At 40.6% G+C, this 71,580-nt stretch overlaps 2 protein-coding genes and 1 non-coding gene across 6 annotated transcripts; 1 reads left to right on the top strand and 2 right to left on the bottom strand.

Annotated features, from left to right (window-relative positions):
• The first annotated feature begins 12,153 nt into the window (after positions 1 to 12,153).
• Positions 12,154 to 33,131, top strand: CNOT11 (CCR4-NOT transcription complex subunit 11). 2 transcript variants are annotated; one of them, XM_063078495.1, is made up of 7 exons: positions 12,154 to 12,730; positions 15,454 to 15,618; positions 18,855 to 19,007; positions 20,738 to 20,940; positions 29,269 to 29,471; positions 31,835 to 31,931; positions 32,013 to 33,131. In XM_063078495.1, the coding sequence occupies exons 1-7, from the start codon at positions 12,211 to 12,213 to the stop codon at positions 32,208 to 32,210; spliced, it is 1,539 nt and encodes a 512-aa protein (XP_062934565.1). In that variant the 5' UTR covers positions 12,154 to 12,210; the 3' UTR covers positions 32,211 to 33,131. The 2 variants fall into 2 exon arrangements, with proteins under 2 accessions (XP_062934565.1, XP_062934567.1); XM_063078497.1 differs by lacking the exon at positions 31,835 to 31,931 and having other exon boundaries at positions 32,013 to 32,154.
• Positions 33,132 to 35,668: 2,537 nt separating this feature from the next.
• LOC134363476 (small nucleolar RNA SNORD89) lies at positions 35,669 to 35,783 on the bottom strand. Its single transcript, XR_010021727.1, has one exon. It is a non-coding gene; the product is annotated as a small nucleolar RNA SNORD89 (small nucleolar RNA).
• A 1,435-nt stretch (positions 35,784 to 37,218) lies between these two features.
• RNF149 (ring finger protein 149) lies at positions 37,219 to 61,615 on the bottom strand. Of its 3 annotated transcripts, XM_063078455.1 has the most exons (7): positions 61,003 to 61,614; positions 51,500 to 51,750; positions 50,578 to 50,646; positions 47,478 to 47,560; positions 45,320 to 45,416; positions 41,785 to 41,983; positions 37,219 to 38,201 (listed from the first exon to the last, which is right to left on the bottom strand). In XM_063078455.1, the coding sequence occupies exons 1-7, from the start codon at positions 61,457 to 61,459 to the stop codon at positions 38,158 to 38,160; spliced, it is 1,200 nt and encodes a 399-aa protein (XP_062934525.1). In that variant the 5' UTR covers positions 61,460 to 61,614; the 3' UTR covers positions 37,219 to 38,157. The 3 variants fall into 3 exon arrangements, with proteins under 3 accessions (XP_062934525.1, XP_062934526.1, XP_062934527.1); XM_063078456.1 differs by lacking the exon at positions 45,320 to 45,416 and having other exon boundaries at positions 41,785 to 41,981; XM_063078457.1 differs by lacking the exons at positions 45,320 to 45,416; positions 47,478 to 47,560 and having other exon boundaries at positions 61,003 to 61,615.
• Positions 61,616 to 71,580: the final 9,965 nt, after the last annotated feature.

Raw genomic sequence — 71,580 nt, 5'->3', positions numbered from 1 at the left:
ACTTTTGTATTAAACTTGTTGTGGCCACTACTCAGTCTCTGGAGCTAGGCTGCACTTTCCCTGTGAAGTCTGTATTTCTCATTCTTTACATTAAACCTGTTTTTACTTTCTGTTCTCATTCTGCTCTTGAATTCTTTCCTATGGCAGAGTCAAGAACCTGGTAGAGGACAGGGTGGGTAGAGGTCGGCCTCCCCAGTTCTCTTCTCTGGTAACAATATTGTTTCAGACCCACATTATACGCAACCTGTGAGAAACAATCACTTGCTGAATTTCGGTTTTGTATTAAAGAGAATAGCCACAATTACATATAAAGGCTATTAAAATGCTTTTTCCTTTTCAACTACATAACTGACTGAGGCTGGATTTTTTTCATGAGAGACTACTACAAAAAGTTCATGGAAAAAGAGAATTAAAAGTCAATACAGGCTGGCTGGTTAGCTCAGTTGGTTAGAGCACAGTGTTATAGCACCAAGGTCAAGGGTTCAGATCCCCATACTGGCCAGCCACAAAAAAAAAAGAACAATACGAATCTTTCCATGAACTTTTTGAAATACCCTCCTGTACATCAGCCAAAACAACATGTTCCAACAGATTAAATACAGAAGCAGATATGAGAATCTAGCTGTCTTCCATTAAGCCAGACATTAAAGACATTTGCTAAAAAATGTAAGCAATGCTACTCTTCTTACAACATATGTTTTATTTGGGAAAATATAGGTATTTTCATTGTTATTTTTAAGTAAATGAATATTTAATATTTTATCAGGTTTAATTTTTAATATGGTAAATCTCAATAGGTATAACTCATGTAAAACAAAAGTTCTTTGGGGTCCTCAATAATTTTTAAGATTATAAAGGGTTCCTAAGACCAATTTATTTGAGAACTGCTGGTCTAAGAGGGGATTTGGATGTCTTCAGACATTTAGGAGACACTTGGAAGGTGGAAACACTGAACAGACCACAAACCCTCTGGCAAGACATGATTTTGAACAACACTAGGCACTGGGCCAGGCCTTTATAGTCATTATCTTGTTTCCAACGACCCTCTGAAGTTGGTGCTATACGACCTGACACTTACAAATGATGAAACTGAGATACAGATCTCAGTTTACACAGCTGGTAACTGGAGCAGGACTCAGACCCAGCCAGCTGGCTTCAGATCCCACTCACTAACTGCAACCCATGCTGCCCCGGACTCACACCCATTTTCCTTGTGTTCCTTTCCCAACATACCAAGATGACACATGATCCTGACTTATTATCCATCACTCTATCAATGCTAAAGGATCTGCACTGTAGCTCTTGTTTGATTATCTTTGGTCATCCTGAATGAGTTACAACACAATTAAATGAAAACGAAGACAGCCTAGGGGTTCAAAATGATCCCCAATGTGGAAATGAAAACAATAACCACTTTGTTCTTTGTTTCCCCCTTATGAATTCATAACTTACAATTTAAAACTTATAGCTGTTTTCAGCTCTGTTATTGCCATTATTGAACTAAATGGAACTCCCAGTTCTCTTCTGCAGGATCTTTTACTCCTGCATGAATGAAAGGGGTGTTCACAAATATCTACATATCTAGGTTTGCTCCTTTCCATTGGAAGGACTTAGAAATACTGGAAATGAATTTCATGTCAGATGTGTCCTATTGAAATAATCTAAAAGCTAAAAAAAAAGTTTTATTGAAGAAGGTGAAAGGCAGAGCCAGTTTTACGCTTAAAAATCCACAAAAGAAAGCCTATTCCTTCAAAGAAAAAAGAAAAAAGCTTTCCATTCTCAGCAGTCCCTGATTTATGATGGTTCATATTACAATTTTTTGACTTTACAATGGTTCCAAAGCAATGAGCATTCAGTAGAAACCATACTTTGAGTCCCCATACAACCATTTTGTTTGTCACTTTCAGTAAATTGTTGAATAAATTACATGAAACGCTTAACACTTCACTATAAAATAGGCTTTGTGTTGAATAATTCTGCTCAACTGTAGGCAAATGTAAGTGTTCTGAGCATTTCTAAGGCAGGCTAGGCTAAGTTATGATGTTCGGTAGTGATGATGGAAAATGGCGTCAGTTCAGTCAAGGCTTGCAAAATGGAGCTGAGAAGCTGTCTTGCGGGCTGACATCTGACCAAAGTAAGCAGATAGGAATATAAATTAATTTATTTGTCTTGGGACCTTGGGCTTATGACTTGATTGGGACTTCCTATTCCTGGAGTGATATGTCGCAATCATTCACTGTAAATTTGCTTTTGCTAGTTAAAATGTGCTATGTTTGTGGCAGCCAAATAAAAGCTGCACACAGAGATAGCATCAATGTTATACCTTTGCTTTTTTTCACTGCCATGTGACCTAACCATTGATTGATGAGATTTTTTGAAAAGGGTGAGATAGGAGGTGCTCAGTTTCTGTGGGTTCAGGTTTCAGGACACACCTCTGAGTTTCAAGTCACTCTCCAAGGTCTCAGACCCCTCCTCTAGGCCCTCCCCTAGAGGAGAGACATTGTTGCTTATTGAATCTATTTTCAGTACCAACAGGGGGAGACTGAGATTACAGGCGGTAGATTTATGCAAGTCTAGTGGCTGAGCATGCTCAGTAGAGAGGAGTTATCCAGACATAATCCCAGTGGCCGAGCATGCTCAGTAAATTGGAATTTATCCACTGAATGACATTCCACTAGAGGTGGTAGAGAGCATGGGATATATTAGAGTATACCTGGTGCATGTGGTGGAATTTGACCAATGAGCATGCTCTAAAAAGAGACCAACTAAGCACGTGCAAACCTGTTACATAACCTGTTACATAACTGGGATCTATCCTCTTAGTTGAATGTTCATTAGATAGCATGAATATGCATAGATAGCCAAACTATAAAAGTGGAACCCAGGCAGAAGGTGGGGTTTCGCCTATGCTAGGGCCAGCCCACACATCACCTTTGAGGTGTGCATGCTCTACTTTTGTGTTAAACTTACTTTTAGTGGGCAGCTGCTCACTCTCCTGAGCTAGCCTGCACTTTGTACTAAACCTTAAGTATGTATTTCTTGCTTTTCTATTAAACTTGGTGTGGCTGCCTCTCAGTCTCTGCAGCTAGGCTGTACTTCCCCTGTGAAGTCTGTATTTCTTATTCTTTACATTCATCCTCCTTTCACTTCCTACTGTGACTCTGCTCTTGAATTCTTTCCTGTGGCAGAGTCAAGAACCTGTTAGAGGACAGGGTGGGGTGAGGCCGGCTATTGGGCCTCCCCAGACCCTCTCCTCTGGTATCAAGGGGACGGCCCCCACTCCCTCCTCTCCCTCCTCTGGCTTCACTACATAAGCTCATGATGTTTATAGACCTTTGGAACACATCCTTCTCTGTTTGGTTGTGCTTCCTGGGTTGATCCTCAAACTTGGCTCTTAATAAACTGATTTATTCTTAAAAGGTTTCCCTTCCAGCCTTTGACTTCAGTTGACATAGATTAGGTGTATTAAACGCACTTTTGACTTAACGGTATTTTCAACTTACGGCGTGATTGTTGGGATGTAGCCTTTTAGTAAGTGAAAGAGCATCTTACAGGTAAGAAGAGGCAGAGGAGCCCAAGAGAATGGTTCCCTTCTTTGGGTGGTCAATTCCCTGCCTGCAGAGGAGGATTTTCTGTTATGCAGATGAGGAAACCAAAGCTCAGAAGGGTCAACAGCTTGCTCAAAGTTACAAAGCAGGCAAAACACTAAACTCCTCACCCAGCCTGAAGCCTCCTCAAGGGCCCCTTCACTTAGTGTCTGCAGAGGGCCCAGCGCGCAAGCAAGAGAGCTTGGTAGGTGTTTGCAGAGCTGCACCTAAGTCTCAGCCTGGGGGTCCTACCCAGGTGAATCTGCTTCTGAAGCTCCAGCTTACCTCCCTGGCTTACTGCTATTCTGCCAGCATTGGTCAAGTTGTTCAAATGCCCTGAATGGAGAAGTTAAAGAAATCCGAAATGACTGATGACTGCACGTGGCATATGGAAGGGCCTTGGGGAGAATGGGGAAATGGGAGGAGCTTTCTGATGCTAACTTATTCACAGGAGGCTACTATTCACCTAATGGACAGAACCAAATGTTTCCACCCCAGCTGCCTCATTCTTTTTGCCTCTCCCAGTTTTTCTAAGAGAACCACTTGTGAGGGATAAGAAACAAACCATCCTCAAGAGCTATTAGACCCATTAGACCGCTGTTTTGCCTTGTGTTTCGTAGTGCGCCACATGGAAAGCGGGTGGAAGCTGCTGTCAACAACCTAGGAGGAGTGGCGGAGTGTCAGGAGCAGAACAAAGGAGAGCATCTGGCATTGCTTTCAGTTTGGGAAAGGGGCAGGTTTCAAAAGGAACACAGAGGCAGATGTCTGAGTGAAAAAAACAAATTCCAATCATACACTTACAGTGAATGTTTTCCCTCTAATAATATTTTTTTCTATCCTAAAAATAACACGTTTATTTGGAAGTCACATGAACGTAAAAAGAAAGAAAAGGTATCCGTCTAAAGATAAATACTGCTTACAACTTTAAGCATGTATGTGTGTGTCTATGTATATATATTACAATATATACACACATATACATATATACAATATTATATATCACATTTATTTTGCTTTTTGCAGTTAGTGTTATGCCTTAGGAATGTTACCATGTTATTATTTAACTTTTTATTTTGAAATAATCATAGGTTCACAAGAAGTTGTAAAAAGAAAAAATGTATATAGAGTTCCCATATATGCATTACTCAGCTTCTGTCAGTAGTAACATCTTTTGGAACTACAGTACACAACTACAACCAGGAAACAGGCAATGCTACAATGTATGTGTACAGCCCTCTGAAGCTGTATCACATGAGTGCATCTCTGTAGCCAGCACCACAATCAAGATACAGAACTGCTCCATCACGGCAGAGCTCCCTCATGCCACCCCATTAGAGTCACACCCACCTCAGTGCCCCATGACCATTCATAACCCCTGGCAATCACTAATCTATTTTCCATCTCTAAACAGTTGTTATTTCAAGAATGTTATGTGAATGGAATCATACAACATGTGACCTTTTGAGATTGGCTTTTTTTTTTCACTCAGCATAATTCCTTTAAGATCTGTAGTGGATTGAATTATGTCCCCCCAAAACTCATTGAAGCCTGAATTGTGTCCCCCAAGTTTTATGTATTAGAAACGTAGCCCCCACTGTGACTATTAAGAGGGTGGGAAGTCATTATGGTAATTGGAAGGTGGAGCCTTGAAGAGGTGATTGGATTGTAGGACCATGCCATGGTGAATGGATTAAAAATAGTGGTCAAGGGCATGGTTCTGAGGACTTTAAAAGAAGAGGAGAGTCTGTCTTTCTCTCTCTCTCTCTTGCTCTCTCTGCTTCCACCATCTTGCCATGTGAGACCCCTGGGTAGCTGTTGGCACCAACAGATGGACTTTGGACTTCCCAGCCTCAGAAACCATAAGCAATAAATTTCATTTTCTTATAAATCATCCAGTTCCGTATATTTTATTATATACAACAAAAACAGACTAATGCAAGATCTATCCAAGTTGTTACATACATCAATAGTTTATTCCTTTTTCATTGCTGAGTAGTAGTCCATGGTATGGATTTACCATATCTATTTTAAATGGTTGGTAAACAGCATTTTTAATGACTGCATAATATTCTCATGGGTGGAGATGCTATGGATTTCTCAACTATTCCCTGATTGTTGGATATTTAGATTGTTGCTGGTAAAAATAAATGCTACTGAGTATCTTGTAAACAAAGGGTTTCCTGATTCTAATTTTCTTTAAGACACAGATTTTCAGAAATGGAATAACTTAGACAAAGGAAATTAACATTTTCAGAATCTTAATGCATGTTACCAGATTACTTTTCCAAAAGGTTGTACAAATGTGTATAGTCCCACCATTAATATAGAGACTGAGATAAGAGGTTTTCCCAAATTACAAGCTGAATAATAAACATGTAGCTTGCTTTCTTCAAAAACCAACCAATATTCAAAAAGAAAAAGTAATGAGCCCTATTATAAACAAGATGCACTTGGTCTGAGTATGTATGATCTAAAGTTATCTTTGCATCATGTTGTCCTCATTGAGACCAAGACAATTGGAGGCAAACTGCTGCATGCATGCATGGCACAAAGGTGGCTAGGGGACTTGTGCATGCTTTGATCTGTGCCTTCTCTGGATTTGTGGTGGCTGCCTAAGAGAGTCTGTATTAGTTTTCCAGGGCTGCCATAACAAAATACTACAGACTGGGTGGCTTAAACAACAGACATTTATTTTCTCACAGTTGTGGAGGGGTGAAGTCCAAGATCAAGGTGCCATCAGGGTTGGATTCTTCTGAGACCTCTCTTCCTGGCTTGCACATGGACATCTGCTCCCTGTGTCTTCACATTGTGTCCTTCTGTGCACAGATGCCCCTTTGTCTCTCTGTGTATCCTAATCTCCTTATGACACCAGTCAGATTGAATTAGGGCCCATCTTAAGGCCTAATTTAACTTAATTACCTCTTTAAAGACCCTATCTCCAAATATAGTCACATGCTAAGGTGCTGGGGGTTTGGACTTCAACATATGAATTTTGGGGGACATAATGCAGCCCATAACAGAGGCTGATCACTGTTAGAAAGGAAGGAGAGGTGAGAAAATTTAAAAAGCTCAGATCTGAGAGGAGAAGTGACTGACATGGATGTTTGGTACATGCCACTGACATGTTGAGTCCACTAGTGGCAACAGTCAGCTGCGAGCACCAACTTCAGCGTTGACCAGCAGTTTAAATTAAATCACCTGACTGAGAACTCTGTTGTGTTGTTAGTGACATTCATCAGCTCATCTCATGAGTCAAAACTGAATCCTGAAGGCATCTCATCCACATAGCACAAATATCTCTGAAGCGTGGACATTCCTTCTAGTACTAGCTGTTGAAAACTTCTGGCCAAAGATGCTACTCTCTCACCTGCATGTGTTCAGTGTCATAAGCAGTCCCACCCACACCACAGGACATATCGGTAGCTCTAGCCCAAGAAACTGAAGTAAGCTCCAACCTGCCAGCACCTGGAGCCAGATGGGAAAGCTGATCAACCCCACAAACAACCACGATCCAGAGCCAAACTTAAGACAGCCTGGAAAACTCAAGTCAGGGTCCTTGGCCAATGGGGAAACAAGACTCAGCATAACACCTTTGCTTGAAGAAAGCAATGGTTTTCAACAGAGTTGTGTGTGTTCTTTATTAGTCCAGGAGATCCACTGGGACCTAGAAAGGGGAAATTGGAAATAAGGAGTTAGGGTTTGTGGTTCAGCTGGTGGAAGTGACTACAGCATGGTTCACTGAAGAGCAACTGTGTTGGTGGACTGCAGGGGGCAAAGGTTAAAGGCAGGAAAACAAGTCCATCAACATGTGTAGCCACTTTTGTCTCCTCTTCCAACACTGGTAAGGTAGGTAACTGCAAAAATCAGCAAACAGACATGCTTAGCATTGCTGGGCCCACACTCGGAATGGAAGTGGCCCTAGTCCCTCTGAAATGGCTGGGTTTTATACCATGGTCCAAACATCTCACAAAGCCCTGTAGGCATTGGTACAACAGATGTGGCCCTAAGAAATCAGGAACTTAATTATAGAAAATCACGAATAGAATAAAAAAACACCCATGGAGTGGAAGGAAATATTCACAATACCTATATCTGAGAGAGGATTTATATCTCGAATATGAAAGAATTCCTGGGAATCAATAAGAGAAAGACAAATACAAAAATAGGCAACAGACTTCAATGGGAACTCTACAAAAGAGAATACCAACAGCCCAATAACATATGAAAAAGTGCTCAACATCATTAGTCATCATGGTGTTAAAATTAAATGCACAATGTGATGCCACTACACACTAACTAGAATGCCTAAAAAAAGTATTACTTGTTGGTGATGGTGTGGAGCTATCAGTATTGTCATGTACTTCTGGGCAAAGTATAAATTGGTACAAACACTTTTAAAAAGTGTTGCCAGTACTTACTGAAGCTAAACGTGCACATATCATATGACCTACAGTTCTACTCTTGGGTATACAGCCAAGAAAAATCAACGTTCATGTCTACAAAAAGAGATTTACCGGAATGTTCAAAGCTCCTTTTTTCATTAGAGCCCCAAACTGGAAACTACCTAAATACGCATCAACAATAAAATAAGTAAATAAACTCTTATATACTCACACAATGGACTACTGTATCAGTTGTACCACAAACTGGGTGGCTTAAAAAAAAACCCCAAAATGTATTCTTTCATAGTTCTAGATGCTAGAAGTCTGAAATCCAGGTGTAGTCAGGGTCATGCTCTAGGCCTCTAGGGGAGGACTCTTCTAGCTTCTGGTAACCCCAGATGCTCCTTGGCTTGTGGCTGCATACCTCCAGTATTGGCCTCCGTCATCAGATGGCCACCTTCTCTCTGTGTGTAACTTTGGTAGCAGCTGTCTGTTAGGTTGTCGTTATTTTGTTTTGACTTTCCTGCAGTTCTTGTAGCCAACTGAAAAGACAATAAAACATTTCCGTACTTCATACCAAAGTTACTGCTTACACTTCAAGCCACCTTTGAAAGGGAAACCCAGGAAAGAGAATGGTGGAAGGAAAGCATGAGAATTTCTACAAAAGGATGAAAGCAGAATAATGAAGCAAACATTAGGCAAGATTTTAGCCTAGGTATGAAAGCCAAATATCCACCAACCTCAGCTACCAGAAACTCAGCAAGAATATGCAGAATGATCAGGAAAGTTTCTAAAGCAGACAAAGCAGCATCACAAAGTCAAGTTTCCAGCAACCATGAGTCCTCTTTCACTTTATTACTCTTGTTTGAACCCCATTCTAGAAAGTAAGAAGTTCAGCACTCTCAGCTGTGGGGAGCAAACTCCAAGGTTTGCAACAACACAACAGGAAAGAAAGAATGAGAGAAACTGTAAAAAAGGCAGACACAAGGATTCAAGAAGTACAGCAATAGGAAACTGTACATTGTGTAGGACAAATAATTTTCTATGTCCATCGGCTCTTGTCTTTAATGTATTAGAGCATAATATAGTTATCATGATAATGAGATTAAATTGTGTGAAAGAGAGCTATCAAGACACACTATGAGAAGAGCCTAGGGCTTCTGCTGAGTGAATAGTGTCCCCCAACATCCATGTCCCATGGGAACCTAAGAATGTGACCCTATTTGGAAATAGGGTCTTTGCAGTTGTAATTAGTTAAGATGAGACCATATTGGATTAGGGTGTGCACTAAATCCAATAACTGGATGTTTTCTTAAGAAGGCCACGTGAAAACACAGAGGAGATACACCCAGGAAAGCAGCCATATGACAACAGAGGCAGAGGTTGGATAGTGTGGTGCAGCCACAAGCCAAGGGATGCCGAGTATTGTCAGCCAACACCAGAAGTTATTGTCAATCTAAATAACAGAGAGAATCTCAGAAAAAGAACAATGAGTTTAATCAGGAAAAGAACATCGCAATGGGAATATGCATGACAGTAAACTATGTGCATATTCAGGAAGGTAAAGGAAGACAGTTTTAAAGGAAAAATGATGGAGGATTAAGTAACTGTTTTGGGATAATTATCTTTGACTACAGGGATCAATAACAAGGGTGACACCAGTTCAAGGTTGGACAGGCCATTGCTGGGCAGATGTCCTTGCAGAAGTATTTTTTGTTAAGGTTTCAGTGGCCTCTGTGCACGTTTGCAGAGTCCTTGGTGATAATTCTTGTTATCAGGCATACACATGTGCATGAGAAGCCTTCCTCAGCTGTATTTGTCAGGGTTTTCTTTTTTTTTCCTTTCTTCCCTCTCTCATTTCTTCCCTCCCTCCCATCCTCCCTCCTTCCTTTCTTTCTACACAAGTGACTGCCTTTTGATTCTGAAAACTTTCACGCTAGGAAAAGACTAGGAAGGATTCCTCCCTAGAGGCTTCAGTGGGAGATGACTGTGCTGACACCTTAATTTTAGACTTTTAGCCCCCAGAACTGTGAGAGGATCCATTTCTGCTGTGTTAAGCTGCTCGGTCTGTGGTTATTTATTACAACTCCGGAAAATGAATACAGAGCCTGAGAGTTGGTTTCAAGGAACATGGAGGAAACTCTGCATATTATGTTAATCTTGAGACATAGAAAAGTATTTAGTTCTTTTTTTGGGTAACATATAGAGTAATGTTAAAATATTCTGAAACATCTTTTAAGAACCCCAAGTGGTTTTATTATTTGTATTGTGGGAGCCCCAAATCTGAAAGGGCACTCGCATAGTGTTTGCCTCTTCCAAAGAAACTCACCCAATATTGCAATAGGTAGAGACATCGGTTTATTAGACTTACGGGAGGTGCTGATGGCGGCCGGCCAGCTAGAAATCCGCACCACCATGGGGTACATAATATAGTTAGTTATACAGTGAACAGATCAAAGGAGAGGTGTAAATCATTTGCATGCTTACACCCAACTCAGAGAGCACGCAGGTGATCTGGCTGAGTAGATAAGTTAACCCCTCCTGGCACCAGACTAGTTAACCCCAGTGTTCTAACTCCATTTACATGCTAATTCAGTTACTCAGAGTTCCTGTTTCCTACTGTCTTCCATTTGTCTTAAATGAAATGTACCTTTCCTTGGGTAAAGTACCTTGGCCAGGGGTAGTTTCCCAGGGGAAGGGGAACTCGGGTATGAATGGGGACGGGGAAATAAGTCTATGTCCCACATTTACCTTACAGTATTATTACAGCAATAATCAATAATATTATTAAACACTGTTAGTACTGTAGGCTAATAGATGTAACAACTGACCTAACCATGTAAAATGGCTCAAACAAAATAAAGTTTATCTTTTATTGTAATAAATAAAAAAATTAATGAGTCAAGCTAATTTGAATTACCCTAATTTGAATCAGTTTCCCAAGTTACCAAATTATATTTGCTGCTGTTAGGAACGTTAATTTTCTAGCATCTTTCTAGAGAGCAGTCTAGCAGTAAATTAAAGTAGGCTTTAAAATGTACATCATACCCATTGACCCAGCAATTTCTCTTCCTTAAATTTTCCTTAAGAATTAAGGTGAGGCTTAGCTAGATGATTCCATAATTCTTGAGCCAGGCAATTCTGGAGCATTGTTTAGCACAGATCGGATTTCCCAAACTTGCATGGTGGGACTCGCTGGTGAAATTTCTGCAGGTTTCTGTAGGTCTAGGAAGGAGCCGGCAAGTCTGGGAAATGCCACTGGTGGTTCTCATCCCAGACTGCATGTTAGAGTCACCTGGGGAGGTATTTTCGTTTTTTAATACCTGACTCAGATCCTCTGGGGGAGGGGCCAGGTAGTAGCACAGTATTTATACGGGGTCCCCGGGGGTTTCCAGTGCTCAGCGGAGCCCAGAATAAGCGCCCTAGGGCAAGCTAAGTAGAAGGGGGCACGGTAAACAATTCTGTATGCGAACAGTTACTGGAAACATTTTCTTGAAATCTTGTTAAAGGAAAACAACCATGTACAAATGCTCATGTGCAATATAAGTCCATTTCTGCAAAAAGTTAAGACTAGAAATTAATCTTGGTTATGAGAAATGTGTGGTGTCCTTAGTTATTTGAATTTACAATATTTTTACCATGAACTGTCGTGGATGTTACATTAAAAAAACTACTTAGGGGCCGAGCCTGTGGCGCACTCGGGAGAGTGCGGGGCTGGGCGCGCAGCGACGCTCCCGCCGCGGGTTCGGATCCTATATAGGAATGGCCGGTGCACTCACTGGGTGAGTACCGGTCACGAAAAAAAAGACAAAAAAAAAAAAAAAAAAACTATTTAGCACCTAAGATGCACTTTTCCACACAATAACGCAGCAACACTGAGTGGTGCCGTCTGCTGACCGGCACTGCCCTAGGCGATCCTGAGGGGACCGCAGTCGCTCGCAGTTGCGCAGACCCACCCTGCGCCCGGCCGCCGGATCTCCGCAGAGCAGGACCCGAGCCGGCTCCGCCCCCACTTCCGGCCGCTTCGCCCCACCCACTCGCGTTGCCGGATGCTCTCCTTGGCCTCGCTCCAGGAGCGTCCCTTTCCTCGGCGCTGTCCTTGTCGTTCGCGGCCGTCCAGCTTCCCTGGAGTGCTTTGTTTGCGACGCTGTCGTATAACAGCGCGCTTTACGGCAGCGGGGACGGGGCGAGCCGGCGCCAGGGCCAGTCGGGCCGGGAAGCAGGGAGGGCGAGCGAAGTTGATGCCCGGCGGCGGGGCGAGCGCGGCGTCTGGCCGGCTCTTCACCACTGCGGAGCAAAGGGGGGCCCGGGAAGCGGTGGGGTCGGCGTCCAGGAGCGGCCCGGGGGGCCCCGGCGGAGGCGGCGGCAGAGGCGGAGTAGGCGGCTCCGGGCCGGGGAGCGGAGGCCCGGGGGGCCCGGTGGGCAGGATGAGCCTGACCCCGAAGGAGCTCTCGAGCCTGCTGAGCATCATCTCGGAGGAGGCGGGCGGCGGCAGCACCTTCGAGGGCCTGTCCACCGCCTTCCACCACTACTTCAGCAAGGCCGACCACTTCCGCCTGGGCTCGGTGCTCGTCATGCTGCTGCAGCAGCCCGACCTGCTGCCCAGCGCGGCGCAGCGCCTCACCGCGCTCTACCTGCTCTGGGAGATGTACCGCACCGAGCCGCTCGCCGCCAACCCCTTCGCCGCCAGCTTCGCGCACCTGCTCAACCCCGCGCCGCCCGCCCGCGGCGGCCAGGAGCCCGACCGGCCACCGCTCTCAGGTACCTCCCCAGGCCGGGTGTGCGCCGCGTGGGCAGTTAGGCGCGCACCTTTCCGTCTGCACGTCTGGGAACTCACCCGCCAGGGGAATCAAGTGTCCTTTTGGAATGATCACCTCACCCGGCCCCCGCGCCAGTAGCTCAGAAGTATGGAGAAGTGATAGTTTCATTACAAATTCATGGCCCCGAATGTTATTCCTCTGAACTGTACAGGCCGTCGAATCTTGCAGCTCAGTGTAGGGCTTGACATTTTTAGTGCCTTGAATACAGTGCGTTCTTCTAAAGCCCATATGACGTGTGCGAAGTTATAACTAAGGACGCACTGGATTTGCCAACGGTTTTAAGTCTCAGAGAAGTCAACTAAGAACCCGACGAAGTTGTTGGGCGGAAATAGACAATAAACAGTATTTAAAGACTTTGCAGGTGCCTTTCTTGGTCTGTTAGGTGTCCCTGGATAATAGAAGGTAGTCTCAAATTCACATCTTGATTAGAAAAGGTATGACTACTGAACATTACGTAATACGTATAAGGGCAGCATTGGTGAGATCAGACCAGCAGGTTAGGTGCAAGGTTGCTTTTTTTTTTTTTTTTTTTAAGCTCAAGCAGGAGATGGTTCATGAGGATTTACTTTGGGAGAAGACTCACAGCCATAAGATGAGAAAGGCGCAGAGGGGATGGTGATGAGTGATAAGGGGACATGGAGCATTTAGGGACCAGTGTGGTGAGGGACGCAGATAGTTAGAAGTAGGAAACAGTTTGATCTTACAGTCCTCAACCAGTGAAAGAAGGGCAAACCACTGTATAGATAGGGCCTGCAGTGAGTCAAGGTGAAGGCAGCAGATTTTGAGGAAGTACCAGGGGCTTGTTTTGTGGTACAGGAGGGCTTCTACGCTTTAAGCTAGTTGCTCTTCCTACCTGGAAACCCCTCTGGATCTAAAGCATCTGTGATTAGTTTCCCACTCTAAGAAGGGCCACCTTTGTGTTGGACTGAGATGCCCTTAGGCTATAAGTATACTTAACCTGGCTTTCAGGAAGTTTGTGGCTTCCCAGAAAGTGAATGCACTACCCTAGGGTGCTCATAGTAGAGGAGGGGGACAGTGTGGGATTTAGGTCAGAGAGCCCTTTGAATTCTGACAGGCAGGTTAGGCTAAGGAACCCTGACTTACATAATGCTATTCTCAAATGGCATTGAGTCTAAACCTATATCTAGTCCACAGACTGCACTGTAAACATAAATTTGCCAAGGAAGGGGAGGCAGTTGCCAGGGAAGGAACCCATGGATGGGTTATTTAACCTCTCTGTGCCTTAGTTTCCTCATCTGTAAAATGCAGATCATCATAATTCCTAGCTGGTACAGTTGTTATGATGAATAAGAGGATTTATAATAAGTGTTACCAGTCATGACCATTGTTAAAGTAGGTAAGGGTGGTGTGTAAGTACACAGAAGAGGAAATACCAGTGCCAAAGCCCCCTCCTAGAGCTTCTGATAGTGTACATTTAGAGCGAACATGTAATGGGTGTATTTTTAAAAAGCTTTTCTTTTGATTCTGAGCAGAGTCAGAGTTGATGATGTATCTGGAAGTACAAAATATGGCTTCCCCGCACTCCAGAAGCTTGCAGTTTGGTTGGAGAGACCAACATAGTGTTAACACAGTGTGGTAAGGGGTCTACTAGACATCGCATACAAAATCCTGTTTGGTAGCACAGAGGAAGACTGACTGACTGTGGAGCTGGAGAGATTCTCAGAGGGAGTGATATTTTTGTGGGATATTGATTAGAGATGAGGGTGAGAGGTAAGAGTGTGGCCCTGTATTGTTGAAGAACTGGGTGTATTCACAGAAGCTGAGAGGTTTTGTGCAATTGAAGTGTAGGGTACATGGATGGGAGGAGAGTTCAAGAGGTGAGATTAGGAAGATGAGTCAGAACCAGATTATGAGGGGTCTTGTAATGGTGTAGAAGCTTGGCTTTAATTCATTGTAAACAGATTAAGTAATATGATCAGCTTTGTGCTCTAGAAATACAGTATAGCTAAATGGTAAGGGGGAGTGCAGACTGGGTAGTGGGTGGGCAGGGGTCAAAAGTGGGAGCTGGGAAAATCAGGAAGGCTGTCCTGTAGTCCAGGCAAGAGAGGAGGGGCGTGGGAATGGAGCTGAGGGAACACAGTCTGGTGACATTGCAAGCAGTAGGATAGATAGGTTTGGTGAGCAAGTGAATATGGGACAGACGGACGGGAAGGAACCTTCAGCATTATGGGAATTTCATAGCTGCACTGCCTATTGAAGCAGGTGTGTGAAGTGTGTGAAGTGTATTCGTGTTGCTGGTGATTGCTTCCTTCTCTTTTTTTCAGCTTCTACATCAGTTGCTGGCAGCAGCAAAGAAAGAAAAGCATTTCTGAGAACTATAGTTTTTACTATGTTTTTGCTTGTATAAATGAGCTTTAGCGTTTGTAGGAATTGAGGCACTTCAGAACATTGAGTTCTTAATAGCTACAAAAACTTTAAGCTTCATTAATAGTGCCACAGATCATAGAAGTTCAAATGACGTACTTAATTACATAGTTTATAAATAAGTGTACAGCATATATTTGGTTAACTGAAACTTAATTATAGTTTATTTTTTAAAAATATGTGGGTTGAAACAGCAAGTAACAAATACTAATTTCACCAGTTTAAAGTTAAGTTTTAAAAGTAGCCATTGGAGAAATTGTTATACATTTTTGTTCACAGGATTTTTACCTCCTATAACTCCACCAGAAAAGTTTTTTCTTTCCCAGCTGATGCTGGCACCCCCAAGGGAACTCTTCAAAAAGACGCCTCGCCAGATTGCATTGATGGACGTTGGAAACATGGGCCAGTCTGTGGACATTAGTGGACTTCAATTAGCCTTGGCTGGTAAGGAAGAATCAGTGGTTGGGGCATTATTGTGTGGTAGGTCACACAATATTAAAATGAAGGTCTTTGTAACTGTGCTAAAAGGTTAGTATCTTCCATAAAAAAAGTAGTTTCAGTACTGGATCCTAAATGGAAGTGTTTATTTTTTGATGCTAATACAACATGTAAATTCATTTTCAGTTTTTACTTGAATTGATTGCTTTTCCAAATTTAGAAGAATGCTAGGTAAAATATAGTTTTTTAAAAAAAATTGTTTTAGAGCCAGCCCCGTGGCTCACGCGGGAGAGTGCAGCGCTGGTAGCACCAAGGCTGTAGGTTCGGATCCTATAGTGCGCTCGCTGGCTGAGTGTGGTGTAGATAGCACCAAGCCAAGGGTTATGATCCCCTTACCGGTCAAAAAAATGCAAAACAAACAAAAAAAATTGTTTTAATTGGAAGATGTAATACTGTTAAGGTGTCAGTACTTCCCAAAACAATATACAGAGTCAGTGCATTCTTGTTAAAATCCCAATAACATTTTTTGCAGAAATAGAAAAATCCATCTTGAAATTCAAGGGCATCTTGAGGGACTCTGAATAGCCAAAACGCTATTCCCTTGGCATCCTTGTTGAAAGTCATTTGTCCATGTATAGGAGGGTTAATTTCTGGGTTTGCTATTCCATTCCATTGGTCTGTATGTCTGTCTTTATGCCAGTACCACACTGTTTTGATTACTGTAGCTTTGTACTAAGGTTTGAAATCAGAAAGTGTGGGACTTCCAACTTTCTTCTTCTTTTTTGAGATTGTTTTGGTATGTTTTGTGTTACATATGCAAGCAAATGAATGAGTGCTCTTGAAGTGAACACCCTGTCCTGACAGAAAAAAGTAGGAGGACCTTCTTGAACGGTGGTCAGAGAGAGCTTCTCTAAGTTCTGGAGGATAAGAGGAGACTTCTTGCTTGCCTGCTCTAGGCATGGGTCTTATCACTTATCACTTGAGAGTGGTTCATTTGGGAAATTCTCATACTTGTATATAGCCAGATTTGTGAACCCTTGACCTTGTGATAAAGTGAGCTGCAGTGTTAATTCTGACAGTGCCCATCTTTCTTAAACTTCATACATCTGTGACATTTAGCTTCTATATAAGGCGATAAGTTCTGATAAACTTTTTTCTTTGGAACATTCTGAACCTCACTTTTTAACTACTGGGTTTTAACAGTATAACAATGGTTATTTTCTGAGAATCTTTTTAAGACTTTTAAGGTTGAAGGTACACAAAAGTTCTTATTAGCCACTAGTGCCAGATATAATGTGATAATAGAAATAAAATGATTATTTTCCTAACCAAAGATAGTTTGAAAATTGGATATAGAGATGATAGGCAATTTCAGTCGTCTTACCTTCATCGGTGATACACATTCTTTATTTCTTTTTTTGGTGGCTGTTCAGTATGGGCATCTGAACAGAGGTGATGTATATTCTGATTAGTCTAACTTAGTATTTAATAATGTGACAATCAAATCAGACCTCCCTGTCAACTTGTGATGACTTCAGTCAGCCTGTGAGGAAGTTTTTGAAGTGTGTCAAGTGCTGAGAAGAATACGAGGGTACTTCAAAAGTTTGTGCAAAAATAGAATTAAAAGGTAAATGAATCTTTCCATGAACTTTTTGAAGTACACTCGGATGTGCCTAGAGTAAGGATTGAGAAATTTGGCAAAGTGGCTAAGATGACTGCTTGCTTTTGTCTAAGACACCCAGATTGAAGATATCTCTAATCCATTCATTTTCACAAGTGCAAAAAAACCCAAAAAACAAAAAACCACACCGCAGAAGCCTGAAATTCAGATGTCTTACTGTGGGGTCTGTGGGTTAAAGGTGTTTTTATGGATGATACAGTTGGTGTTTTAACTTTAAAGAAAAAAGCAGACATGTTAAACGTGAGGGGCAGAATTTTACCGTGTTAACAATGACAGTGTTCATCTCAGAGGTTTTATTAAAAACTCATGACGAACACCTACTACTTACTCGTTTACTGCATAATTTGTCAATTTAAATTTTTTTGTACATCTTGATCAATAGTATGTTATCTAACTTTTTGTACTTCAGCAATCTGAGATGAAAAAAAAATCTCAGGATAATTTTAGTTAGCATTTTTCTTACTAAATGAGTGAGGTCGAACGTCTTGTCATATGTCTAAGGAATCTTTTCATTTGTGTCAGGCCATTTTTCGATTTGGATGATGGTTTTTTATTGACTTTTATAGCTCTTTATTCAGGAATTTTTAGCCCTCTATGCTTTTAAAATGACAAAATCTGAAATATGGTACTTCATAAAACATGCATTTACATTTTAAGGAATTATAAAAAGTGAACCTGGAATAACCACCATTCAGGTTAAGAAATGGAATACTTTGGGGGCCTAGAGGCTCCCTGTGTGTTTTTCCCAATTGCTGCCCACCCTCACCCGCATCACTAACCTGACTTTTGCGATGATCATTCATTTGTTTTATATCCTTCCCTCCTATGCATGCCTATAGTTGTACTTTGCACGCCCCGGAACTTTATATACATGGAATCATACTGTATTTATTTTTATACTTTCCTTCTGTTGAGTGTATTTGAGAGATGAAATCATGTTGACGGTTCGTAACTGCAGTGGTTGCCTTTTGTTGCTATATGGTATATTCATATGGCGTGATAACAAGTTCTTTACCCATTCTACTGAGGCAGATAATATTGCTATGAATATTTTTATACATTCTTTTGGGGTTCCTGTGGAAGTGTTTCTTCTAGGTGGAAAGATATGCACATGTAAAAGTTTATTAGGAAATGTCAAATTATTTTCCAAAGTTGCCATGCCATTTTTATTCCCAGTAGCAGCGAGTAAGTTACCTTACATCCTCCTCTGTGTTTGATAATGTCAGTTTTGTTAATTTTTGCCAGTCTTGTGGGTATGTAGAAGTATCTTGTGTTTTAACAAAAGTTTTCCTGGTTCCTAATGGGATTAACTTTTCAAATGTTTATTGGCCATTCAAGCTTTTTTTGTAAAATGCATGTTAAAGTCATTAGTCCATTTTTAAACGGGTTCTTAATTTTTTTAATTGGATTGTAGGAGTTTAAAAATACATACACACACACATTGAATGTGGCCCTTTGTTTTCATGTGTTGCAGCTAGCTTTTCCCCAGTTAGTAGCTTGTCTTTTCACTCTCCTTGTGGTGTCCTCATTTTAAAATGCCTCCTATTTTAACCTTTTTCAGAACGCCAGTCTGAATTGCCAACCCAGAGTAAAGCTAGCTTTCCTAGTATTCTCAGTGACCCAGACCCAGATTCTTCTAATTCCGGATTTGACAGTTCAGTTGCCTCTCAGATCACGGAAGCTTTAGTCAGTGGACCAAAACCACCTATTGAAAGTAGGTATATATAAATTAATTTTATTTCTTGGTTTTATTCTGTCAGCATCCTTTGGGACTTTTCAGTTTTTTGAGACATCTTACTATTTTTGTTGCTACTTAAACTTGAATTTAAAGTGAAATTGCCTAGAACATAGCAGGGACACTCAGTGAAAATGTTTCTTCATTAAAAAAATTACATACCAAGTTGTTTATTACATGTCTATCACAAATATACTTAAAGATAGAAATTCTCTGATTTTACTGAAATGAGTATTTTTGTAGCTTATTTTATTTTATACCTCTTTAGTAATCTTATCACTATTGTTACCGTCTCCATTTTAAAGTTTTACTGATCTTATAGCTCTTAATTTACTTTAACTCAAAGAATACACCTGTTGAATTTGAAATGATATAACTGCATCTTTTGTGTTTTAGTCTTCTTTGTGGCTTGAGTAATGAAGCCATGCTTTCTGCTTAGAGATAAGAACATGTTCTCCATATTATTGTGTCACCATGAGTTTGAAACTTACACTGTGGCCTTTTATTCCATTTGGTTTACAGTAGATCTCTTGCATAAACGGGTTTAATATTTGAAGTATCAGCTAGTCACAAGTGTGTGGGAGGCCCCTGGCATGTAATGGTTCCTATTTAATATTTGTTCAGACAACTTTGAATTGTATGGGTCACCATGAAGGTATGTGAGAAGCAAATCACTCACAATAAGTGAGTCTAGCCAAACACCAGCATCCATCCCCACCTCACATAAGCAGTACTGTTCAGTAAGTGTTAAGCACTTTATCTGTTTCTGTGCTTGGTCTGAAGAGAGATTCAGATGCTCGTGCTGGTGATGCCAGTGAGGGGACAGTGGAGATGTTCAAGGTCAAGTGATGATTCTTAGCAGAAAATAGATGTTTTCACTTGGTCTTGGCCAAAAGGCCGAGAAGTGATGAAAACAGATGTTTTCAATAAGCTAAAGAGAATGATCCCAAACTTGGCAGGGGCTAGGATCCATGGTGGGAATAAGCTGCCTCCTGCCCGGTGTGGAAACCAACGTGAGATGTGAAGTTGGTTCCACAGAAGTCCTAGCCTGCGTTTACTGCAGTGGGTTTGTAATTGAGGGCTCAGTCTTGTTTTATACAATAGTTAAGAGTTGAGTCACTTCATTTTCCTGTGCTACTACTACTGTTTTATGAAAATGAATATAATTATTGTGAATTTGCATTTAGAGATTCATGAAAGTCTCCAGATTCATTTGAAAACATCGAAAGTTAACGATACTTTTTTTCTCCTGCCATTTCATCTCCACATAATTTGTTACTTCAAAGTTAAAAGATGCAAAGATAAAACTAGTACAAATGATAATGGTCTCTGAACAAAATAGCAGTCACTAAGAATAGGATGAGAAAGGACAAAGACTTAGCAGTCTAGTAGTCGTGTCCTTTTCTGTTGAGCAGTCCTGCTTGAATTCAGTTGTCGGGTCATGGCCGTGCTTTCTTCTCCTCTCCAAAATGAATGGATTTGCTCTCTGGCATCATGCCGTTACATCATTTTTTTTGTTTTCTTTGTATTCTGAGTGAAACCCTGACTCTCTTTATCATTCCTGCTTCTGATTTTGAATTGTGAGAGTTTTACCATATTATCCTTACTGAAAGAGGCGCTGGTGTACTTCGTTAAGTGCAGTGTGTGTGAGGTCTGTGCAGGTGTTAGCTACTGACAGAAGCAGTCAAACGTTACTCCTCTCGTTACAGGCCATTTTCGGCCAGAGTTTATTCGTCCACCACCTCCCCTCCACATTTGTGAGGATGAACTGGCTTGGCTGAATCCCACGGAGCCTGACCATGCGATCCAGTGGGATAAGTCCATGTGTGTCAAGAACAGCACTGGTGTGGAGATCAAGCGAATCATGGCCAAAGCCTTCAAAAGCCCCTTGTCTTCTCCACAGCAAACACAGGTATGTATTTGTTGAAAACATTCTCTTATCCTCACACAGGTATGTATTTGTTGAAAACATTCTCTTATCCTCAACATTCTCTTATCCTTATGAGTTTACTTTTGTTTTTCATAAAATGGTAAATGGTCTAATATTACTGTCACCATGAGCCAGCACTAGAAAGTCTTAAAGGTTTTTTATCTCTGAAGCTTTGTTCTGCCTTTTTCCCTTTTGGTAATTTTGTTCTGGTGGGGCAAAAAATCTGACTGAAAATTTCTTCGTGATCTGTTTGTCTCCAGGAGAGGTGAGATAGGACATGTCTTATTTTTTGGCACCCTGTTCGTGCTGTGTACCAGCCAGCCACTTTACACACATTGTTACATTTTAAGCTGGCATGAACTCTTCTAAGGGTTAGTGGAATTCTTAACCTTTTTGAAAGAAAGTGAGCTGAGACTCCGGGTACTGTTCAAGCTTTGTAAAAGGAAAAGAATCTTCCGGGCTGCCCTCAAAATGGGGGACAGCCCCAGGTGTGGGCGTAGGAGAGCTTATATAGGGCACCAAGGGCTGGCTGATACCATCAAGGAGGGGCATTATGCTAATGTGGAAGCTATGCAGCCAGGGTGGAGAACTGTGCCCTGCGGAAGCAAAAGCGTTTCTATTTAAGTCAGGAGACTTCTCATAAATGGAAGGGGGGAGGGGTTTGACGCTGGAGTGGAAGACAAGGCCGGCGGCTATTTTGTGCTTATTGTGTGCAGGTCACGTCCAAAATCCATCATTCCCGCCTTTTAAGTATAACGAGAAGGGAAAGGAGGCAAAGGTCTCAGTCTTCTGAGGCTAATTCCTGCTGGAGATGGGCGAAGATATGGAAAAATAAAAGATTTATGTTGGCGGGCAAAACAATTAGGTGGCGGGGTATTGGTTTCATGTGGGAAGACTGTATTTCTCCAGGGAAGGGTCACTGATTCTGAGGAGCTGATATCCTCCTCACAGGAACAATTCGGCGAAATTTTGGTTTGTAAAAGCCTGTATTCGTTCCTGCAAGGAATTAGAGAAGCACCAAAAGAGACAGGGACCAAAAAGTATGATGAGTCCCAGCACAGTTAGGGGTCCTGGTAGGGGCATAAGCCAGCGTGTCCAAGGGTTCAGTGACTGGGGCCACCCCCAAGGTGTGTTTGTGTTTTATAACCCTTTGCATCTGCGATCAGTGCTTGCCTTTAAATGGTTTAAGTTATTTTGGATCACCCCGGACTCATTTACGTAATAACAGCATTCCTCCCCCAAGAAGAGGCAGGTGCCTTCCTTCTCAGCTATAAGGAGGTCAAGGGCCCCACGGTTCTGTAAAGTGACTGTTCTGTAAAGTTACTGTCGCAAGTGAGGTGACCTGTCGCTGATGGGAGGAAATGCTGTCTATACTTAGTTCTTCTGAGAGTTTTTGATAGAATTGAGAGGCAGTAGCAGGGCCTGCTTTGCCAGTTCCAGTTGCAGGAAGGATCCCTGCCCCAATTAAAAGGTACAATTAATACCCTACGGGAGCAGGGGCACTTCCAGAGAGGGAGGGGCTGAAGTTAGTCCTAGTCCCGTCTCCATCCGTCCATCTGTCTGGACATTGATGTCGGGATGAGCCAAAGGAATATGCAAGAAATCGAAACCAATTGAAATTGTGTTGTGGGGGCAGGCTACAGGATAATGTAGTTTTACAAAGGAAGTAAATTTCGGTTTTCGGGCAAGGATGAGGAGGGGGTAAGTGAGTGGTAGCATGTGGTGTTAGGCAGAGTGTGGGCAGGCCCCGCACAAGGCTGACAGTCCCCACTGAGGTGAGATTAGAGGGAAGTGAGGAGACATTTGTGGAAACATTGTGGGCTGCATCGACAGGGAGGGGGTGACCACAAAAAGTTTCTCATGAAGTGGGAGACAGATTAGTCACTCGGGGACCAGTCTGAATCGTTGAGGACTGCATTGTCCCTGTGGACCTGGAACCTCCATGTTCCAGGTAAGGGGGAGCATTGAGACAGGAGGAAAAACACGGGAAAGATGTGAAGGGAAGCGGACCTGCAAGAGTGAGAGGGTAATCGCCGGGGGAAAGATCATCCTTCTTTTGGGATTGAGGGAAGAGCGGGGGTCCTGGAGATTTTCAGTTTTGTGGGTCCTAAAATGGACAAAGTGTAAGGAGATGTTGGGTTGGGGGTTGAGTAGAGGGACCCCTCTGGCTTGGTGTTAACAGATTTTTGGGTAAAGTCTCAGGTGCTAGTTTTACCAAGGATAAGTGACACAAAGGGGCCTTTCTTAGTACTTTTACTGCTGTGGGGTGTGAGAAGTACTGTATAAGGCCCTTCCCAACATGGTGAGAGGGGCTTTGGGATTTGGGTTTTAATATACACTTGCTGTCCCGGTCTCAGTTTAAAGTCTGAGGGAGTGGTGGGGAAAGGATGAGGTAATAGAAGGTTGGCCTGTTCCCGAAGATCCCTAAGGAGCGAAAGAGTAGGGAGATACTGTCCTAAAGGTGATGAGCTGGAAGGGAGAGGTGTGAGTGAAAGGTGTACTGTACATTAGTTCAAAGGGGTTGAGGCCTGTGGGCTTGTGGGGCAGCCCGTAGGCGAGTGAGTGCTAGAGGAAGAAGTTGGGTCCAAGGGAGGTGAAGTTCCACGGACAACTTGGTGAGGTGTGTTTTTATGAGGTGATTGGGGCAAGCCAAAATGAGGGATGATTTCTGAGGTGAGAGTACACGTTAACTGCTGAAGTGCAGGGAAGAGCCTCAGTCCATCCTGAAAAGGTATCTACTAATGTTAGAACATAGTGTGTCCTTTTGTGGGGAGGCACGTGAGTAAAGTCAATTTGCCAATCCCGCCCAGGAGTGTATCTTCTGGCCTGGTGGGTGGGAAAGGATTGGAGCAACGAGTACATAAAGGACAGTTTTGAGTGATTTGTTTTTGTAACTTGGTCATGTGGGGAGAGTAATGTAAGGGCTGAAGAAGGCGTAGTAGGGGTTCATATCCTGTATGAACTGAATTATGGAAATCTAAAAGGACTTGTTCAGCTTTTGTGGTATGGAGGACATAACAACAGGAGAGAGTGTACCAGTTGTCCTTTGTTTGTGCTCCCAACTGTTGGAGGTGTTGTATTTCTTGGAGTGTGTATTGGGATAAGGGCATAGGGGCCATGAGAAGGACCTGAGCAGGAGAGGAAGAGTGGGGGCCTGGTGATTGAGCAGCCTGTTTTGCAGCTACATCCGCCAGTTTGTTTCCCTGGGCTATGGGGTCATTGGAGGTTTGGTGTCCTCTGCAGTGTATAACCGCAACCTCCTTTGGGAGTTGTGTAGCCTCAGGAAGTATCTTGATAAGATGTCTGTTTTTTATGGGCCCTCCCTGTGTGGTCATGTATCCTCTCTCCTTTCATATGGCTGTGCAGGAGTGTAGGATGTGGCGAGCATACTTAGAGTCAGTGTATATGTTGACTCATTTGTTACTTGTTAGAGTGAGAGCGTGGGTCAGGGAAATGAGTTCTGCCTGTTGGGAATTGGTGTTGGGGAAGTGGGGTATCCTCAATAGCTTGTGTTAGATTACTATGGCATAACCCTCCCTGGGGGCAGGCGTGGAGGTGGCACTTGTCATCTATGAACCATGTATGTTGGGGCCGCATGATGGGATGTGGGGAGATTTGTGGAAAGGAATTGAGAAAGCGGTCTAAAGCGTCCATGCAATTGTGTTCTAAGGGTCATGAGTGTTTTGGGATGAGAGTGGCTGGATTTTAAGGGAGGGCAAGGTTTAAAGGAGAACTGGGAATTTTCAATGAAAGTAAGGTGAATAAGTTGTAGGTAGGAAGGGGAGAGAATTGACATGGCCTTATGGCTGAGGTGGTCTTGATTGTTTGGTCAAAAGTTAGTTTAGAGCTTTCTTGTGTTAAAAGGGTGGCTGCCGCCAGGGCCCATAAACGGGGGCCCATTCTCGAGCTGTGGTGTCTAGTTGTTTAGAGAGGTATGCAACAGGGGAGAAAATATCTCCTGCCTCTTGTCCCAAAACCCTGACTGCCAATCCTTGGGTTTTAGTAATGTATAGGATAAAAGGATGAGATAGGTTTAGGAGAAAGAGAGCTGGGGCTGGGAGGAGAGTGGCTTTTAATCGCTGGAAAGGAGAATGAATGGGCTTTGTGGGATCTAAAGGAATGGCAGTATCCCCTTTGGCTGCCCCATAAAGTGGTTTTGCTAGCACGCCAAAGTTAGGAATCCACACGTGGAGATATCCTGCAAGCCCCAAGAAAGAAAGTATTTCACCCTTTGTGGTAGGAGTAGGGAGTTCAGAAACTAGACTTTTGTGATCCACTGTTATTTCTCTGGTGTTGGGGGTGAGGTGGATTCCCAAATAGGTGACTGAAGGAGAAGAAATTTGGGCCTTGCTGGGGGACACTCGATATCCCCTGGAGGCCAGGAAATTAAGGAGAGCAACAGTGTGGGCCTGTGAATCCTCATAGGAGGGGCTACAAAGCAGGAGGTCATCCACATATCATATTAAACTGCTAGAGGTTGGGGGAAGTTCAGATAAGTCTTGAGCTAAGGCCTGGCTGGAAAGTGGGGGCTGTCCTGAAACCCCTGAGGTAGTACTGTCTAAGCAAGTTGCTGGGAACGGTTTGTGTCAGGATCAGTCCTGTGCTAAATGGTACGAGCCGTTAGGCTTTATAACTGGAAGGATGGGTGTATTGAAAGGTGAGTGGGTCGGCCATGAGAGATGAGAAGAAAGGAGTTTGTGTACGACGGGTTTTAAGCCTATTAGGTGTTTGTTAGTGATGGGGTATTGTGGGACATCATGGAACAAAGAGAGGTTCCCCAGTTTAACAAGGATAGGGGAATGATGCATAGCAATGGAGGGAGAAGTGTCTTCTACTATGGGATTAACCTTGTCCGATGGGGAGGGGAAGGTGGAAGCCCCAGGGGCCAGGTCTGGTGTGGCCTGTAACAGAAGTAGTGTGGCTGGAGTTAAAGTGTTTAGGGTAAGAGTAACTTTGAGTTTGAAAAGAATGGCCCATCCCAGTAAGAGGGTTGGGCATTGAGGCATTATTAGGAATTTGTGTGTGAATTGGGTGTGATGTAGGGTGCAGGAAAGGGGTTGAGGGTCTGTGGGTGGTATCTGATCCCATGACCCCTACTGTTGTGATAGAGAATGGGATTGTTGGTTCTGCATATTCAGGAAGAGTAAAAGTAAGTGGCCCCTGTATCGATGACAAAAGAGATTGGCTTACCTGCTACAAGGCAAGTTACCCTGGGCTCACGCATGGTGATCTCCGTGGGGGCCTCGGGCCCTGGCCATTGTCAGTCCTCCTGGGCAAAGCCGAGAAGCTCTGGTGCTGATGGCCGTGAAGCCAAAGACTGTGGGTTGGGGACTGGGCCACTCCCTCTCTGGCGAGTGGAACAGTCAAACCCCCAGTAAGTTGGCTGTTTGCAGTGAGGACAGCGCCCGGGAGGAGGCCTGGGGTTAGGATAAGCCCATGCTGAGTGGCCTAGTTGACTGCATTTGAAGCAGTTCCCAGGTGGCTTGCCTCTATAGGCAGCCAGCTTTGGAGTATGTGAGCCTTGGATGGCATTAGCCAGGAGCTGGTGTTTGGCCTGATCTCTTTTACAGTTTTTTGAATATCAGGGGCAGATTGTAAGAGAGTGTAAGAGGGCCATGCCTGCAGAGGAGTTTGGGTCTATATGTGTGTATTTATGTAAAGCCTCAGAGAGGTGGGTTAGGAACTCGTTGGTATTTTCAGTGGATCTCTGTGTGATTTCTCTAAGCTTGTCATAATTGACTGACTTGTGAGTAGCCTTTTGGAGGCCATGAAGTAGGTGTGTGATCATATTATCCTGGATATCCGATCCCCATGGCCAGTCTGGTAGTCCCAATTTGGGTCTGTGCAAGGAACAGCAATGGCTCCCATAGGCTGCCTATTATTTGGAGCATGTACCTCATCTGCCTGTTGTTGATCCTTGTTGATCCGTCATCCAGACCTGTTCCCTGTCCTTGGGGGACAAAGTAGTAGTGAGGATCCTAAAAATATCATGCCAGGTGAGATCATACGACTAGGTGAGATATCTGGAGCTGGAGCTGAGGTGGGGTTGTCACCTGACTAAGGGGGAGGAGAGGGGGGTTGGGTGGCTGAGGACAAAGAGAGAGAGAAAAGGTGAAGGGGCTGGTGAAGGATTTTGAGCATACTGAGGTAGTCGAGGTGGCCTGTACAGGGAGCAGAGTAGTCTGATGGATTAAAAGATTAATCCGAGTCCAGAAAGGGGAAGTCGGGCATGAGGTAGGAGAATTTGAGACGTAGGACAGTTTTGACAGAAGAATGCGTTCAGAGATAGGAGAAGGCCTGAACAAGGAATTTCTCCAGTTTTTGCCATTCCAGTGACAAAAGTTGTCAATTTCTGAGAGTATCTAAATCTAGAGTGCCATCTTGTGGCCACTGGGATCCATTGTGACGAGGTGTTTGATTTTTAATGTCTCCCTGGAGGTGGAGAGGTTGTCCAGGAGACAGCCTGGAGGCGGAGGTGTAGAGCATGGAGTACAGTAGAAAAGAAGACGTTTAGGTTTGGATACTGAGGATCCCATTTCAAGGGTGAGAAAGGAAATGGGCAGTCCTCGTGTAAGAAGAGTGCCAACAAAGTGCATCCTTTTTGCTGTCCACCTTCTTTTCGAGAGAGAAAAGCCACTGACCAGCTAAAGGAGTGTCCTCCAATAGCTGGGGGGTACGAGAAAGGTTCCTTTGGCCAGGCGCCTGGGCTTCGAGAACGAGAGAGAGCACAAGTCAGGGGAAACTGAGATGAGAGAGGACTGACCCATGACTCACCCTGAATTGAGGCTGATGTTGGATGCGTTGGTCTTAAACGGCAAAAGGAGAGAGTCCTGAGTGTACCTGGTTCAGCAGGTCCAGGAAGGGTGGATGGGAAGGGCCAATCATCCCAAGAGAGAAGGTATTGTCTGACGGTCCAGCCAAAATCATTCTCGGGTTTCAGCACCATAATGAAAGAAAGTGAGCCGAGATGCCGGGTACCGTTCAAGCTTTATTAAAGGAAAAGAATCTGCCAGGTTGCGCTCAAGGTGACGGGCAGCCTGGGGCTGCTCTCAAAATGGGCGACAGCCCCAGGTGTGTGGGTGGTAGAGCTTATATAGTGCGCCAAGGGCTGGCTGATACCATAAAGGAGGAGCATTATGCTAATGTGGAAGCTGTGCAGCCAGGGTGGAGAACTGCGCCCTTACAGAAGCAAAAGGATTTCTGTTTAAGTCAGGAGGCTTCTCATAAAGGGAAGGTGGGGATGAGTTTGGTGCTGGAGTGGCTATTTTGTGCTTATTGTGTGCACAATGGCGCCGGTCACATCCAAAATCCATCACTTTTATAGAGGAGGAAGACAAGGCCTAGGGAAGGTGAACTACCCCCATTGCACAACTGGTTCGTGGTGGATTTGAGATTAAAAATAGCTTCCACTGCCCAAGTATAAGACTGGTCTACTCTCCTCAGGGAAAGGCTAGGCATCTTTGTGGGAAGTTTCTGGTTGGTGAATTTTATTGTTTGCGTACTTTTGAGTTAGAGCTTGTCAGGAGATATTGACATCTTCTGTCCAGTTTACCATCAAAAATATTTTTTTCAAATTCAGGTTATTAATAGCTATCCTTATAGTTGGTTTTGCATATTAGACCATCCTGAAACAGTCCACTGTGGAGCATACAAATAGGTAGAGAAAAAAGTATTGAAAACTTCAGAGAAAAACTACTCATTTGGCAGGAAAAAATGTTTTTGAGGATACCTGTTTGAATTAGAAAGTGTGGGTGTGACTTGAACTGTGAAATCCTGCACGCTGATGACTTGTGCAGGTCTGATGACTGCAGCAGGTCAGCTGTCCTACCTTCTGTCCTACCCCCTTCTCAGGGAGTGCTACTCTCTACCTGGGTGGGCAGGTGGGGCTGTTGTTTCGTTGATGTCTCTTAATCCTACATGGTTTGTGCTTTTTGGGAGAACTAGTTGGTAATTAAGATTATTTTTGGTTATAGCAGATGACAGAAAAAAAAAAAATCTACAAGGGATTTAAGGATGATATTGCTACAGTCCGACAATATTGTATCCAACCAGACAATATTGAGACTGGTTTCATGTCCAAGAGGAGGAATCACTAGCATACTTATAGATTAGTGTCTACACAATTCAGATGTAAATTAAAAATGTCAAGACATGATGATCATGGGTTTGAGGGAAGAAATATATGAAGTTTGTTCAATGCAGATGACTTATAAGCTTTTTGTGTAAAAGACTTGTTTTTTTGTATGCAGGAAAAACATTTCTAATTTGACCTAAGAACTTCTCTCTCTTTAAAAATTTGATTGTATTTAGCTCCTTGGTGAGTTGGAAAAAGACCCCAAACTTGTTTATCATATTGGCCTCACTCCAGTCAAACTTCCTGACCTCGTGGAAAACAACCCTCTAGTGGCTATAGAAATGTTGCTGAAATTAATGCAGTCAAGCCAGATCACTGAGTATTTCTCTGTCCTGGTCAATATGGACATGTCCTTACATTCGATGGAAGTTGTGAATCGGTAAGTTTCCATATTTGATCAAATGTGTGGGGATGTATGGATCCTGATGAAATGGTCAGGAGGGAAAAACTATAATAGGTTTTTATTTTTTCTTATATTGTTAGCTTAATTAACAAGCCAATCATGAAATAATCTGAGGCTTTAGTGTTCATTGTATGTGAATTTAGCATCCATTAGTAAGAACCCTGAGGGTAGGATTTCAGAGTTATTTATCATTAATGGAAGCATAAGTGAAACTTAATTGCTGACATTTCCCTATACACAGTTGCATCTTTTTTATCCCTGTACAAATATAGACATTACATTATTTTTTCTTAGTGACTAACAGCTATAGCATGGAAAAGTGTGGGTGTTAGAGCTGAGAGAATTCTAGGAATGCCCTCAGAGAGATTCCCTGTGCTTTCTCCCAAACTTTCTTGGACTCCCAATCTCTCAACCCTACTGTCTTGGAGACAAAATGCATTCCCTTCTTGATGTGCTCTGTGCAGTGTTGCTTACAAACATATTCTAGGTAAATTAAGAATTATGTGGGCTTGAGGGGGTTAGCTGGGAGCCTGCTATTTTAGTAAGTTGTTTACTTACTGGGTGGCCATAGGTCCAGGTTTGCCTGAGATCGTCCCCATTTAGGGTTCATACCCCCAGCTCCCTTCCTTGTGGTGTCCTGTTTTGGATGATAAGTTACATGGTCCTTCTACTGTATGGGGAAATCCATTCTGAGTGCCAGGCAACTAAACTTCAGTTAGAGCACATGTTTTGAGCACCTGTTTATAAGTTGGAGATTTTTAAAAGCCTACTTAAAACCGGACTGAAGATTGCGTCCTTTTAACTTAATTGGTGAAAAAAGCCTGGCTGGAAGCTGAGTGCAAGCAGGAGGAGAATGCGTTCTTTTAGGGGTAGGAGAGGAGGGAAGCATGAGGTTTCCACGTTCGTGTTTTTTTTTTGTCTTTTTTTTTTTTTGTGACCGGTACTCAGCCAGTGAGTGCACCGGCCATTCCCATATAGGATCCGAACCCGCGGCGGGAGCGTCGCCATGCTCCCAGCGCCGCACTCTCCCGAGTGTGCCACGGGCTCGGCCAGTCCACGTTCGTTTTTAACTTTATCCCCCATCCCTGGCAGAATGGTCAGCCGCTTGTGGCAGGCACGCTGCTTCCTTTCTTCCTCTCCTTGTTCAAGCTTTTGCTTGTTCTGTTAAGTCGGCTCACTCTTTCAGTGGCTGATTTCTGTTCACATGACCCAGCTCTCAGTGTTCACTTTGTCCCCTTCACTGTATTCCTGTAGCAGTTATTGTCCTCACCAGACATTTGGCCCTCGTGTCAGAATTTCAAGGACAAGGCCCTGTTTTTGTCCCCCCAACACCCCCACCCCAGCATCTATCATCTGCAGTTACCCTTAGTTGTGAAATAAGCTTGTTGCCGAACACAAATCTCAAGTGGCCGCAGTGGCCCATGGTGGTAATTCCCTGGAGCACTAGTTCCTCCGTGTCCCATGGAAAAAAGTTTCAGGGTCAGATAAGTTTTTAAAAAGCAGCATGTATTAATTTTCTTTTGGAAATGCATATTTTACAATAGCAAATCCTTTTTAGCATGACCCAGAGCTTGCCAGCTATTTAACTGAGCATGGAATTCCCACCCCTACCCTTTTTCTTTCCTTCCCTTAAAAGTCTATACATAATCCTTTGGAAAATACCAATGTCTTAAAGACTCTGACGTCTGATCCTGAGTCACCACCATGTCTTTTGTTACATCCCAGCCAAGTCTTTTCTGCTGTGTTCCTAAATATGCTGTGCTGATGCCAGATTCCAAGCCTTTGCCCAGATTACTCAGTTATCAAGAATGCTTTTTCTCCTTTGGTTTTAGTTGAAGTCACTTGCCCTTTTAAGGCCTGGGAAAGTCTTCTCCACGTTGCTCTTTCTACAAACCCTTCATTTTAGCATTTAGGTTGGATGTTGTTCTATAAACTTAGACCTTCCTCACAAACACACTGCCTCTCATAGCACTTGTCATAGGGCTTTAGTAAATTGTTACTTAAATGCATATAACTACCAAGGTTATTGGAGCTTGGGAGATGATAGACCATGACTTATGATTCAGCCAAGAATGCTCAGGGCCATAATGCTCAAAAAAAAATTGCTTAATGAGTAATTATGATGTGTAATGCTAAGCACAGACATAAAAAGAGATGTTATTTGTGAATAAGTGGGAGTGACTCTTAGGTTTATGTGCCTAAGTATATTTAAAACTAGGGAATTGGATTATATATCAGGAATTCTCACCAAATGACCAAAGGAAATTTTATATTTTATGGTTGTTTTTTTCAGTGTTAACAAAATTAATAGTCCACATTTTCTAACTTTTATGAAACAGACTAACTACAGCTGTTGATCTACCTCCTGAATTTATTCATCTTTATATATCAAATTGTATCTCTACTTGTGAACAAATCAAGGATAAATATATGCAGGTGAGTAATAGGAATGTTTGTGCATTTTATAACTACCTGCTAGGAAACTGGGCACAGTAAAATTTATTTTTTCTTTTTCAGAATCGTTTGGTGCGTCTTGTGTGTGTCTTTCTCCAATCCTTGATCCGTAACAAAATTATTAATGTGCAGGACTTGTTTATAGAAGTGCAGGCATTCTGTATTGAATTCAGTAGGATACGAGAAGCTGCTGGCCTTTTCCGGTTGTTGAAGACATTGGATACTGGGGAAACACCTTCGGAGACCAAAATGTCAAAATAATACCTCATCAGAACCACCCCATTCGTTCAGCTGTACTGTGATTTAGTTTTTAAAACTCTTAAAACCCTGAATGGATTACTTGTCCTAATGTATATAAATAACACTTTATCTACTAAAAGCAACGTTTTGCTTTCATGATTTTTTCCTTTACATGAATTTTTGGTAAGAACTTGGGAGAATGTGTCTTTTAGGTGTTTTGCTGATGACTATCCGTAGAAGGAACAGTTATCCTAAAAAAAAAATTAATGCAAAAAACAGATGAAGTTTCTTTTAGCACTGAAGAGCAAAGTACCTGTTTTTGCCTAAAAGACAAGCTACTGGCTTCTCATAAATCAGGAATCCAGTTTTCCTAAGGTTCCAATATGAAAAGTATTTAATGAGAGTAAATGAAGACATGCTTAAGAATTTGTGATACCATCCTTGAGGTAAAAGCAGTTGAGTGTTTTTGAATCATCAAGTGGCAAACCTAAGTTTGGTTTGTGAACCTCTTACGCATGTAGCTGGTAACTTCTCATTAAGCATGGTCTGAACCAAGGACATAACTTTACCCTTCTTGTCGTGAGGACTTTAATAGACAACAGAATAAATATATTTCTCGGGCCTCTTATACATATGGGAACTCTTAGAAACCTTTTTCTAGGCTATAATAGCTACTATAGTTTTTTTTTTTCCCCCGAGTTGTTCTGTTGTTAGTCTAAGCCATTTTTTGTTTTGTTTTAAGGAAAAATATCAGTGCTCTGGGAGGTAATAGCACCACTGGGCACTGCTGTGTAAATTGCCTGCTGAGTGGAATCTACCCTCTCCTGTCTGTGGTGGGGCAGATGCGTGTCAGAGAAAAATAGGGCAGCAGGGTGGCATAGTGTGGGCTGTTACCCCCATGGAACTTTAGATAACAGTGCCTTCCATTAAAGTTCTTTTTTATCAGCTCTATTATCTGATGTATTTTTTCTTTAAGATTTGAAAAATTCCTTTTACTGAGGCACTTCCAAAATATATTTATTAGGGAAATAATCTGTTCAACAGGAATTACCCTCTAATCCAACACTTAGCAAAAGTTAAAGGAAACCAAGCCTACCTAGTGGTTTCAAGATGAGTACAAAATCCAATCTTACAACACTGGAGCCAGTGCAGTTCATTTGTGACACTGTATATCTTACTCTTATGAAAGCAAGGGATTTGTAAGTATGTTTGCTTAGAGGAAATAATGACCTGAGCCCCTATCACAGAATGCCTTCAGACAACTAATATGGTGGCAGCAGCACTGGTTCTCTCAATGCCTAGAAGTGTGGGCATTGCTGTTTTGCATATTAGCAGAGTTCATTACTGAAATATTTCTTTGGAAGGGCAATTTCAGCAACTGCCCCTGTTGGAAACAATGCAACTTTAGGTTCCAGGTCCTCCTGATTCTCTGGCGTAACATTCACCTTGCAGCCAACAGCACTGTATGTAGCTCACACCTGAAGGAAGCTGATCTAACATCCATAAGGCATATCACAGCCTTGTTGCACTTATGACAGTAGACAGCATTTCACTACATTTGGGGACCATTTTAAGTAGTGAAATTGCCAACAAAAATGTACAAAAATGGGAAAAATGTGGTACTAAATAGATCATGAAAAGGAAACTTGTTTGCATTTATGAGAGTTGAAACAAGAAGGTAGAAGGGGCCCCTTGTCCAATCTCAGGGATGTGCGTATCAGGCAGTTCAAATTTTTCACCACTCTGCACATGTCTGAAAATGACAGCCAAAGTGCTACACATTACGATTTTGGGGTTACAAATTTTAGTGAGTAGGCGAATTCTCAAATACAGACCTGCAAATAAGGAGGATCGAGATTGCAGTATTGTTTACTTGAAAGAGGAGAGATTTAAAAATTTATTTTAAATAACTTACAAAGAACAATAGTTTTATTTATAGAACATTTTTAGAAAAAATAAAAGTCAAGATTTACATTTACAAGTTTCTTGATTAAACATGTTTAAAAGTAAAAGACAGTTTAACCTGAAGTGTAAGACACTATAATCCTGGGATTCAATAACTGGGTAATCAACTTTTAAGTGTAATGAAATGAATTCGATTTAACTCTCGTGAATAAGACACCTTGCATTCCCGGGATTTTCTAGTTCCAATTTCTAGCTTTAAAAATCTTCAAATCACCTGTTAAAAAGACAGAAATAAGTAACATATTAGGGTAGAAAGAAGTTATTTCAAAAAATTCAGATTTTAAAAGAACAATTCCAATTCTAAGTGTTACTCAAACAACTTTATAGAAATGGTATCACTTTTTTTCTTATAGAACACCTTTACACCTAATTTTAAGTAGCACAGTTTTATACATTTTAAATGAGTCACACACCCATAGAAAATGATGGCTCATGTCTACTTTAAATGACATTTTGAGTGACATCCCTTTAAGATAACATTTTAAGGGTATCTGGAAAATTACTGTGTAAGAAAAACTTTTTACATTACTTGCTGCAATTCTCACACCCTCTAACTACTAAGACATGTTACTGACTTCATTTTACATCCGATCTGTCTTTTTATGCAATCACTACTGTTTTTATCAGGAAGATCCCTAAGACACTCCAAAAACACCTGTATAATCCTGGGATTCGATAACTGCAGTCAGCCAACAAGAAAGTACTGGTGTTCTCAGGTTTCTCATTAGCCCATAAGCCTACAACTCGGGAAAGAATAGACTGCTTTTTCTAGCAGTCAAATGAATGCAGTGTAAACACTTTTTTCAATTCACAACTTATTTTATACTTTGCTGTAAAAAGAGGACAAGTCTCTAGCTGCAGGCTGATTATGACACTGTAGACATTTCACTTATAACCAGTAATCCAAGTACTAGTATTTCTGAAAATGAAATGCTAACAAGTGCTTTAAAACTTTAAAAACTAAGTAGCTAGGAAATGCATAGGTGGCTTTCCTAATTGGTTGCTGCGTCACAGAACACACATTATATAATGAAACTAGCTTTGGTTCAAGTCAACATCCCATCATGCTTTAGTAAATCACAAAGTAGAGTTTATACCAAGCCCGTAAAAACTGCTTTTGACTAAAACATATAATTACCTCAAATTCTAGTAATACATACATGCTGATTTAATTAATCTCAGCCCTCGTTGAGCAAATAAATTTTAACATGCTCAAAAGTCTGTTGCCAAACTAAGCTATCTTACTGAGGAATTTGGTTACACTGGGTATTTCATCCAAATGGGCTCACTTGTACTTGAATGAAGATCTGTTATTTCTATGATTCTAGCAGCCCTTGATCTGATAAGCATATCTCAAGGTACACAGATATTTTCCTATTTGTTCAAGCCCCACTGTTGTCTGAGGGTTACCGATTATTTTTCTTAAAAATAGTTCTGCTGTCTATGGGAATGCCCGTGTTGGCCACTCCCATTTAGAAAGCTCCCCCAAGATAGGAAGCTTTAATCCTGATGCTACTGAGGTCAGGCCAGTGGTTCGCTTCAGGAGATTTTGTCATCGTGCACCCAATAGAGAGCAAACTGCTGATGGAAACACTGCAATTCGGCCTTTTATTGTCATCATTCCTCAGTAGCTGCAGGGAGATATCTTCTGGGAAAGGCTATACGTTCCAGATCCCTAAAAAGACTTACTACCTGCAAAACGGTGCCAGGTTTTTAAACCTCTCTGGCCCTTTGTGGTCTTCTGCTGGGAAGTCAGAACGCCAGTCAAGGCTGGGGAGTCAAGAAGTACACCAGGCAGGCAGGAACTACAGAGAGCTTCTCGGTCATGGACACACTGTCTCTTTCAAACCGCAAAGCTAAAAAAAAATACTGCACTACATTACACGTGAATAAATGGCTTTTAGGACAACCGGCAAGAGGAAAGTGATTACCGCCATAAAGAACATGGCTGAACTAAACCAGATCTCTCTGATTTACTGTCTTCTTCATCTACTTTCCAAGCATCTCATCAACGTTAAAGTTTCAGCAAAAATTCTAGTAATATTTGACCTTTCTTTATCATGTTTATTTCCATCTAAAACAACTTTATCAACAGAAACGTTTTCCTTTCAAAGTACTGAAGAGTTTTCTTCTCCTGCTAATTTCTTTTTGCTACTAAAGACTTGTGTTTCTAGAGATAAGACAATAATTATTCCAACCTCTTCTATTTAGAATTTAGTGTTCAAACATGAATTAAAGGAAGCTATATTTGACAGCTGCTGATTAAGAAATCACACTTTCTGTGATTATTAGAAACAATTTACCTTTGTCTGCCACGGTATTCTTTTTAAAAGTCAGCTTCATTAGCTACTGGGAGGAATTATTAATTAAAGCATTTTCCTTAGTATGTTTCTTAAAAGACAAAGAGCAAACAGTCCACTAGGTACAGAATCAAGGACATATTCTCCTATTTGCATTGAACCACAGAGGGTAGATTTCAAAGATAGTGGCTGTTATGGAAACCTACTTTGAGTCTATCTATTAAAATAAGTGCTCCAAGTAAGATGAGTTTTCTGTTTCAACAGCTCCTCATACTGGATCTGGCCATAGACTTTGCTGCAAACTGTTTATTCACTGAGTACGTTACAATGAGTAGCCAGACTCAAAGTGTGTGTGGTAAATAACTTGAGGAAATAAAATAAACCCTTATATCCTAGATATGGCTACAAGGATAAATTCTTCATAATTTTTAAAATTACTTTTTTCTGAAACATTTTTTCCTACACATAAGGATATATACAATGATTAGTTTAGAAATAACAAAGGACTACAGTTCGACACTCTAAAAAATAACTGCCTTATGCTCCTCGTCCTTCACTTCCAAGAAGTGAGAAAAGAGCAGGGTGTAGGTTTATTTAATCACTTTATAAAACAGAGAACAGTCTCCAAAAGCTTTACAGTAGCCTGCTCCTTTCACCTACTAGTCAGAACAGCAAACAAGAGGTTAAGCAAGGCCATGGTATTAAGTTTGCTTAAAAACTAATCGAGAAAACTGGTTATTTTGTTCCAACAACGAAAATCAAAATTCTCCATTTTTCACCCTTTTAATTGTAAAGATTAAATCGCAATTGGAACCAATATAATACATTCATCATTAAAAAAAAAAACAATCACAGTATGTCTACTAGATTTCCTTAACGAGGCAATGAGGAACTCAATGCTCAGGTGCAATACCAAATCTCAGCATTTTTATTTGTAGGAAAAATGAAATTTCCCTCCCCGTTGAGGTATCACAAGAAATTAAGTAATAAAGGGGAAAAAAATGCAGATCTTAAATTCATCTAATGCTTTTCTCAAATTCCAAACAATGAACAAGACTTCTCAGATTTTGAAATCTCTATATACAGATGTTCAACTAAGTAATAAAGGGAAAAAAATGCAGATCTTAAATTCATCTAATGCTTTTCTCAAATTCCAAACAATGAACAAGACTTCTCAGATTTTGAAATCTCTATATACAGATGTTCAAGAAAGCTGTAGATTTCTCATCTCAGTTACAAGTTTAAAGTTCTAAAAAAGTCCTTCCTCCAGGGAAAGCCCATGTGATCAATTATTGAACTTAATCACACAGTTTCACTTCAACTAGTCTAAAATTGGTGTGCTTAGTCTAAAAACCTTGAGAAACAGAATTTGTTCTACAGTACAGGAGTGGCTAGTCTGGCGTTTACAAGCACCACCGTCCTTTACATTAGAGTGCCTTCCTTAGTCATCATCTTTGCAATAGTCTGAAACAACACATTGTTTACTGTAAACACTATATTTTAGTAGATAAATATATGAAGACTAATCAAAAAGTCTCTAAGAATAAAATATTTCAGCCCTTTGTATATCAAATCAGAATCTGAAAAGTAAAGTAATGTACATTATTTTCAAATATACAAACTATGTGCTAAAGTAAAAAAAATAAAATGTCCTTTTGTTCAAGCCAAGCTCCATCGGTGGATGCCATTGGTGGGCACATGCGCTAGGAGAGGGGTCCTCCACGCTGAGAGTCACTCCTGCCGGCTTCTGCAACAAAGCAACAAAAGCCACCCTATGTCAGTAGGTTGGTAGGCATGTTCCCAACTTCAATTACACAAACACAGTTACTCATGTGGAGATGGTTCAATAAACAAACTACAGAAAAATTTAAACAAAACTTACACGCAAAAATGACAACCCATGCCAGAAAGGTGGTCAACAAGAAAAATGTGTAAATATCTTCCTCACATACAGTGTGACAGGTTTTCTAGTATTAGCCTAAACAACATTAATCTGATCGGCATGGAGCTATAAGAAAAAGATGCAATCTAGCATGCTGGTACTAGAAAATGTTTTCAAATGTCAAACAAGCAGCTATGACGACGATGATGAAAACAATAGTTGGCATTTACCAGGCACAATATATTGACCCTACAAGGCCGGAGTACAGTATGTTGTTATGCCCATTTTTATAGATGGCAAGGAAGAGGAGCTGGTATTTAAATCCAGAAAAATCAGTATTACTGGGAGTACAAAAAAGGAATGCAAAATCCCTTCAGCACAAAAGGCTTCTTATAACAATAGCATACTTCCCTAAATATAGCAGCAGAATAAAATACTTTTTTTTTCAATTTAAAACTTTTATTTAATGGCGAAAAAAGATAAGCAATCTTATTAAACTTTCCCCCCAGTTTAAAAAATTTGTTTACTTTTTAAATTGACAAAAATTATATATATTTATGGTGTACAATATGTTTTGAGATATATACACATCTAAATCAAGCTAGTTAACATTAGCTAGTTAACATTAATTAGCTTGAATGGCTAAATCAAGCTAATTAACATATGCATCACCTCACATACTTATCATTCATTTGTGCTGAGAATACTTAAAATCTACTCTCTCAGAAATTTTCAAGTATACAACATATTGTTATTAACTAGTCACCATGTTGTACAATGACCTCTTGAACTTATTCCTCCTGTCCAGCTGAAATTTTGTATCCTTTGGCCAACATCTTGCTAACTCCCCCAACCCCCCAGAACCACATGCTTTGAGCTCCCTACAGTGAGTGAAGGTGGTCAGCTGGACAGGGGATGCAGCACTGGGCAGGGACACATTCTCCAGGGGTCTACCATCAATAATTCCCACACCAGTTTCCTAGTTGCTCCCGAGAGTCTAGTAGATGTTTTCTCAACTATAAGTGAAACTACATTATATTCTAGAAGTACTAATATCCGCTTAAAATAACTGATTTTTCTAATTTAATATTATATTAAATTAAATTAAATTTTATATTGTTACTGTTATAAGGAAGAAAGAACATCAACATATAAATTACTTGTCAATTTACTGCTGAACAATACTTGGGAATAAAGAAAGGACAGGAAGAGAAAATAGAAAGTGAGCCCACAGGAGAGGCTGGGGTGGGGCAGGGGGATCCAGCTTCTTCAGAATGTGTCTGACCTTCTGTTGTTTTGTAAACCTAGCTTCCTTGTCCACCTTCTTTATTTCTATCCACTATTTCAAATTATATTATCTTAGTCCTAAGCTTAAGCATTTGAGGAGAGATGATGATAAACTGGAATGCACTATAGGTAACAAGGATGCAGAAAAACCTGGAGACTGCCTCTGATGGACATTTCATCAGGATAAAACTCTTTATCTGTCCAAGTATCTCAAGGGTGGTCATGTACTAGAGAAAGTAGATTTGGTTTTCTTTCTAGAGTCTGAAGGCAATGGCAAAAATCACCCTGGTATGCACTTGGGCTCAATATAATGGGATTCCTAAAAATAAGAGCCAGTTTATAAACCGAATGTGCTGCCTTGTATGCAAAGTGGTCCAGTCTCCGCGAGAGAGCTGGTAAAGAGAGTGCCTACAACTGATCAACCCCTTCAACTTTAGTTTGTGTTCTCTCATTGATTTTTCTCTTATCTCTTTGAGTTTTTTAAGATCAGTGCTTGGAATTCCTTTTCAGACATCTCAAGGGTTTCCTGCGGTATGGGATCTGGTATTTGAAAATTACCATATTCCTTCAGTGGTGTCATATCTATTTGTTTATTTGTAGTTCTAGTATTTTTTTGTTGATGTTTGGTCATCTGGTAGGACACTTGTTTCTTCTACTACTCTGGAGTGGGCTGTGAGGGGAAAGACCTCCTCCTCTATTTCGAGGCTGTGCTGGTGACTCTCCTACTGTCGGTGCAGTTGAGTGTGCCGCCTTGCTTCCTGTTTGGTTGGTGGGCGGGCCCCTCCTCGGTTCAGGCGGGCACGGGCAGGCCTGTGGCTGTGTAGGAGGTGGCGTGCGGGGCTGGTGCCCACCTGGGTGCCCGCTTGGTCCCACTTCAACTTTACAATTCTCTGAAATCCATTCTCCCCTTTTCTTTCATAATGTATTCTATCCTCCTCTGGTAGTCATTTGAAACTTAATTCTAATATTTCTATCTTTGCCTTACAGATCCTAAACATGTTAAAAGATAAACTGATTCAGTTTTGCTTTGGAAAAATATGCTTCCTCTTCCAGGATGCCAAAATTCAAAATCAGAAGCATCAATTCTTCCCAGTTAAAATGACCTGTAAATTAATCCAATTCAAATAAAACTTCTGATGGAATTTTCTTTCATTTAGCAAAATGATTTTAGAATTAATCTTTAAAAAATACAGAATAGCCCAGAAATTTAAAAAAATAAATAAATAAAGATGAAAAAATTTGCCTTGCCTTGCAAATTATTATTATTCACTAAACAATGTTAGGACAAATGGTTAAACACATGGGGGAAAAAAAGGTTACTTAAATCTCCCTCACACCTTAAACAATGTGGATTAAGATTTAAATGTTAAATACAAAACCACAAAAACTAGCAAAATATAGGTCAGTATTTTTATAATCGCGAGATAGAAAGACCTTCCTAAATTAGTACGCTATCAAAGGCAGAACCATGGAAGAATGAGAAGTTAGACTACTTTAACATTAAAACACCCCAAAAAGTCGAAGGACATAGAAATTAGGAGGAAAATACACAAAATATATGACAATGACATAATATATTTTCAATACATAAAAAGCTCTAAGGATCAATATGAAAAAATTAATATCTCCATAAAAAAATAAGCTAGGGATGAAATGAACAATTCATAAGAGAAGAATAAAAATGACCAATAAATATGGAAAGAGGGTAATCTCATCAGTAATCAAAAAAATGCAATTCACTATATTTTACCTATCAGAATGAGAGAAAAAAATTAGACAAGTGGTAAATATATACATGTAATGATTTCAAAGTACTGCTGATAGTAAGTGTCCATTAAGTTTAAAGAAATTAGGTTGGCCGGTTAGCTCAGTTAAAAATCCAAAATATTATGCAGCTATAAAAATTATCTATTTCTTGACACAGAAAGAGCCTCATATGTTAAGTGAAAAATGCATGTTTCTTAACAGCAAGTGACATTCCCCCATCCTTAAACACAGAAAAACATCTGCAAAGATATTTATTAAAATGTTAAAATAATACTTCTAGGTGTGGTATATGGCTTTCATTTTTTCCTTTATGCTTTTCTGCATTTTATGTATTTCTTCATTTTCTTCAACTACTGACAACACTACATTGTTTTATAACCTGCAAGCTACTTACCTAGTAATGCTGTGTTTTCACCTGCATCTTCTTTAAAGCTGGCATCACACTGCGGCACAGATTCATTAGTGGAAGGCGATGGTAAATTGCTCCCATCACTTCTGTCATCATCTTGTAAAGTGATGCTCAAATTTATAGCTGAAACACTTCCCGGGGTAGATTCTGGAACAGGCATCTCCTGTACATCCTCAGGCTCACTCTTGAAAATTAGAAAAGAAAATGCCTTTTCTAAGTAACATGGTCAAACCTTATCTATCATCTCACTCATAATTCATACAAGGTATTACTTTTATACACTGAATTTGGTAAAAAGCACACCAATGTCTCCTTTATCGAGCATCACGAGAATATGAATTAGTTCTCAGCAAGCAGCTTTCCAAGCCCTACGTTTTTATTCTAAAAACTATTTCTTCCACCTTGACACAAGCAACACTACCTTTTATACCATTTATTAGCATAAAGGGAAGCCTGCTTGAACGGAGGCTTCACTGTCTGTGAACCAGCCTGGCTGTCTGCTACTTATTGAGGCCACAGCCCAGAACTCTAATTACTGCCGTGCTGTTTTACGGCAAGGCGCTAGGGTTTCAGAGACGAACAAGGTTTCAAGAACAACAAAGGGCTTCAGACTGTATTTTGGTTTTCTTACAAAGAAAAATCAACTCTGGCTCCTTCCTTACAGACAGGGTGTCTCTCAGCTGTTGCCTGCCTCCAACTTCCCTCCCTCTTCCATTTGCTGCTTTAAAGAAAGTAAGATAATGAGAGTAAGGCTGGAGCCTCCAGCAGCATTGCTACGTTAGATCTCAGCATTTGGGGGATATCCAGAAACATTTTTTGGTTAATACCAGAGTCAAAGCCATGTTGTGAGTAGACGAAATTGCTGGTCAAGTGACATATGAAACGAGGGGTTACTGTTCGAGTAGGAACTGTTCCTGGGCACTCTGCCCCTGGGCTCTGAGGGCTAAGGGCAGGCTGGCCTGAGGCTCCCACTGTGCCCACAGCCCTGTTCCACCTGTGCTCTAGAGCCGGCACCCCCCCCCCAGCAGTAACTAAACACCCTCAAAGCCAGCACAGAGCTTTCCCTCCCCCTCCTACTCCCGATACACCGAGCCACAACTCCTGGTGCTGTTGTGTCATCACAATGCTCAGACTCTGGCTCAGCCCAACCCCAATCTGTTTATCTCAGAACTGCCAAACTGAACTGCTAGCCTGAAACCCCACCTGTTCTCCCTCTGACAGTCATCAGTCTGTGATGCACTCATGTGTCTGACAAATCCTTTTCGGCTGCGCCTCTGAAATACACTCCCTCCGTCTTCCCATTTGCCCTGGTAGGGGAGCCATTCCTTCCTCTGTGCTCCTGCAGATGGCACTGCAAACGTGCCTCTTTCGCCTTGTTGTGTCTGGGTGCATGCCCTGGCCCCTACCAGTCCAGAAAGTGAAGTCCTCAAGAGCCCACACAGAGGGGCTGTGTCTTATTCATCTTTGTCTCCCCAGAGCCAAGCTCAGATCTAACCCCTTAGGCGGCACCCCTTTATCAACGCCTGCTGAATGAATGAAAACACCACTAACAAGTGGCACACCAAAGTGGTTTTAGCTGCAAATCGGAAAAAGTTTGTGTGAGAGACTGCTGGCGACTCTCACCATGCCTCTGAGGAAACAGAGAACTAGTTACCTACCACAAGACAGCATGTCACAACTACCTGAAACATCCAACGCAGGAGGGGCCAAAGGGTCTAAAGAAAATGGCATACTGGCTAAAGACTAGAAAGTTAAAGGAAAGCCAAGTAAATCTCATAGTTGGATGTGAAGTTACTACAGGTTTCTGTTCTTCGAAAAATAAATTAGGCATTTTGGGAATACACATTCTAACTTTCTGAAATTACCAATCTAAGAAAGCAACTCAACCTTATGTAGAATGAAGAATCTTGATTTTTAATATATGAAATATATATGTAGCTATATTTCCAAAAACAAAACCCATGAGGATTAAAGTCCTTGGTAAGGTCAGTCAAATTCCTTTTAAACAAATGTCTAAATATGAAAAATAGGTTTAAAATTACTGACTAGTGAAGAAAACAACTTAGAATGAGCTTCAGAGTGTATCTTAGAAAGAAAAGAATTCTAAAGCTTTGCCAAGGTAAAAATGTGTCGAGCTCCCTGTACTCTTTACTTAAAATGCTGTACCATGAAGGCTCATGTCCCTTGTCTGAGCTACAGTCTCTGGAGCAAAGAGGGGATGAGCCAAGTTCATTAAGAAAGCACATTATGCCATGCTAAACAGAGCTGCAATTAGTAAGGACCATGAATATGTCAAATTGAGAAATTCTAGAGGAAAGACCAATTTTCTAGATATCAAAGCAGAATGAGTTTCGAGTAAAACAGTTCTTGAACACTGACCTTCCCCCTTCCCGTGACCTACAGCGAAGGCATTCTGGAATGCACATTTAAAAACCATAATTTATAGAGAATTATAGTATCTGAAGGATCTTTTAAAGTAAGATCTTAAGTATCTTTTGAAGACAGAGTAAGCTACAAGATGAGAGGACATCTTAAGCAGACTTGCAGCCACAGAATACTCTTGTTTCATGGGTCAATGCTTTAGTGATGCTGTTACAGAAGCTGACATGGCTATATGGCTTTAAGTTGCATAAAATGATCATCATTAAAAAAAAATCTTTGTAGTTTCTAATGCTACAATAAATTCTACAGGAAAGTCTAAAAATATGTTTAGCAACAAGAAAAATATATTTGATATTTAAATTTTTCCAAAAATCTTTATTTAAAAACTCTTTATTATTTGAGAGTATTTTAAAGCATTAACAGATTGTATACTCTAAAAACAATAAAAAATATAACTAGAAAAATCTACTTTTTCCCTTTATGTTCCAGTCTTTAGGTAGGGTAGTAGTAGACAGCTTGGACTCTGAAATTAAGTAAACTTGTGTTTGGTTCTCCATTAACTAGCTATGGGATGTTAGGTGAGTTTATTATGATTTCCCTCTCACTTTGCCCTCATGTCTTCTGAAGAAGGTCCTATGACCACCTAAGTATCACAAACTGATGGATTCAATGCAGGACAAATGTCCCCAGCACTATTTGATTTTGGAACCCAGGAATGGGGAAAACTGATGTCAAGAAGTGTTGGCTTCAGTCTCCTCACATGTAAAATGTTCACCTTAAGCCAGAAAATGTATAAGGCTCCTTCCATTTCAAACATTTTATGATTCTTATTCATAAAAAACTGACTAACATATATACATTCTGCAGTATAGTATACCAAAACATACTGCTCTAAGTAATTACAAACTCTCTGGGGAACATCCTATCATATTATTCTACCATCATAAAATTAGTTCATTGATTTTTTTTGGACTGCCTTAAGAATTTATGTTTAGTAAAAAGGAAAATTTTTTCAGAGAACCACAAGAATGTTAGAAGGAGCATTTTGTCCGTTCCTCTTGCCTCTGGTCAATAATGAAATCGAATCACTCAGGAAGAAGAGGGGCAGAAATTGAATATAAGCAAAAGTGTAACAAACCCAATATCCCAGGGCTTTGATGACATCAAGTTTACACATTGGACATGTTCGGTGATCCAAAAGCCATGGGTCAATGCATATTCTATGAAAAATATGCCTAAAAAAATTAAGTATGTGTTAATGTCTTAAAATAAATGTTTATATATCTTATAAAGGTAATAAGACATTCTACTAACTCTTCCTCTCATTACCAGTTAGCTAATGTCAAATCAACATTCTAGTCTACTCACTTATCCCGTCATTATCTATTCTACTTTCCACGTTAAACAGAATCTGGCACTTCTAAGGAAATTTTCCCTTCCCTCCACAAAAACAGCATGGTTTATTTACATCTCTTGCTAGGCTGTACATTTTTATGTGCCTTTGTAAGTTACCTGAAAGCCTTTTGGAAATAAATGTCACATAAATAAATTAACAGTAATAAATAAACTTATACTAAACTGATAGTATCTTATATAAGTCCATAAAATGATTCAATTGGAAATACTATAAAGCAAATATTAACAAATCATCTTTGGATGGTAGGCTTAAAAAGGCTTATTTTTTCTCTTACATATTTTTGTACACTCTATATCTTTCTTTAATGAGCACCTACCACTTTCATGATAAAAAAAGAAAAAAGGCATATATATTTTCTTGTTTTACTTGGCTAACATTTCCTCCTGTGTGATCAATCCATTTTCTATGGGTGATAAGGAGTTAAAGGTATAGGATTTGGAGCCAGTCAGATTGGGCTCAAACACCAGCTGTGCGACTCAATAGATGAGACTCTGAAGTAGGCTCCTACCCTCTCTACACCTGCACCACGCAACGTGTGCTCAACAGCACCTGCTGGGCACAGCACATACTTAATGCTTGTTCATTATTACTACTGTGGTTTGAAGACCTTTTCTTCAAACAGAAACCCACTAGTGCAGTTAAAAAAAAAAAAAACAGTACTTAACTATATAACATAATTTAGTCCAGCTTGTCTTTTGACCTTTCCATCTTCAAACTGAAAATGACTGACCCAAAGGAATAATGTTTACAAAAACACAAAAGAAGTATGTTGGCTTCATTGGGAAATCTGTTACAGAAAAAAGGCACAGGAGAAAATAGGGGGAAAAGTCAAAACCCCAATAAGGAGACCAGGCAACGTGCATGTGTAACATGCCTGCATTTGAGGGTCAAGCAAAAACTCCAGCTGAGCCAGCAGCGTATACCTAGGGCTGCCATCTGCACAGCATCCTCAGCACCATTTTTAAGTCAGAAAGACTTGCCCTAAACTAGCCTAGAGTTAAAATTCTTTTCTACTTTAATAATTTCTATAGGACAGGAACAACCTATACTGTCCCAAATTCATTAAGCACCCACAGCACCAACCCATATAAATGCTTGTGGATTTAAGCCTTTATTCAGGAAACTCTTATTTTATTATTCTGATACTTGTTTCCTTGAATTCCTTTACAGAGTTAAAGAGTACAAGTACTATAAAGTACTTGTATCTGTACTAAAGTACTTTGGAAACAAAACAAAACATAATTATATATTAACTTGTGACTCGCTTCTAACAGATTTGAAGTATAATTAAAATTGACCAGACTTAAAACATAATTTCTGTATACAAATGATTCGGCTAACTAAGCAATTCTTCTGAAAAGTTATCAAAGTGTCCCATTACTAAAAAGGAAAACACAATTTCTGTTGCTAAAACAAACCCCCTAGTGTAACCAGAGTAAAGGGAGGAATATTTATTTTACATAACCTCAAAAAGAACCCAAAGTCAGGGTGCAAATAATAGCATATCATTGCCCTCCCTGACCCACTTCCTGCTGGCCTTTTTGGGCCCTTGCGCCTGGGTCCTTCATCTTTCTTGCTCCCAACACAGCATACTTTTTGCATCATGAAATGATGGAATTCCCAGGATTCTAATGAAGACTGCTTATAAGGCTAAAAGCCAATCTATAACAAAGATATATAATGGGTCTTGACGGTCACTTAAGTCTCCTAGGCAAAGCGATTTTAAAGAGCCTTAGAGACAATACTGAAGTCCAAGCTTCTTTCTAAAAGATAAGATGATCACAAGATCTTCATATCATAAAAGACACTTAACTCTTTTATCAGAAACCTGAAACTTGTCAAATAATTTTTAACATCTCAGTAGGTAAAAAGAACATACTTGCATGGCAGAATTCTGATAATATCCTTTACTTTAAAATTTTCAATACACACTGCACAATTTTCAGTATCAACATCAATTCCCTGTGAAAAGAAGAGGAAAGTGTTTACTATATCCTTGGTATACAGTATATCCTTGGCAAACTCACTATACCCTGACCAAAACAATGATGAATTCTTATTCTACATTGGTACAACCTGAAACTAAAATACAGATAATTGTTATTGGTATTTACTTTTTACCACTCTCAAGAGATTATCTAAAGAATTTGGCTGAAAAGGAAAAAATTTCATTGTCTGCCTAATCAGACATGAACAGAGTTTAATTACTAAGCTAGTGTTCATGGGTTTTTAAGTACTCCTGTTTTAAGGGCTGTAGAAATGTAAATGCCTGCCAGATTATGAAAAAATAAATTACTTTTCAAACATTAAACTTAAGATATAAACATAATGAATATCCAATAAGCTACCTGTTTTCTGGAATCACTAAAAAAATAAACAACAAATTTACATTTGCTGAAGAACAGAGTTACAACTTGCAAATGAGAAACTGCAAATGGTTAAATAATCTGAAAATATTCACCTCACTAGTGATAAAAGAGTTACAAACTAAAAATAAGTTACCATTTTTCATCTAACAAATTAACAAAGGTACAAAGAAACAAATAATGCCAGGGAGGAAGCAGTTTTGTGACAAAATTTCCAGTTCCAAGAATCTATGGGTCATAGACTTTTCTGGTGGTATGGCCCTCCCCACTTCTCTGGGTAACCCCTGGTCCCATCTGATTAGTCAAAGCAGCTGAAACTAGAGTGGTCATCTGACTCAAGGCAGGCCAAGAGGATTCTTTCCTGGGACTCTGGGACAGGGATTCAGGAACTAACTACCAATCAGTGTCTGCATGTGGCTGCAACTGTAGCAAGTTCATTTTATGGAACCATCTACATGGTCCTTATGTAATTATTAAAAAAAATATTTAGCAATGTGTACCACTTGTTAACAAGGAAGCAGTACAAATTTGATTTAACATGGAGATATTGTTATTCAAGAATGTATTAAAATTAACTGTAACATTTTAAATTATGCATTGTAATGAAAGTAAATACTATCACTTATTTATTTTTTTTATTTTTTATTTTTTTACTATCACTTATTTATCATATGCCAAGTAAGAATGATGAAATCATTTTTAAAGTCTCTGGTTTAATGGTTTGCAACTTTATACATTACTGTGAGTCCAAAAGAAAAGAAAAATTAGAAAACAAACACCAGTCTACAGAACTGAATAAGACGTAAACTGAAGAAACTACTTTTCTGTACAAGTTTAAAATGTAAAATTGCCAGAAAACCCATGTAAATACTCCATGGACCATTTAGGTATCCTCTTTTTTTATAACCATTACTTTGACAACTTTCAAAAAACAGTCCCTAGAAGCATTTTCAAAACTGTTCTGTATAGGAAAAGGATAAAATGTTCTTATGTTCCCTATATGATGTTAATATATTATGTTCTCAAAGACCTGATTCTGTAAATTACACATATAAAAACAAACAAACAAACAAAAAACCCAGAAGTAAAACAGCCCTGCTAGGGCTGGCTGGATAGCACAGTTGGTTTAGAGCCTGGTGTTATATCACCAACATCAAGGGTTTGGATCCCCTTACTGGCCAGCCACCAAAAAACAAAACAAAACAAAAGTAAATTACACATATGAATCTACAACTTCTCAAATTTAAGAATTGAGATTTTCTGCTAAGGACAGTAGAAGGCATGTTTCAAGAGGAACATAAAGTCACATGCTTGTTAAGTAACTAGCTATGCTGAATGTGTGCAGTTTGTCACAGGTATTAACTGGAAGCTAGCTCCCCAAGGACCCTTGGTGATTTGTAAATCAGTCACTAATCTTAAACCACGAAATGTGATTTAAAAAAATTTTTTTTCTGTTAAATACATTTGCATAGAAAGAAACCAGTTCCTTGCACAAACTATTAAAATTCAACTGTACTACAAGTACTAACTTTTTCAAGTGTAAAAGTTATTAGAGAAGGAATCGTAGCCAATTCCAAGAGTATCTTAGTGTTAAATACACTACAGAAGCTATTAATATCAGATTCCAATTTTTAAAAAACCAAAGGTCTATAAATTTAAAGTGTTACATTTGTTTTAATCCTTCAGTGGGCCAGAGGAAGAGATATATACTTAAGTGCAGTTACTCTTTTTTTTGAAGGGGCAGTGGAGACTGCAGGGTGGACTCAATTCAGTCTCAACAGTTCAGTGAGCTAAAATGAAAATCAAAACAACTGAACCAACCCATAGCTTTAAGTCAACATTTCACAGTACAGAAAATGAACTATTAAAAGACTACTACTAAATTAGGAAAAATTTTACTTTCAAGGAATCTATCCTCTAAGAATCTGAGGTTCTACACTTAGGATCTGTTCTATTTCAAAAATGCTTTAAATCTCTAGTATGATTATGAACTTTCAGGTCTCATGATTATGAACTGACAGGCCATGTCAAAATGTTTCTTTTTAAAAAAGTAGTCTTAAAAACAACTTTTCTCCCCACTTCTCCACAAATCCCAATATTTTCTGCCAATATTTGGTGATTAAGGGGATCAGAGAGAATAGACTGAGGAACTCAATTTTCTTTTTTTTTTTTTTTGTCTTTTTCATGACTGGTACTCAGCCAGTGAGCGCACCGGCCATTCCTATATAGGATCCGAACCCGCGGCGGAAGCGTTGCTGCGCTCCCAGCGCCGCACTCTCCCGAGTGCGCCACGGGGTCGGCCCAATTTTCAATTCAATTTAATTCATTTAAATCTAAATAACCATATGTGACTAATGGCTACCATACTGGACAGCATGGGCCTGAAAGGCTCTTCACATATGGCAGAATATTTCTGCCAACCCTTCTTTAAAATGAGCACATACATGAAAGTTAGTGCTAACTCAAACTAGCCAAAACTCCACATGCTCAATGTAGTGAATTAGTAGACTGGAAAGAAAGTATTTCTTAAGACACATAACAGAGACGTTCTCTAGCCTAAACCACAAAACAAAAACAAAAACAAAAACAAAAAATCCACCATAAAAACATTACCTTTTCTCCATGCTTTACAGTATGAAGTGGAAGCTGGCCAATAACTTTCTTAGTTTCTTTTCTATGGCTCTTGGGTAGGAAAATATATGATTATTGAAAATTTTAAATTAAATCACTATTTTTAAAAAAGTCATATATGATAATATAAGCAAGCATACAGAAAAACATTCATTTAACATCAAAGTTAAATGACTACACTGAAAATAACTACAAAATAAACATAAAAATAACACATATGTAACTTAAGAGCTGTTTGATCAAGAATACTTGTTTTCAACTCCATGTCTGAAGAAAGAACCAATTCTTATGTTTAAATACCGGTAAGAAACTAATAGGCTGAGGATGGGGGTAACATACTCATCTAGTAAGTTCCCTGCAAGGAAAGAGCCCTTCCTAGTCATCAAGCCAGCAAGGTCTTTTCACAACAGAGTTAAGCGTGACATTCAAAAGGTCTGCCTTTGGAAGCTTCTGGCTCTTTGTTTTGCTCTTTGCTGTTATGGAGACAAGTGTTTCTCTGCAGATACCCGGCTCTACTGCTGCTCCCCAGTGGGGACAGGGAAGCCCCTTCCTCTCTGCTCCTCGCCTCTAGGCATAGTCAGAGAACCAAGGTGACATGAGGGCAGGCCCACATTATCTCAGGCTTTTTTGTCATTCCTCTGTGTCTGGAAAAGGACTAAGTGGGTAACTGCAGGAACCAAATGTGAAAAAAGGTACCCAAATTTAAAGGTACCTAATTCCCACAAAACAGAAAATTTAATATAGCCCAATTAAAAAGTTATTTTCAAAAAGTCACAGGAAAACTTAAATATTATGAATAAAAATGAAATTAAGAATATGGTCACATATAACTTCAAGCAATATATATGAGATATATTTATGAAATATCTTTTAAAAAGCAAAATTTAGAGTCATCTATAATTACCTGACTTCCAAACTGTGAGCCAGTATACAGGAAACGCTGTATATAGTAAAATATTAGCCAGGCTAATGAGATGATCATCATGGTGATGAAGGCAATGGCCACAAACACCACAGACTGACCGTTGATGAACTCCTGTACGTGACGGGTGCCAATCCCAATTGTCATCTTTACTGGAATTCCTTTTTGCACCAGGTCCAAGATTTCTCTTCCTTTCGGATAGCTAACCATAATGACCACTATATTTCCTGTTCCTGTGGAGAAAGAACAAAGAAATCAATGTAAAGAACACAAAATAAGGTATGAAGTTAAGAGAAATATAAGAGTACCATGTTCACCTATGCATATATGTCAGAAAACTTCAATAAAATGGATAATTTTCAGGGAAAACATAAGTTAACAAAACTGGTTCCAAAAGAGAAAAGAGATTTATATTAGAAGAAGTAGAATAAATCACTAAGAACTATTTCCAAAAAAGCCAGAGGACCATTCAGTTTCACAGGTGAAGTCTCCCATCAAACTTTTAAGGAACAAGTAACACTAATATTTAAATTGTTCCACAAAAGATTAAAAAAAAAAAAAAAAAAGGAAGTTTTAAAGTTGTTTCTAAGATAGGACTGGCAGGGTAGCTCAGTTGGTTAGAGCATGGTGCTGATAACACGGATTACACCAAGGTGTAGGGTTCGATCCCTATACCAGCCAGCTGCCAAAAATAAATAAATAAATAACAATTTAAAACAATTATTTCTAAGATAATAAAACCAAACATGGTAAGTAAAAAACAAATGAAAGGGGCCGACCCTGTGGCTCACTCGGGAGAGTGCGGTGCTGGGAGCGCAGCGGCACTGGGAGTGCCGAGGCCGCGGGTTCGGATCCTATATAGGGATGACCGGTGTGCTCACTGGCTGAGCATGGTGCGGGCGACACCAAGCCAAGGGTTCCAATCCCCTTACCGGTCACAAAAACAAATAAAACCAAAACAAATGAAAGAACCATACAGACCAGTTTCACTTATGAATATTAATACATAATGTCTAATGCGTGCCCATTAAAAGCAGAGAGGCTATGAGAATTTCTACTATGATCACTATCATTTAACATTGCTCTGAAGATATAAGCAAACAAAAAAATAAGAAAAACAGAAAAGGGGTAAAATAACCAATTTTACAATGAATCCAGCTATAAATTAATGCAATAACCATAAAAAATCAATAGGATAAAAAAATTAAAAATGCTGCTTCTAAAGTTCACTTAGGGGGAAAGTAACCTACAATGATCAGGAAAACTTTTTAAGCAGTAAAACCTTGGCTAATCTTTATAGTTAAAGTAATTAAAATGGTGTACAGTGGCGTATGAAGACACCCACAGAATAATGGGACAGAATAAAAGGTCCAGAAATAGACCCATACATGAAAGAATTTAATGCATGATAAAAGTAGAATTCCAAACCAATGGGGTAAAATGAATTACTTTAAAATAAAAATCATGAGGGGGCAACTGGGTATCATCTCACAATTTATGCCAAAATAAATTCCAACTAAATCAAAGATTCTAATTCCAAAACATTTTTATCACCCCAGAAAGAAACCCTGTGCCCTGTGTCACACCACTCCGCTACCTAACAAATGGATTTTGAACACAGGAAAAGTTGTGGTACAAATGAAAACATGTTACAGTAAGATCAGCAAAGATCAAAAAGTTGGCCACACTATATCGACAAGAGTGAGGACAAATCAGCACTCTCCCTCACTGTTGGGGGAGTGAATTATTACATATTACACTCTTGGATAAAGCGCAATGGCTATCAAAAATTTTTAAATGTACATGTCTGTTTTGACCCAGCAATTCGGAGTCTAGGAAGTTAATTGCACAGATGTACTTACACATGTACACAATGAGGTATTAGTAAAAATATTTATTGCCAATGTTTTTTTAATTTTTAAAATTTTTAATTTTTTCTTTTTCAAGGCACCTGAACAAAGCCTGAGCCAATGTTTTTTTCTAAGTTTTTGCTATCATAATCTAAATGTCCATCAAAAAGAAAACACCTATATAAATTACAGTATGTGTACCAAGGCTGAAGCAGCAACTCTCCAAGCACTGCTTGTACTAAAGGTAGAAAAAGAGAAAAAAGAATAACATGTAAAACTGTGTGGACAGCATGCTGTCCTTAATAAAACCTCCTATATGTTTCTAGCAACATGGCCTACATCTGGAAGGCTCCTCCAGAGACTGAGAACAGGAGCTGGCAGCTGCAGGATGGGGTGGAAGTCTTTATTTTACACAGTAAAAATTCTGTACTATGTGCATATATTACCTATTTCAAAAATAACTTTAAATTGAGCATAAAGAATGTTCCCTGACATTACACTGAAACCATATTATAACACTATTTTCTTGTAGAGAGAAACTTGATCTGTAGCAAATCCACTGTGGCTCTTGGACATTGAGATTTCGTTACTGAAACATCAGAAGGGCACCCTGTCTGGCAGTTGATCCTATGACCAGCCTGAGCCTTCAAGTGTCCCTTAGCCGCAGATTCTGCAGCACTCTCACAACCTACCATGTCATCACTGGGGAGACACAATAAGGAGGAAGGCATTTCCTGCCTTCAGGAAAATAAACACCTAGCAGTTAAGAAAGACACATATACAAACAATTATGATAGTTATGCCACTGGGAACTATATGGCACTTTACAAGCTAAAAGTCTTTTTAATAAACTACCTTCTACAGGAAATTTCAAGCACATTCTATAGAAAGAACAGCGTAATGAACCCCCATGTTCCCATCCCAGTTAAGAACTTTAATAAAAAAAAAAAACAAAAACCCGGGCCGACCGCGTGGCGCACTCGGGAGACTGCAGCGCTGGGAGCGCTGCTCCGCTGCGCAGGTTCGGATCCTACACAGGGATGGCCGGTGCGCTCACTGGCTGAGAGCGGTGCAGACGACACCAAGGACACCAAGCCAAGGGTTGCGATCCCCTTATCGGTCACAAAAAGGACAAAAACAAAAAACAAAAAACTGTTTCTTTTTTTTTTTTTTCGTGACCGGCGCTCAGCCCGGGAGTGCACCGGTCATTCCTATATAGGATCTGAACCCGCGGTGGGAGTGTCGCCGCGCTGCTAGCGCAGCACGCTACCGAGTGCGCCACGGGCTCAGCCCCAAAAAACTGTTTCTATACTATGATTACAGCTGATACAACTAACTTCTGGTACTGAGATCATGTTCTTTGTGTGATGATAGGGCAAAAACAACTCCGAAGCACTTTCGCATTTATATCTCACTTGAAGCAGAAAGAGGCCCCATTATCATTCTACAGCTGAGGGCTCAGAAATCTTTTTTCACCACCTGAAAAAGCCATTTCTAAGTTCTGAAGACCCAGCTCCAAGGCAGCATCCCTTCCCTGTCCCCTCTTAATGGGGGACACAGGCTTTAGGGCCAGACAGATCAGGGATCAAATCTCACTCTGCTATCTACTGCCTGGGGCTCTGGACAAATCAATCCCTTTAAAATGGTTTCTTCAGCTATAAAATGGGGATGAGAATGATTCTATTTTAGACTGTCACTTATTTAATAAGCAAGTGGTATAACAAAGCTACAGAAGTCGAGGGGGAACAATTTTGTTTGGGTGGTAGGGAAATCTTTCCCCAGGGGGCACATTTGAGCTACATCTTGAAGGATAGGAAAAGTATACCAAATAAAGGCAGAGAGGTTTTCGAGGCTGTGAAACCATCATAAAAACCTACCTGGGATGCTGACTGGTCCAGTTTGGCCAGTGACTAAAATACACACAAGGTATCTTGTTGAATAAATGAATGCATGGGAGGTGGAAGATTAACAGATTAGAGAGATTCTTGAACACTTAAAATCTCAAGACTGAGGGGTGGGGGAAAGGATAATGACACAATGAGTATTAGACACCCTGAGCTGAAAACTCTTGTAATAAAAATGTGAAATTTTTCACCTAGGAAATTAATCTTAGTTCACTGAGTTAAAAGAAATTATTAAACAAAAACAAAAACAAAACCTGTGCCTAGGAAGAGGGCTAAACGGTTTGCTATACTATGGTCATAGCAGCAAGATTCTATTGATCAAATAGAGGGGAACTATTTTAAATGAGTAAAACTCAGGATTGAAGACTCTCAAAAATTTACTCTTCCAGAACATTTTTGGGGATGAACTGGAGGCAGGACAGTTGAACTGGTAAAAAACACACCAGCTCAGGGGTCAGTATGTGCACACCCCCAAGGGGTGCCAGGCACAGGCACACAGCGGCCCTACCCTCACCTCCTGATGCATCAATCCTAGAGAGCTAAGCCGCTCAAGTCAGTGTGTACAGCTGTGCCTTAACTGGCACATGAGAGCAAATCACAGCTTATTTCCAAACTAAATAGCTGAATTTCTTCACAGAAGGAACAGAAACTCAAAGACTTGGGACAGGAGAGAGAAAGCCCTTAGAATTTATTTTCTTCCCCAGGCTTTAATGTTGCTTCCAATCTTGCTTGATTAAAAAAGGTCATCTTGCACAATCTCCCCACCCCCAAAGAACCTACACACATCACCATTAGACAGGAAAACTCCTTGAAAGCAGTTTGTTTAATTTTCATCTCACACTTAGCACAATGTCTTTGTACATAGTACATGATCATAAACCTACCTGTTAAATAATAATAAACACCAAATATAGTATTTTTTAGCAAGCCAAATTACGAATAACAATTTAGAATTTTGGGTGAAAAATAAAATTGTGTTGATTTCCGTTTTTTTTTTCAAATTTCTGCGTTCCTTTTATTGCCCTGTCAAAAACAAATTTTAAAAATGTAAAAAATTGTTTTTTGTTTTTGGCAGCTGGCCGGTATGGGGATAAAAAATGTAACAAAATTCTGACTTGGCCAATAGCTTCATAATTCTTCAGAGTGACATTTGAGTCTAGTGTCCCGTTTCTCCTCCCAAGGAAACTATTGAAAGTAGATTTCAACATTCTCTTGAAGGAGATGGGAACTACTGAAATAGTTAAAGTAGTACATTAGATTTCTGTTTCAGAAAACCAATTTGGGCAGTAAGAAATCACAACTTAAAGTTCCAGCAAGAGAAACCCATGAACTTTCAGGTTTTCTTTTTTCCAATAACTTAATTCTTTCCACTTTCTTCCCCTTCCCCAGAGAATTCCTGGTCAAATCTTTTAAGGTTTAGTTCAGTTTAAGGCTTTTCAGCTCCACTCCCCTTTTCGTGTATTCAATGTATCAACACCTCTTAAATACACCTCTTTCTACACAGCTGCTATAATTTCTTTATAGGTCTCTGCCTCACTAGACCGGTACTACCTGTTCTTATTTATTAGTTTTTGTAGCCTCAGCATCAAGCAGTGATGCCCATAGAAGGGTTTCTGCATAATTCAATCAATCTGAGAAATTCGCTTATCTTTTAGTGCTATAGTTGAAAAGACCCAATAAGGAGAATTATAGACTCCTTAGTAGGTGAAATAGTACACCATCTATGAATGAAAATGTCTTGGCAAATGGACAAAACAGAAATGTTCTTATGGTTGGTCAAGGTGAACTAGGAGGACCCTAAAAAAATAAAGGCAATTCCTTTTTTGTCACTGTTGAATTTTAAATTATGCTTTGGACAAGTTGGCTTGCTCAAAAATATTGTGTATTTGTTGAATTTACTCCTCAACAATCTCACTGAGAGCTTTTTCCCAAACATGTCACTTCACCTCAGACCTTCAGCCATTCACAACGCTATTCCTACCATCCAGAATGTCTTACAGCCCATCCACCCCTACTGCACACAATGTATACCTTCCCCACTGACTTTAACTTGTCCTTCAAAATGCAATCTTTTTGGGAACCATCTTTCAGTGTAGCATTACAGATCATTAAGAACTTACTATTCACTCATAAAAGACTATTTACCATGCTCTGCAAATACAAAATGCAGATCTTTCTATATGAGAACTTTCTAGGTCAGGGATTCCTTATACATCTTTGTAACCTCCCATCCTCGACCCCAGCTATGGCCCTTTCCCAAACAAAGCTCTAAGCCTTGCCGATACTTTGCACTCAGTAAAAGAGTGAAAGTTAAAAGAACGAAAGTGGGGCGGCCGGTGGCTCACTCGGGAGAGTGTGGTGCTGACAACACCAAGTCAAGGGTTAAGATCCCCTTACGGGTCATCTTAAAAAAAAAAAAAAAAGAATGAAAGTGCCATTCTTAAAAGGCCATGCCAAGACTTCAGCTAAAGGATTACCCCATTTATTAATCAACAATATCTACATTAAGGCCAACACTCTATAAAAACTTTCATTTTAATGGTTTGACTTTTATCACTTTCTCCCTTTCTTGGTCAAGCTAACCTCTGTACCCTTGCAACATCTGCACCACACGGTCTTCCTCTACGCTTCCTTGAGCACCTGTGCATATGCAGGGGTCTTCAATAGTTCGTGGAAGAATTCATATTATCTTTTAGTTCAATTTTTCCACTAACTTTTTGAAGTATCCTTGTATAATTCCATTGAGGCCCAAACCATATTGTTTGGAAAGTTCTGTTCATAGTTCCTACCAGACCATAAACTCCTCAGGGGCAGACATGTTGTGTCTTACACATTTCTATCCCTGGGTGGGTAGAATACTTGGGTCAAAATGGCTGCACAATATATGTCTGCTAAAGAAAACAACTGACTTTGGGCATTACTATAACAGTCCTTACAGTTGTTCTGATAGAATATTATCTTAAAGTCATGATTTTTTAAGAGGCACAATAAAATACTGACTTAAATCCAAAAATATATCTTGTACTGGATGGATTCCAGTAGAGACAGGTTTCAGAGAAAATGGAGAAATTCCCCGAGACTTGGGAAGAGACTACCAGTATTCAATTTTACAAGCCAGCTATCTCTAGTTATTTTGTAGAAATCCAGTTTTATGCAGCAATCCTGAGAACCACTGAATCAGCAGTCTCTCCTGGGCAGCCACATTATGACTAAATACAGGAAACCTAAGCCTGAGCTGCCTTTGAGGCTCTACGGTCACCTCAAATTCAAGCATGTCAAAGCTGGTTCCTCTTCTACTTCCTAACTAACTCCATTCTCAAATTCTACTCCACCCTCAAAAAGTCATGATAGAGTTGTGCCCTTGTACCCAACTGGGCCAAGTTCTGTGCGGGTCTTTCTTTTGCATTTCTGCAGTCACCACTACTGCACTGGCCCTCATATTTCTACTTGAACTAGTCCCAGTTTAACTGGACTGCCTGTTTCCAGCTTCTCCTTTGTTTAATCCATCAGTCACAGGGCTACCAAATTAATCTCCTTGGAAGGTTAGTGGTTCAAAATGTTGGATGATTTTGTCACCCATCCCCCCATTCCCTGAACATTTGGCAACATCTGAAGACATTTTTGGTTGTCGCAACTGTGAGAGGGCTACTGGAATCCACTGCGTGGAGGCCAGAGATGCAGCTAAACATCCTACAATGCACAGGACATCAACACCCGCCACTCCAAAACAAAGAATTATCTGGCCATAGTTCACAATGTTATCTTGGGCCAGTCATTTAAATTCTTTGAGCATCAGTTTCCAATCTGTACGATGGTGTTAAAGTATCTACCTTAAAGGGCTATCAGGAAGATTAAGTGAGCTACTGTTCGCACAACACTGAGCACAGTGTCAACACACTGGGTACGTTAAAAAAAAAAACAACTGGTGATTCTGTTTCTTTTATCTATTCTCAAACAGAATTATTCTCACACTAAAAAGGCTAGATTGGACCCTAATAATGAAAACAGGAGACGAGGATTTCAACAAACATCAAAGATGTGTTTTTCTGAGCCTGGATAAATGATATGTCAATAATATAAGCAAACAAGGTTGCTGAATCATGGTTAGAACATGTGCTACTAGCCTGAAAAGATGTTAATGTCATTATCAAAAAATGCAGTAAGTAGATTTGAAAAATTGTGGGATGATGAGCCTGACATTTGAAAGAAAAGTCTACATTAAGAAGACGTGTGTATACCCAGAAGTGATTACAAGGAGCCAGCATATCTCTTTTCTTTGACCAAACTACTAAACTTGGGAACACTGTTCACAGTGTTCTGTACGTATCTGGAATGCTATGTGAAATCTGACAGGACATTTCATGATAGTCTGTGGAAATATGGCTTGGGTACAATGACATTAGGTAGATTCGTATCCACTGGAATAACTGCACCAAAGGTGGTACCTAGCCCAGTGGACATCTGCACTCATTCCCATCCCCCCTCCTTCCTGTTGCAACTGAGGAAGTGTCGCTCTACTGTCTGAATCCCAACTCTCCACAAGGGTTTTAGAGCGAGCCTTCCTGACTTCTCAAAAACCTGACTCCTTCAATCACCTGTCTATCCCGGTCTCTAGCAGATCACTCCCATCCAATTTCAAATACACTTCCCACTTCCTACCCCACCCTCCCTTGCCCCTACAGTTTCTGCCCTTTTCTCTGCATCTTCCGCCAACCTTCAGTCAACATTCTTGAGAGAGCTGTCCCTCAGCTGGCTACCGTTCCCATCACTTCACGAAATAGGCCAAATCCAATGTCACTTTTCTGTTCTCATTTTACTATTAGGTTCTGAACTTGCATTCAAGAAGCCAAAAACAGAACAAAAAACAGAAATACAGGAAAAAAGGATATGACATACTAGCAGCAGAAGCTTAAAAAAAATTAATAACAGTAAGTTCATAATGAATCAACCGTGCGATGCATAAGCTGTGACCTTAGAAGTCACAACAGAAATATGTTCACTCTTGGTGTACTGGTTGTATCTCCACCGGAACTCAGTTCCAAGGGTGATATTTTGCAAAATAAAACTTTTAAACTGGCACTGCTGCCTGAAGACGCAACCTTCTGCCCTGGGGAACAGTGTGTGTAGGACGCGTCTCCTGACAAAAGCAAGGTCTTTTCTTGAATGATCACAATAACTTTAAAAATTTCCTGTAAACTCAAGACTCAACGAATATGACTGGCAGTAGAACTAATGTTACAACCTACTGAGTATATACCGATAGGACAAGGGAGAAAACAGGTTAAATCCAACTGTACTGACTCAAAATTTTAGAATATTCAGACATACTTCATGAGAGCGAAGAAACCAGAGTGCCAGCAAACCATCGCCTCGCGTTAGTGAAGGGACAACCCGACCCTGGAGTGCGCTGGCGAAGACCTTCGATTCCCACCCACCCCGCAGCTTTGGGAAACGGCCAGTGGGTTTTACTTTCTCGAGCATTCCGCATTGCCCTCCTTCAGAGGGCATCTCCTCCGCCCCCACGATCAAAGACCAAGACCTCCTCCCGCCTGCAGACTCGCGTCCCCGCCACAGCCCCCGGGGACCGCACCGCGCACACCAAAGGCTCCCCTAACACAGCAGTTACCACAGTCGCGCCCCGCTCCACTTCGCGGCCTGCGGGTCACGGTCAGCCCCGAAGACCGCAGGGCAGAGGGCGGCCTCCGCCTCCCCGCACCCCGGCCCCGCTCACCGGGGTGGGACATGGGCGCCGTGAGGTTCCCGTAGCGCTCCTCGTTGTAGAGGACCACGGCCGAGGCGTTCCTCCGCGCCGCCACCAACACCTTGTCCTTGAAGGTGCAGCCCCCGCGCGCCACCAGGGCCACCCAGGGCGCGGCCCCCCAGCCGCCGGGCGCGGGCACGAGGAAGGTCGTGTCGGGCGTGCAGCCCTCGGGGTCTCCGTCCGGAGCGAGCGGGACGCCCACCAGGCCCTCCGCGCCCTCCTTGGGCGAGCTGTCGCCGAAGCGGCCGCTCTCCGACACGCTCCGCACCGTCAGGTTCGTGCGCGGCTCCACGTACTCGGTGCCCACCATGGCCGAGTACCACTCGAGGGCCCGGCCCCGGACCCCGGGCGCGCACAGGGCCAGGACCAGAAGCGCCAGCGCGCCGCGAGCCCCGACGCCGGTCTCGGGCCGCCTCAGCCACGCCATGGCTACCCGGCGAGACTGACGAGGAGGCGGGAGACCCCCAGAGCCGCGGAGCGCGCGCAGGCCTGAGAGAAGCCGCCCAGCAGCGCGAAGCGGACGCCCCTTGTGCCTCTGGGAAGAGCGAGGCCGGGCGGGGGCGGGGCCGCCGCGCACGCGCACCTGGCGGGGCCGTGGAAGGGGCGGGACCGACACTGGCGCCTGCCCCGCCCAGGCTTTGCAGCGGCGTGCGCAGGCGCGAGATCCTGAGTTCTGCAAGGTCAGTATGCAGTCTGCTGGTCTCGGGATCCCGGTGAGCCGGCAGACGCAGGCGAGGGCTCGGCAGCCATTACCACGGCTTGCGCCACACCGGACTTACGAGGGCAGGGGCCGAGCTTGTGCAATAGGATGTCCAGCGCCCCCGGAGCCAGGGGAAGTAACCGCCAGAGAAACGGGAAGCTTCTCCGCGAGCTGGCAGGCAGGCGTGGGACCGCGGTTTTGTAAAATTGCCCAACGGATGTGTGTGACGTCTATTGTGCAAGGCACATGGCAAAGGCCTTGCATGACTACACCATTTAAAATTACATTTTGTAAAAAATGCACACATTGGGGAGCAATAATCAGCTACAATGTATATCGACAAAATAAAATTTAAAAAAAAAAAAAAAAAAAAAGAGTCAGGTAGAGGAAGCACAGAGCTTAGAGTCTCAGCTCTGTCGCTCACTAGCCGTGCAAACTTGGGCATCTTCTCAGACTTCCTGAGCAGTGGCTGTCATGCAGTCTCATGCTGGCCATCTCCCAGCACTGCTGTGGGCTGAGGGGACACGGTGCCCGGGAAGCGTGGCACAGCGCTCCGCTCCCATGGCTGGTCCTAGCCTTCTTCAAGGATGCTTGTGGTGGGGATGGAAATGCTGTTCTTGGGTAAAAAAAAAAAAAAAAAAAAAAAATGCACACATTATCCGGATGTCTTTTGTTACCACGTTCGTAATACTAATTGATTCCTTATTGCTTCTCTCTAGTATGTTATTCACAACAGCACTTTGTTATACTATTTTATGTATAATCTGCAATTTTGAAGCAAGTGCATCCGACTACCTGTTTAGATGCGCACTTAAATTGGACATCAAGCAATAAAAGAAAAAGGGGAGAAGGATTTGTTGTTTGGAACGGAGTACCAGGTGATACAGAGTCCATATAAAACTAATGTGGGTACAAAGCATGCTGCTGCATGGAAAGAAGTTTAGAACATTGACTACTGACTGACTCATCTCCTGCTTTGTACAAGGGTCTGTAATTGTATGAAGGAGGTTGTTGCCCTCACACCATGCCTTTTTGTGGGGCCTTAAACCCTCTCAGATTCCTCTTTGTCATCAGCCTTTCTTGGAATGCATCTGTGCTCCAAAATGCAGCCTGGCCTACAACCCTTAAGTTTTCCTTGAAGTTAAATCTCCTCTCCCTTTCCCACTACCAAACTAGTATTAAAAGGCCAAAAGGGTCTCCTTGTCCCAGACCTAGAATAAGGGAGATAAAGTACGGTGGTCTATGCAGGCTGGGAACAGGTCCTCGGACCACTCTCTTAGCTCCCTTCCTGCCCCTCCTGTCCCCACCTTTAAGCTCTAGCAAAATAAATACCGTAGTTCCATAGTTCCCAGAACATACCTTTGCAGTTTTATACTGTCTTGCGAGTTCATTTCCTTCTTCCTGAAATGACCTCCTACTCCTGGCTCTTGCCCAGGGAAACACCAACTTAGACTTCAAATTTTAACTCAAAAGCTAGGAGTGTACTTCAAAAAGTTAATGGAAAGATTTGTATTATCTTTTAATTCCATTTTTTCCATGCACCTTTTGCAGTACCCCCGTGTTTCTCCTGTGAAACCTCCCCTGGTTAACCGTAGGCAAACATAAGTGCTCCTTTTATTTTCCATGTTGCTTGTGCATACTATGCTTACATGTTAATGTTGTACCAGGAGTACTGCTTTCCAGATAAGGTTTTTGGCCTTCTTACAAAGCTGTGAGCTTCTCCAGGGCCAGGATTACCTCTTTGCTATTTATATATTTATTTATTTTTATTTTTGTGTCACAAGCCTACCTCAACTAGCAGTGTCCTGTGTGTAATCAATGTTTGTTAAATTAGCAACATAGCTCTTTTTTTTTTTTTATTGTTCCAGTGTTAAGGACTCTTATGCTTGGTTATAGGTTTGCTGCTCAGAGAATTCAACAAGCTAATAGGAACAGGTCTGTGTAGCTGTTGAGCTCTTAAGCCCAGCACAGCTTCTTGTTCTTTTTTTACTACCTGCTCTGGGGCTGAGCTGGTTTTCCCTTGATCCAAAGCTGCCATTGCTGGCTCACTTACAACTTTCTTCCCTTATGCTGGCTGCCAAGTGCAACTGGGTCTCTTCAACTCCCTTCCCTACTGACCCAGAAGAAAAGCTAACAGGCTTTACCTCGGACTCTTTTGGGGGAGTGGGTGAGGGAGGGGAGTGCTGTCATTATCTTCTCTTTTAATCACTTTATTATGGAAAATTTCAAACATTTCCAAAAGTGGAAAGACTACTATAGTGAAGCTTTATGCACTCATAACTTAGAATCAACAATGATCAACTCATGGCTAATTTGATTTCAACGATACTTCCAGCCACTTCCTCTCTCCTCCAATGGATTATTTGGAAGGAAATCACAGACATCATATCACAAACATTTTAATACATACCTTTAAAGGATAGGGCCTCTGTAAAAACATGACTACAATATTATTATCACATTAAAAAAAAGTTGCAGTTCTTTAACATCATCGGATATTTATTCAGCATACAAATTTCCCAATTATCTCCTGAATGGTTTTTTACATTTAGTTTGTTTGGCTCAAGATCTACACATTGTGGACACTAGAAGATGTACAGCTTTTCGATGAAAGCAATGGAATGCATAAATTAGAAACTTCTAAGTGCGCTGGTTTTGGAAGAAATAGATATAACATATTGTGACGAAAGTGGAGTTGGTTTGGTGAGGCCCCCTCACCTCATATCCGGCTGGGTATGATTCATCACATCCTTGGTAAACAAGTTGCCTGAGAGTAGAGTTAGTGCGCACGTGCGCCCGGGTACCCCTTTTGGCTCATTGCTGCTTGTGTGTACTTTAGGTATGGAAGGCACTGGCTCTGAACTGCTGGTAGGCAGGGCTTGTGTCTAAAAATAAAGCATTTCTGCTTTGCTGGTGGCTGCTTGGTTTCTTTCGACTACCAGGCTCAGAACCTGCACAGGATGGGGTAGAAGGGTCTGTGATCCAGCCTGGCATATATTTATTCTGCCAGGCTAAAAAATAAAGTATGCTCTTCATGATTTTTCCCTCTAATTATAGAAAGTTAAATAATGTATGACCATGAAAAATATTTGTAATATTAAATAGAGCATATCAATTGCAGGGTTCTTGATGTGTGTTTTGAAAGCACATATCTGAATAAATTGCTTAGATAGAAAAAAATTATCTTCAGTAGAATTTAGTGTCCAAAACTTTGAGACACTCTTCACCTGTTGTATCTCCAAATAAAAGTAATGCTCTTTGTTAAAAAAAAAAACCAAAAAAATAAATAAACAAACAAACAAAAAAAGATCCACACTTTACATTTGGTTGAAATGTCTCTCAAGTTTCCTGTATTTATAGGTTTTCCTTTCTTTAAAAGGTATATATTAAGAGATTTATTACGAGGGCTCGCATGAGCTTGGGGGCTGGCAAGGCAAGTCCAAAATCTGCATGACAGGCCATCGTTGTCGGCAAGGGCGAGTTGAGCCTCTCAGGCAGGGGTGAAGCAAGTGTCCACAGGCAGATTTTGATCTCAGTTTTTTTTTTTTCTTTGTCCTGTATAATTTCCTGCATTCTCTATTTGGCCGATTACATCCTTGTGGTGTCACTTACTATGTTCCTCTGTTCCCCTGAACTGGTAGTTACATCATGAGGTCTGATCTGATTGGGGGTCCAATTTGGGGGCAAGAATATCGTGCAGGTGGTGCTGTGTACTTCTATCTGAAGGCACATCATGATGCGGTGCCTTTCTTTTTTGTCATGTGGGTAATTAGGGAAATTACCTAAATTTATTACTTCATTAAGGGTTTGCAAAATGGTTATCTCCTAATTCTAACTTCTTTTCTTCATTTATTAATTGTAATACTTCTATAAAGAGAAACTACCCCTAACCAACTAGGAGTTACCCTGAAGTACAGTTTGTACAGAGAGGTAGGTAAATGATTGATTCTTTTATTTATCAGTTTTCAGAATAATGAATCCCTAACTGTCCCCTAAAGAGAATGCTTTAAAGTTAGTTTTAACAATGCATGAATTTAGCATTCTTGTTGTGTTTCAGTTATTTGCTGTTACTGAAACACAAATTCCCATTGCTGGCCAAAGGGAACCTCTCCTGGTTGGCTCCTAAATCTATTTAATGAGTCCCACTTGATAACTTCCTTGCTTTCTGAAGTAAGCCAAGAACAAGTCAGTTCTTAGGAGCCCTGATTCCTTTTAAGGATCTGTTCCCTACATTTCTTTTCTTTTGTTAATTATATAAATAATACATGCTCATTGTAAAAAAAAATAAGATATAGATAAATTGAGAGACGATTAAAAATACAATAATTATAACACACAAATACTGTTAAAGTTTGGTAAGCCACATTCTAGACTTTTTTCTATGCCTACATATAATTTCTTAAATGACAAAATACAGTGCATAATGTTTATTTGCCTTTTAGAAACTCATCAAAGTCTTGTAAACATTTTTCTATACCATGAATACACTTCTCTAAGACCATTTAAATGGCTACATAGTATTTCATCATTTGGAATCAGCACTGTTTTCTAAATTCTGGTTCTTGGACATATAAGTTGTTTTCTATTTTTCCATATTATAAATGAAATTTCAATTTATAAATGGTAATAATTAAATATATAATAAAAATTAATCTATAATATAATGTAATATTTAAAATTTATAATATTTATCAATGAAAATTTGCACAATTATTTAATTTTACCCCCATAGGAACAGTTTGTAAAAGTGAAATTGCTGGATCTAAGGGTAAGCACATTAAAAGTTCTTTTTAATATAATACATTCTAATGATTCAAAATTCAAAAAGTGCAATAGAGTACTGTGTACTCTCTTCCCCACCCTCGTTCCAGCTATCTCCCATTAGGGTAACCAATGTTTCTAGTTTCTTGCAGATTGTAACAAATATAATTCTATACTTATACAACAAGTTAATCTACATATTTACTTTTCACCTTTTTTTGACACAAATGTTAGAATATTGTACATTGTTTTGCACCTTGCATTTTTCATGTATTTATACATTTAAGAACTTTGCCTGATAGTTCATAAAGAACATACTCATCCTTTTTTAGGTTATATAGTGTCTCATTACATGAATGCACCATGATTTATTTAACCAGTCCCCAAATGATGGACATTTGAGTTATTACCAATCTTTTGCCATTACAAAAATTTTTGCAATAAATAACCTTGCACGTATGCCCCTTTTACATTTATCTATAGGATAGATTTCTTGAAGTAAATTCTGGAAAAGGCTAGTGCTTTTGTAATTTTGGTAGATACTAGCAAAATGCTCCCTCACAGAGGTTTTACCAAATTACATTCCACCAGCAATGTCTGAGAATACCTTCAAATAAAGTGTGTTGGCAAACTTTTGGCCTTTGCTAATGTTTTGGGTAAATAATGATATAAGAATGGTTTTATTTTGATATGCATCTTTTTATTCAAATTGACCACCTGACCCCTTTTTATTTTGCTGTTGATCATTACTGGGAATCAAATGAGGGCTTTTAAAAAATAACCAACATAGGAAATTTCCCAAGTCATTTTGTCCTGGTCCTAGATAATTATTAAATCAGTGGTTCTCAACTTGGCTGTAGGTACAAGTTAAATCTCCCAGGGTGTTTTTCAAAAATAGCAAGGCTGACACTATTGTCTATGATACTGTAACAGCACAAAGAATGATCGCTAATGTAAACTATGGGCATTAGTTAATAATGATGTACCAATATTCATCAATTCATCAGTTGTAGCCACTATACCAACCCGATGCAAGATGTTAATAATAGAGGAAATTGTGGGGGATGGAGGGGGGTCTGGAGGGAAGAAGGAGTGTATGGGAACTCTATGTACTCTGTTCAACTTTTATGTAAACCTAAAACTGCTCTAAGAACCAAAATATATTAACTGAGAAACAAAAACAAAAAACTCCCTGCCGTAGCAAGAGTCTGATAATTGGTCTGGAGTGGAGCCAGGCCTAGACAGTTTTTAAAAGGATCTGAAGTGTTGCAAACGTGCAGCCAGGGCTGAGCCACTGCTTTAAACGACGTTGAAGCTTCAACAGGCTTTTGCCCAGCTCCCACCACAGGCGAGTTACAGCAGATTCTCTGGAGGTGAGACCTGGGCCTCCTGATGATTCTGATGAAAACAGACGGATGATGATGATTCCAGTTTCAGTTCAATCCTGATCTGGGCCCAGAACTCCTTTGAAGGGACATCCAGGAATCTCTTCCTTGCAAGCACATCTGCTCAAGGCAAGCCGGTGACGGTAGCTCTGCGGTCTGTTCTAGTGGGACCAGCATCACTGGCGCCACCTGCGAATTGGTCAGAAATGCAAATTCTAGGGCCTCACCCAGCCCTACTGAATCAGAAACTAGGGTGAAGAAAGACAGCCTAGCAGTCCATGTTCTGACAAGCCCTCCAGGTGATTCTGCTGCATACCCAGCACTTGAGAACCACTGCTCTGATCTCCTAGGACAATTCCTCCTGGTACCTGGATTTTGGACCTTGCCCCTTGGGAAATGATAAACTGTAGTGTTATGCTTATATATGGCTTACTTTGCAAGAGTCTCCCATGTTGGCTGTAATTTATTATTACTCTTAATGGAGTTCCAAGTTTCAAAGTTACAATTAAGAAACACATTTATTTAAATATATAATATACCAAATTTTATTTTATTCACAACGGTGACTTTAATTGTGCTACCAAGATAGCTTTTTCTTTTTCTTTTTTGCCTGTGTCTGGATAAAGCTTTTTTTTTTTTTTTTTTAACCTTTACAGATATTTTAACTTATTGTGAAATTATTAATAATAATATTATGCTTAGGCCTACTCAAGCAACACTGTATAAATGAACACATTACTACCGATCAGTGTGACTGAGGTTTCCTTCATAACATACAAAAAAAAAAAATCCCTAATAAAGAAGTGCCTTAGAGGGTGAGGCTGGGATAGACAGAAAGTGTCATTCATAACCCCCAATTGAAGAGTTTTGTATTCATCAAAATGGTTCATTGTCTCATTTGCTGACTTTATAATACAAGGGTACTTCAAAAAGTTCAAGGAAAGATTTTTATTATCTTTTAATTTTATTTTTCCACGAACTTTTTTTGGTACACGTAGTGAGGAAGAATCTCAGTCTACAATCTCAGGTGTGCAAGAATTCTCCAGTTCTTTGTTCTTTTGGGCGGTGGTGTTTTGTTTTAAATAAAAATGAATTGCACTGTGGACTCCATCTCATGATGGGTGTCTCAGTCTGCACAGGGGCCCCTCAAAAGGTGATGGCCTTCTGTGGAGCCCAGAATCCAGGGCTGGGGGCTGGGGGCTGGGATGGGGCTTCTGGTTAGCAGCCACATTGCTGCCTCCACTGTCTGTGCACTGATTCCCTGCCTGGCATAGGGACGTGGAGGCAGGAGGAGGCTTTGCTGGGCCAGGAACCCCAGTGCCACCTCACCTGAGATCTCAGCACCTTCTCAGGTGCAGCCTGGAGCCCGTGTGTCCCGGAGACTGGCTCCCTCTCTTCTTCCTCCTCCCCAGAGGTGTGCCATTTACCCTCCTGCCTCTTGAATCCTTCCTCGGACCCGATGGTTCTCACACATTCATGTGCATTCTCATCACCCGAAGAACTTGTTCAAAGAGCTTCCTTGGCCTCACCCTCAGAGATTCTGATTTCAGAGATGGGGCAGGGCCCATTAATTAATATTTCCAGCATGCTCACAGGCTCCTCAGAAGATTACCCCTCCATATGCTGTCTGTGCCCTCATCAAAGGGTGGAAGAGGCTTCCTGAGAACTTCCTGAGGCAAACATCAAACCCAACACCTGCTTGAACTGGGTGTGGGATGGTGTGGGCATAGAGGGGAGGACAAACAAATTAGTATTTCAAAATAAATATTACCAATTTGAAATTATGAAATTAGGTTCTACTAATAAAACATCACTGACCTGATTTATATGTAGACTATATACACGTCGGAGTTTTGCTGAGATTGTTTGGGAAAAAAGAAGTTCCTAATGGAGGCTTAAAACTCATTTTAAAACTCATCAAGGGCCTTCATGACAGCAGAAGCTGTGGCTTTTAGATCTGAGTATAAGATATGCATAGTAGTGAATGAATGAATGAATGAACGAATGAATGAAAACTTACTAAAATACTAAAACACACATCCACCTTCACACAACCCATGTGTGTATAAAAAGGACTTGAATGGATATCATGTAATTGTTAATAGTGGTTGTTTGGGTGTTGATACTACTATGAGTGAATAAAATTTTTCTGAATTTAGTTTTATTTCATTATAAATTTTAAGAATTATTTTCTCTATTTTGGGCATTTTTCTTTAGTGCATTTGTATGATTTTGTTGCTAATAAAATAAGTATTACAAACCTAAGTAAAACCTGGATTGAGAGGTCTACAAAATGTTTCTTATTCTGTTTGGGGTGTGTAGGTGTATGTTGGGGGAGGAGTACAGGCTGAAGGACACCTGGAGGTTCAAAGAAAAGACCCTTTCTAGGCTGTTCTGGCGAGTGTGTCAAAGCCACTGGGCATTTGCCTTCCTGGATAGATCGGTGGAGAGTCCCAGAAGCTGCTGCCTCCGGTGACCATCTACTGGGTAATGTTCAAATGAGAAAATCTAGGGTGGCTCCTGAGAAGAAGAAATCTCTGGGCTCATCTCAGTCTAGAATCTGGGCCTAGCGTGGCTCCAGAATGGAGCAGGCTCTAATGTGGCTCAGGGGTGCCTGGAGGCCTCTCGACTTTTTAGTCTCTGTTTGAAATAAGTACTAATGAAAGAGCCCATAAATATAGGGGGAAATTTGATAATGTTGGTCATTGGGTCATAAACTGGAACGTTACCAAACATCCTTTCAAGAGGCTGAATCAAACTGTAACTAGACCCAGGCCTGGACATCCATTTATACAGCAGCCTCTTGTTTTTTGTTTTCTTACCTACTAACGACCTCTTTAGTCTTCTGAACACTGCCAGCACTAAGAAATGATGGAGAGAACCGGATTCCATTCTCCACGAGTTCTCCATGGTGAATTTTCAGGAAGAAAATTCCTGCAGCTATTACTGGTGTCCCTGCATGTCTGCGAGGCCAATTCCAGCATTTTCCTTTGGATGTGTCCAAGTGTGTGTGATGACCTAGGTCATTGCTGTCCAAGAGAAATATGATATAAGCCACATATATAATTTAAAATTTTCGAGTAGCCATATTATAAAAGCAGAAACAGGTGAAATTAATTTTAGTAATATATTTTATTCAGTCAACATATCCAAAATATTTCAACATGAAAGCGATATAAAAAATTGAGATTATTTACAATTTTTTGTAAGAAGTAATGCACTTGTTAATTCATAGTCATAATGAGCCATTCTTCTGAGGCTGTTTAAAAGAAAAGGTAAGATTCTTCCACTGTACTTTATTAATCCTATTTAGATAATCAGTTGTAGCTTTAGAGGGGAATGTAAGAAGAAAATCAATGGAAGAAGGCTTATGCCAAACTCATCTGCCAATGTTCAAAATGCAGCTATCTCCTTCCTTAATTTTCAGTTAGTTTTTGGGTACTTCAAAAAGTTTGTGGAAAATAGAATTGAAAGATAATCTGAATCTTTCCATGACTTTTTGAAGAATCTTGTGTTTATGAACAGACAAATAAATACAGCTCCATCTTGTAGATAACCGTGTTATATTTGGCTTTCTAAGAATTCATTTCATCCAGGTTTTCCAACTTGCTGACATATAATTGCTCATAATATTTCCTTACAATCATTTTTATTTCTGTTAGGTCAGTAGTGATGTCTTTTCTCTCATTCCTGGATTTAATC

The sequence above is a fragment of the Cynocephalus volans genome, chromosome 14 (assembly GCF_027409185.1).
Source record: "Cynocephalus volans isolate mCynVol1 chromosome 14, mCynVol1.pri, whole genome shotgun sequence".
NCBI lineage: Eukaryota > Metazoa > Chordata > Mammalia > Dermoptera > Cynocephalidae > Cynocephalus > Cynocephalus volans.
Note: the sequence above shows the minus strand (reverse complement) of the source record. Positions and strands in the feature narration are given on the sequence as shown.

Excerpts from the sequence above, each read along its gene's own strand:
- CNOT11 (XM_063078495.1), top strand. The coding sequence starts at position 12,211 with ATGCCCGGCGGCGGGGCGAGCGCGGCGTCTGGCCGGCTCTTCACCACT. Across the intron at positions 19,008-20,737 it reads ACCAAAACCACCTATTGAAA|GCCATTTTCGGCCAGAGTTT; the intron begins GTAGGTATATAT and ends CTCTCGTTACAG. Across the intron at positions 31,932-32,012 it reads TCAAGGATAAATATATGCAG|AATCGTTTGGTGCGTCTTGT; the intron begins GTGAGTAATAGG and ends TTTCTTTTTCAG.
- RNF149 (XM_063078455.1), bottom strand. The coding sequence starts at position 61,459 with ATGGCGTGGCTGAGGCGGCCCGAGACCGGCGTCGGGGCTCGCGGCGCG. Across the intron at positions 51,751-61,002 it reads GGCGCCCATGTCCCACCCCG|GAACAGGAAATATAGTGGTC; the intron begins GTGAGCGGGGCC and ends CTTTCTCCACAG. Across the intron at positions 47,561-50,577 it reads CTGTAAAGCATGGAGAAAAG|GGAATTGATGTTGATACTGA; the intron begins GTAATGTTTTTA and ends TTCTTTTCACAG.